The sequence below is a fragment of the Hibiscus syriacus genome, unplaced genomic scaffold (assembly GCF_006381635.1).
Source record: "Hibiscus syriacus cultivar Baekdansim isolate YM2019G1 unplaced genomic scaffold, ASM638163v2 tig00110429_pilon, whole genome shotgun sequence".
Taxonomy (NCBI): domain Eukaryota; kingdom Viridiplantae; phylum Streptophyta; class Magnoliopsida; order Malvales; family Malvaceae; genus Hibiscus; species Hibiscus syriacus.
In genome coordinates, this window is record NW_024062733.1 from 4,944,026 (window position 1) to 5,016,114 (window position 72,089).

General features: G+C 33.0%; 2 protein-coding genes, 3 long non-coding RNA genes and 2 pseudogenes across 6 annotated transcripts; 3 read left to right on the forward strand and 4 right to left on the reverse strand.

The window, feature by feature from the left end:
• The window catches only part of LOC120124816, a 12,317-nt pseudogene extending 9,578 nt beyond the window's left edge, over window positions 1-2,739 (forward strand).
• Window positions 2,740-3,691: 952 nt separating this feature from the next.
• Window positions 3,692-6,069, reverse strand: LOC120124818. Its single transcript, XR_005516304.1, has 4 exons — window positions 5,971-6,069; window positions 5,825-5,857; window positions 5,489-5,554; window positions 3,692-3,938 (listed from the first exon to the last, which is right to left on the reverse strand). It is a non-coding gene; the product is annotated as an uncharacterized LOC120124818 (long non-coding RNA).
• A 168-nt stretch (window positions 6,070-6,237) lies between these two features.
• Window positions 6,238-8,279, reverse strand: LOC120124989 (GDSL esterase/lipase At4g10955-like). The gene is made up of 2 exons (XM_039143522.1): window positions 8,185-8,279; window positions 6,238-7,561 (listed from the first exon to the last, which is right to left on the reverse strand). Exons 1-2 carry the CDS (start codon window positions 8,277-8,279, stop codon window positions 6,577-6,579), a joined length of 1,080 nt encoding a protein of 359 aa, XP_038999453.1. The 3' UTR covers window positions 6,238-6,576.
• An 8,454-nt stretch (window positions 8,280-16,733) lies between these two features.
• On the reverse strand, window positions 16,734-25,806 carry LOC120124832. Its single transcript, XR_005516305.1, has 3 exons — window positions 25,658-25,806; window positions 24,588-24,595; window positions 16,734-16,743 (listed from the first exon to the last, which is right to left on the reverse strand). It is a non-coding gene; the product is annotated as an uncharacterized LOC120124832 (long non-coding RNA).
• Window positions 25,807-28,594: 2,788 nt separating this feature from the next.
• LOC120124990 lies at window positions 28,595-29,562 on the forward strand (annotated as a pseudogene).
• A 116-nt stretch (window positions 29,563-29,678) lies between these two features.
• LOC120124945 lies at window positions 29,679-43,070 on the reverse strand. Its single transcript, XR_005516317.1, has 3 exons — window positions 43,060-43,070; window positions 39,967-39,969; window positions 29,679-29,819 (listed from the first exon to the last, which is right to left on the reverse strand). It is a non-coding gene; the product is annotated as an uncharacterized LOC120124945 (long non-coding RNA).
• Window positions 42,534-45,952, forward strand: LOC120124944. Of its 2 annotated transcripts, none has more exons than XM_039143491.1 (4): window positions 42,534-42,716; window positions 44,419-44,922; window positions 45,427-45,573; window positions 45,660-45,952. In XM_039143491.1, exons 1-4 carry the CDS (start codon window positions 42,612-42,614, stop codon window positions 45,762-45,764), a joined length of 861 nt encoding a protein of 286 aa, XP_038999422.1. In that variant the 5' UTR covers window positions 42,534-42,611; the 3' UTR covers window positions 45,765-45,952. The 2 variants fall into 2 exon arrangements, with proteins under 2 accessions (XP_038999422.1, XP_038999423.1); XM_039143492.1 differs by having other exon boundaries at window positions 44,434-44,922; window positions 45,660-45,943.
• The last annotated feature ends 26,137 nt before the right edge of the window (window positions 45,953-72,089 follow it).

Genomic DNA, 72,089 nt, shown 5'->3' on the forward strand with positions numbered 1-72,089 from the left:
AATGGTATTTATATATACGGTAGCAAAGTTAGAGTCTCTTTGGCTAAATATAAACCCCGACAATCTTTTTGGAGGAAGTCCTCGACAATTGTTCATAGTAAGTCTGCGAGGGAAGATATTTCGAGGAATAAACTCTTTGAAGTTGAGGGCATAGTCGACGAAGATAAACTACAAGTGTTGAGCAACTGTCTTGTGGGGTGGTGCAAGAACTTTATAAAACTTGGAAATCTTGCTAACCAAATACAAGCCAAAGGATTAGCTGGTTTCACGCTAATGAGAGTTGCTGGTAATGTAGTTCTCATGGTTTTTGATGACTCTGATTCGTTGAGAAGCGTGAAGGATGATAAGTTAGAGATGCTTGCAGAATGATTTTCCAGAGTGGAAACTTGGTCAGAGAGCCTAGCGATGGAGTGCCGACGCGTGTGGTTAGTTTGCGAAGGTATCCCTTTTCACGCTTGGAATTGGGATACTTTCAAAAACATTGCAACTAAGTGGGGCAAGTTAATAGCAATTGACAACAGTTGTGAGTTTCCATCGTCTTTTGATCGGGCTAAAATTCAAATACTCACAAATGCTAAAGGGAGAATTGATGAGTTGTTGGAGTTGAAGGTCGGTGATAATTTATTCAATGTCTTGGTGCATGAAGTTGATCCTTCCTTCAAACCTAATTCTTGGGTCCCTGAAGATTGTGATATTTCTTTAGATCTTGTTCCTCCTTTTGGATCGTGATTGTTAGGCGGTTGTATTCAGAGGTGTTTTCTAGTTTGGGGTGGTAATTGTTGGTTTTTATTTTGCTATGTTATCTTACATCTTGAGGTGTATTTTAGAAATAGGGTTACTGTCTTAGGGGCATTTTGTTTGAAGATGTAAGATTTCTAGGTGATATGGTTTGTATTGGTGTATATTTCCCGTAAGAGGGATCTGTGTTACCACATGTAATTGGTCTACGATTTAATAAACTATGAAGCGCTCTTTTCTTCCTTCCTATGTTCTTCTACATACTTCTAAGTATGTGGAAGAATACGAAGAGAGTTTTTAATGAGACCTCCAACTTCTATCAAACAAAAAATCTTATTGTCTAGGATTGCAATAACTTCATACCACTTTCTGCACATTACTACAATTGCAGACTTTTGATCTGCTCAAAATGCTGAAGAAGGAAGAAGAGATGCTTTCTGCTATAAAGGAGAAACAGCTAAAGGTATTAATCTGTGTAAATGACGGATGACCTATATCTCAACTGTTGTATTGAGTACTTGTGCTTTTTTCCCCCTGAAAACTTGTCTGCCTTCTGAACCTTTGATGATGAGTTGTGCTGAGAGTTTCCACTAGAATAAGATTAAAGTTTTGAGTAAACTACTTGAATATTTGACACTATACACCTCCGTTAGGGGATGTAATTCATTACTCCAGTTACATATTTTATGATGTTAAACCTAAGAAAAATATCTACACGTAATGCCAAGATTGATACTATTCAGTCCAAGTCGGGTCTTGGTTAATCTTTTTGATAAATACAAGAAACATTTGCCCCTGTTAGGTTCTCATAGCCTTAAGTTCATGCTTAAGGCTGATACATGGCCAACTGGCTATTGACAAAGGAGCAAATTGGAATTTCTTCTATAAATTTTCAGAATTCTTTTAACTAAATTATCTGAAACATGAACATGTGTAACTGATAAACATTACAAGATCTTCTGTAATATTTTCATCTCCTTTCTGCCGAACCATGACTTGTTACAACCTGTGACTAATTGGTGAAATGCCCATTGAAGGAATCATCGAAATGCTTCTTTATATTTTACTTTAATTTTGACAGTAATTTTAATTTACCAGTTTCATCTTCCTTGCATTTCAGGAAGGGGAAAAAGAATTTTCTGACTGTCCTTGATGATCGCACCAAGAAAGCAGAGGCATGGCATCGTGATGCTGCATCTCGTGCACGATATACTCAACCTGCGGCACCTATCACACGTGCTACATTTGCACAAGATGTTATAGAAGGAAGGGAAAATGTTTCACAAGCACATGACCACAAACACCAGCCAATGATCTTTGGACCGCAAAGCCTTATAGGTGGAAGCCTAACAAGTGAGAGGGAAAGGATGGCAGCACAGGTTTTCCAACCTGCTCATAGGTAAATCCCTGTCCTGAAATACTACTTTTATATACTTTGCTTCATTGCCAAGTATGGAAGGAGAAATTTGAGCATCAAATTATTTTTCGTTAAAACATCTTGCCAAGTTATGACAACATTTGCATGTGATATTGACAGCATACTGGTTCTAATCATTTATGAAGAAAAAATAGCTAGCTGTTCTTTTTTTTAATTTATTGTTTTCAACTGTTAATCAAATTATCTTGTAGGATGCCAACGATGAGTATCGAGGAAGCTGGTTTGTGGGAGATGGAGATGATGAATAAGTGGCAGGAGAGGAATGTAAAAATGTTTGAAGAAGCCAACTCAGCATGGAACAAAGACAAGCCAAAGATGGGACCAAGTGAAGATGATGAAGATGATGATGCGGCCCAAGACAAGGCAACAGCATGGGATGACTGGAAAGATGATAATCCTCGAGGTGCGGGCAATAAAAAGCTTACCCCCTGTGGGTAAAAGTCACAAGTAGCTCTCCTACTCTTATAACTTATTTGTTCAAATCTAATAAATGATGGTTTTAGGAACATTTGTAACATTCTTATCGATTTTGTTCTTAATGAATACTGTCTGTTTGAACCATAAATATATAAAATGCATACATCAGGTAGACGAACTTGAGTTCATGTAGGTGTTACCTAGTGCTTAGTAAGATTTAGGGTTTAAGCGAAATGTCTAGGTGCCAGACTTTGGGACCAAGAACAGTTAAAGATTCATGAATGAAACATTAGAGATTCCATGGTAGACTGTTGTGCATGGATAGGCAAGGCAACATCTAATACCGTGTGCAGTTTTTGGCTTATGAAAACGTGGGCGATGTCCTTACATGTTTGCAAAGTAGTAACGAAATTGAAAGGTTGAGCATCCCTTTGATTGTATTTTGTTGCCTGTTTACTTCTCCTTTTCATTGTTTTTGCACAAATAAGCTCTCGTCTTTGTCCTACTAATTAGTACTCAATGGGGGGGGGGGGTGTAAGTTTGTGCTGGATTCCAAGGGGCAAATATGTTCCTTACCGAGGGCCGAGTCTGGATAATGATGAGGTTGAACTCAACTCAATATTCTGAGCTCGGTGGAATAGTAAAATATTATTTTCGAACTTGGATTGAAATATAATTGGCCTATTTGATCTTGATTTCAATTAAGCTTGATCATCTTTTCACTGAATTATTCATGTTCAGTTAAACTTGTTTGTATTTGAGTTCGAACTTGAATTGTTTTTTTGTATATAAAATAAGGGTATAAAATTTAATAATATAAAATATTTAATATATATGGTTTAAATGTACCTTTTCCTTTTAAATTATACATTTTGTACCGAATTGTTGCTCAAGTATTTTTTTGGACATTTTATCGTTTGACGTTGAAATTGATTTCTTATTTGCCTTAAATTATTAACTTTATTAATAAAAAAAATTAGTGACCAATCAAAATATGTCATGTCATCACTTAATTTTATTTTTTTATCTAAATAAATAAAAATCAATTGAAAGGGACTTCTCCAAGGCAAAACACAAAATGTTTCAACCATCCCCATACCCAAATCCCAGACAAAGTAGCAATAACAAGCAAATCAAATATAAAAACAGCCCAAACACGTTTCCTCCTTGTTTGCTGATCCATTTGCGTATCCCCATATAAACCACCACCATTACTTCTATGCATAGAAACTGGAATCGTCAAACACATCCACCTTATTCCTCCATCCCTTTCCCACAATCTGCATGTTTGGCGTTGCCACCGTGAACCTCCAAAACCACCCCATCTTCTTTTCTTTTTCAAGATCTTCATGGGATAAAAGGAAATAGGCAAAAGGGTCATCGGTTAAGAAGGTGTATGTTCTTTGAAAATGGTATGAGAGAACATTGAATGGAAAGGAGCACTAAACTGGACCAAACTCGATTCAATTATAAATCCGGTCATAGGTGTCGCATTAGATAGTCGGAGCATAGACTTAATCAATTTTAAACTCGAATCAAACATTCTATTAACCAAACATGTATTTACAAAATCGGAGGACTTAATTTTCGTACATAAAAAATATAATTACTAAATTTTCATTTCATGACATTTAGGAGGCTTACTCATATCATTTTCTACATTTGGGTATGAAAACCCTATATGGGTACAGAACCCATGCATTGAGTTTCAAAACTCAAATGTTAGTATTGAAACCCTATAATGATACTAACCACATCTTCAACATTCAACCAACACTAACACATGCATTTCTTCCCAACAAGCAACTCATAAACACAATTTTCACATTACACCCATGATTCATACATATCATAAGTCCATAACTACCTAAGGTACAATCTAGCGTTATATCTTACTAAACATTTAAGCATTTTCATAACTTTTACATGACAAACTAGGTACCTAACGTATTATAAGCATACTTGTAATACCCCGAAAACAAGTCTATGATTTTTTTTGTCTAATGATAGAAAACAATTCATGGGGGGTTTATTTTATTGTTTAAGCCCTTTGAGTGTGTGTCTAATAGAGATAATTCAGTACTATTGAAGTATGATTTGAATCAGTTTTATATTGAGGATTAAATTGTGAAAAATGAAAGTTCGAGTATTAAAGTGTCACCATTAAAAGTTTAGGTGCTTAAGCCAAAATAAGGGAGAAATGAAAGGATTATTTGCCTGATTAGACCACTAACCTTAATTACTGCACTTTGATGATCTAACTTGCAAGGTGTCACTTTTCCACATTTTCGTCCTAATCTATTTTGATAGATTAGATACAATTGCATAGAAATTTATTAAATAATCAAGAAAACCCTATGGAGAGGGTTCATTTTTCCTTAACCCCACGTGAGAATATATGAAAATATTTCAACTTCTCCTCCACGCCAGAGAACCTCCATTGTTAGATAGCTTTAAAAGCTTTTGAGCAGAACCCCTAAAATTTCTCTAAATTAATGATCCAAACATCAAATTGAAGGTGGATTTTGAAAGCCTAATCTATTATCTTTTTGTTTTTGGTCATTCATTCATTTCATCATCTCTAAATAGTGTAAGTGAAACTTTAAATTCATTTAAGGACCCATGTTGCATAATAACTTAGATGATGAATTTTACTTTGAATATATGTTTTGATTTTGTTAGAAAAATAGGATATGATGGAAACCTCTAAAGTTGAAGGAAAATCTAAATCATCTAATGAATCTATTGATCCTTAGCATTTTGAAAAGTACAATTTAAATGAGTGAAGTTATAATTGAGTTTTTGTTATTTTGAATATGTGCAAGATTTTAGTCAGTTGAAATGCGCATATGGGTCATTTACCTATTTTTAGTAAGTTGAACCAGAAGCTCTTACCAATCAATAGCTTTGAGGTACGATGGTCCCGAAACACTGAAATTTGCACGACCAGAGTCCATTTACCTATTTTTAAGAACATGGAAAGAAGTAATCAGAATTGCATATGGGTCACGCTAGGCCGGTCCGTTGCTCAAAATCTTCATTTTCTTTGTTTAGGTTTGTTCTTAGTCTTGCTCGATCTCGACTTAATGTCCATGTCTATCCTTCCATTGTTTATCTAATAGTGATATGTTACCTACTACCTTAGGGTGAGACTCGGATACTTGTATACAAAACCCGAGTACATGTCAAAATATCGACAGTTAAAGAAAAATGAAAGTTGGGGTAACTTACAATATTGATTCTACCATGTATTGAAGCAGTTTCCTAATGTGCAGCAGCAAGTAAAAGCTTAAGAGCTCCTATTTGTATCCTCTTTTCTGATATTTCAAATAAAGAGAAATTTTATCTAACACAGATTAATGGGTAAAGAAGCATACCTTTGGGCTAATTGTTAAGAGCTTCCAAGCTTTTGTTTCTTCGAGCAAAGAGGTGAAGCTAGAGAAATTTGCAGAAGAAATTCTATAGCACGAGCACCAATCATGATGGCGTGAAATTAACGAACACATGAGAATATTTCATTATGATATTTCCAACAGCAAAAGGGAAAAACAAGATAAAGTTAGAATATGGTACACAATGCTTATCCAATAAAAAAGAACACGCATCTGCATTCCGTTTCATTAACGGTACACAATACATTACTTTTTTTATTTCAGAATCAATGAAAGAATATTTTCAACGAAAAACTAGAACGAAGGCGAAGTGAGAGACCAAAGAAAGGGGCCAACATGACCAGGCATGAGTGTCGAGGCTATCAAAGTTCCTCTGCGATTAACCCCTAACATGCTCGATGTAGATATGATGTTTCAAGAGCAGGACTCCTTCGAGCTCCAACGGATTCATTTACACTATGAAGACAATCAGTGTATGTCTTCGTGGTAAAGCGGAACAGGAAGTCAATTACAATAACCCGGAGTTCTTGCACCAAAGTCAGGGATGTAACTTTTCATTATGTAGCGTTCTTAGAAGTAACTTCTTATCCTCTATTCCTCTACATAAGGATTGTACTCATGTACTTCTGACAGACCAATAAAAGCATTATCCCACCACTGGTGAATTCCGTGAGCATGTTTGAAATTCGGTGAGTGACGCAAATTAATAGTAAGATGAGCTGAAGGAATCAGATGCAGTGGTTCTAAATCCCTTTTCTCTGAGCATGAGAGTAAACTCACGATGGAATACTGTGTTGCAATCTTCTCAATATTTCCGGCCCCAATCTCCTCCATGTGCTTCCTATGTTCAAAATAGCCAATATACCCTGAGCATATTAGATCTGCAGGATTCACAAACAGGTATGGTTTCCAAGCAGAGAGAAAACTAAATAGATCATCATTCTCATGCCTATGATTGCGACCTTTTATAGCAACAGTGATTCCAGCTTTGACTATACTGCTTGTAAAGCGAATCCCATGCTTCAGCTTTTCGCTCTTGATTCCTTCTATATGAGCAGACAAGAATGGGGGATTGAAGAGGTAAGCTTCAACCTTGTAACCCATCTTAGTCATATTTTTACCTATAAGCAATGAAATAGCTGATCCTAGTGAATGGCCAGTTAACCAAATTCTTGAATTTCCAGCTAACACAAAGATACCCTCCACAGCCTGCATTGCTTGATGAAAACGAGAGCTTTCATGAAGTCTATTACGGACGCACAGGAAATCCAACTTCAGATCACGAGACCTGGTGTTTGACTTATTTGTAGTAACCCGAAAGGCAATAACATAATGTGGATAATCTTGGGCTGAATGGTTGTGGTTGAAGTCAGAAAAATTGAATTCATAAATGGCACCAAATATGGAGTTATCAACATCATCTACAAGAATATGGACCAACTGGAAATTGAAGAACTCCCACCAAGGTGGTACGTGAGCTACAGTGTCAATGCGATTCTCTTGGCGATCACGTTCTAGAATGTACACTCCCTGAACCAAGCTTGCAGCAACAGTTCTTCGGCCATGAAAATTATTCCTACAAAAGTACCACAAATAAGCCCTAAACATTTACAGTAAAAATGCTTGAACGATCTCATCAAAGAAAGGAGGGGGGGGGGGGGCTTAAACATAAAAATTCTCTTCTCAAAAGGTACAATTATGAACTGATAAAGGAAACTACCACGTTATCCGGATTATATTAAAACTACATGTTCTCACAGATTGCAGCTTTCGCTGCTAACTTCACTGAATTTGGGCCTCAGAGTTCTCAGCACAAACAAATCTTCTGTATTTTGATCTTACTTGGAGAAATTAGAATTATCTATTGGTCATACTATTTCATTATAATTTTCTCAACAACAGTTCCGATTCATCGAGACAAAGGAGATTTAGCTCGGGATTAACTACAATTAGACATGTACTAGATTTATGGTATTTCCACTTCATTCTTAGCATCATTAGTTAGTCTGTTAACATCCGAAATCGCTCATTCGTAGAACTCTTATGAATTAATATCCAATTCTATTTGAGATAATCCTACACTTGCAAATCTATGAATTTCCTAAATGCCTCTGGCATATCTTTCAAAGTTGTTCACTCGAGAGAAAAGTTTTAAAAAATGTAAATGCAAATTAAACAAATGAAGGAAAAGGCGTTTACCGGTCAACTGAAGTGATGTGTAAAGGCCCTGAAAGGCAGAAAATTTGTCTGGAAGAGGTCGGCTTCTCTTTCCTCCTTTGTTTCTTGTCGTCCATATATCCTCAACAAAGGCAATGAAATGCTGCAAAGTAGAATAGCAAAATTCCCACGATTCGTCAAATTTGGTAGATATACATGAATTACATAGGTATCATCAAAAATGTTGTTTTCGAATTGTTTTATGTTTTTCTCCTGATCTAAAAAGAAAAAGAAAACTTCAATCTTGATTTCCTTTGATAAGTTTCTGAAAACCCAACATTTGATCCCCTTTTGACGAGTTGCTTTTCCTCTTCTTCTTTTTTCTGGGAAAATTCAAACAAAACCCAGAAAATGAAAATGAAACACACAATTGCCAACTATTGAATCACCAAGACTGACGATTATTCACCATTGAATCATGTAACTCCAAACACTTGGAATGGATATTATTCCAAAAACAAACAAAAGAATTAAAGAAATTAAAAGGAAGTTTACTGGATGCGAAAAAAATGGAGATTTACAAATTGCACGGATTTCCCCCTCTCCTCTTTTAATCCCCTAAAGGAGAAAAAGGGAGAGAGTTGAACAGAGTGGCATTAACAGACAATGTATAATACAACTTAACCATGTTCTGTTGCTTTCACTTTCATTATGATTAATTGACTTAATCCAAAATAAAATTAAGTGTTGAAATTATATATATATATATATATTTTTGGATAAAAAAAAGTTTTCTCAAAGTAGATTTTAATTTTTTTTATTATGTTTATTGTAAATCAATCCATTATTTTCCTAAAGAAATATCATCAATTATTATTTGATATGTAATGTAATTTTAACGTTTTATTTAAAAAAAATATTTTTTTAAATCCTAAATTTCTAAGTTTTCACAAAACCTTTAAAATTCTTAAATTCTTTTTATCTCTCATCATCTATCGTTGTCGAATGTTATCCCACCATTACAACAATAAACAATCCACGAGTCTCTCTCTCATCTCACTCTAACATTGTCAACGCATTATCCGTCGATAGAAGAGCGATGCATTGTCCATGGATTTTGTACGTTTCAACTATAAGGTATATTATTATAGATTCTTGTAACATCTGTATTAATATCAAAATAATTTTAATATTATAAATAATGTGTGGCATCTATTGATTTATTACTTTAATCTCTTTTCTATTATATCCTTCATTATATTTGTCCTTCCCTTCTTCCTCCGTTGGTAAACATCTTCACCAACAACTCAACCTTATTGATCAAAGGAAAATTCTTAAAATTTTCTTATTGGCCATGTTTAGAGGGGAAAAAAGGTAAAATAGTCGTCTCATGATTTATGTCTTATATTGATTATGAACATAGTTTTGAAAGATATATTTGATCAAGGAAAATGATAAAATTATCTATAGGATGTGATTTGTAGATCTATTTATTTTGATAGGTATAAAAAATGAGATATATAAGGGTAAAAAATGAAATATAAGTGATGTTTTTTGTTGACTTTTCTAATATAACATTTTAAATGAGACAACTTTGAAAATCAAAAGACACTAAAATAGTGAAAAAAATCAATTAGCTATCCTAAAATAGTGGTCAGTTTCATATGCTTCATTGAAAGATAAAAAAAGAGTGTCCTTTCATTACTTGAGTAGACTCTCATTTTTGTCCGGGTCGAAAAAATAATATTAAATATATTATTATTATTATTATTATTATTATTATTATTATTATTATTATTTGTTTTTACACATAATATGTGTTTACTTTTGTAAGCCACATACCCCAAACCACACAAATCCACCGAAAACAATCAAATTCCCAAAGTAAAAAAGAAACATAAATCTGATCCCACACCCCATTTGATATCAATCATAAATCAAGGGGATTCGGTGGAAAATGAACTAAAGCAAAAGGAAAAAAGAAAAGCAAGCAAGAAGACAAAGAAAAAAAGTAGAAAATGACATTCGGTGATGATTGAAAACAAAAAGAAAAAATTTATTTAAAGGGAGTTTCGAACATAACCAAAAAAGGGGGAGAGGACATTCGAAAACTACAACAAAATTAAAAGAAATTAAGAGTGAAAACAAAGGAGAATAAACAATCCCTTTTCCTCTCTACTCCGACGTCGGTGTACGGCGGCGGCGGCTGCCACGGTGGAGCTCCACAGGACATGAGCTTCGGTTGAAACTCTAGAGAGAATTCTGTCCCTTTCTCTATTTCTCTCTCTTATGCTAAAGTGAGAAATGAAAAATTGAGCCAAGAAAGCCCTATTTTTTGGGCTTATATACGCCAACTAAAACGGCGTCATTTTGCTCAGGGGCTTTCTCCGTGTTTTCTCATTAAGGGGAAATAACATTTCAAGTCCCTCAAATTTGTAATTTATCTATTTCAGTCATTAATGAAAGTTTGATTTTGAGCATTTTTTTATGATTGTTGCAATTTGGTCCTTATTAGTTTTCAAACACGTGTATGTATATATTTATTCTGAGGTCATTATATTTTAATGTTATTTGTACTTAACCAGTCTATTTTATTATTTATTTCATTTTAGTCATATTTGGTATTTAATAGAGTATTTACATTTCTGGTGCCTGTATTATTTAATATTTACTATCTGGATTCTAGTCTATTTGTAATTAATATTCTGATCCTTTAAATTTCATTTTTTTACTTTAGTCTCTTAAGTTTCAGTTTTTTCTATTGTTGTCCTTTAAATGTTTGTTCTTTGCTATTTAGCCTCTTAAGTCTATGTTTGTGTTATTTTGGTCTTTTAAATTTATGTTGTTTCATTTTAGCTTATTTTATTTTTTTGAAAAATGTGAAATAATATCTTTTGTGAGGGGAATCTATGAGAAAGTCTCCTAACTATAAAGGAAGTGCTTTCTTGAGGATTGTTCACACTTATTTAAATAAATTCGAATGAATAAAAGGATTTTAATTTAAATATATTTTTGAGTTTGTAATTTCCAATATTTAAACAATATATAATCATTTAGGTACCAAAATTTGGGCGTTGTGGGGGTGTTAATCCTTACCCACGCATAACCGACTCCTGAATCCATTTAATCGAATCTTTGGTGACGCAGACCAGCTTTTTGTCTTAAAAACGTTTTTTCTTAAAATTGTTTCTTAAAAGAAGTTTTAGGTATTCGACCTACCTAATCCAAAGGTCGATGGCGGCTCCTTTCAATTTAATTCCAAATAAATTCCAAATCACCAATTTTTCCAAAATTAAAATCGTAACTATTTTTTTTAAAAGAATAAATAAGTATTTTGTAAAAAAAAATGGTTATGACAGCTTGTCGACTCTGCTGTGGACTTCAAGAGTCAGGCCATGAACAATTATACGTTGTTTTGTATTTGGGAATTACAAACTTAAATTGTATTTAATTTTCGATCATTTTATTTATTGTGGGTTTCGACATATCATGCATTATCCTACTTTTAACACACAACACGTTCATTTGCATATCATAAACTCACTTACGAGCGTCGTCCCTTTTAAGTTAAGATGAAAGCTTAGCCTACGTGAGATAATTTGTTTCTCCGCATGAGTTTTAGTAAGTAATCTTTGGGGTTCATATACCTTTTCTACGTTAGATAAATTGTTTCTTCGCATGGACATAAGGGAATGTATCCTCTCAAATTGAACTCGATCCGCATGAACCTATAATGGGCCAGGATTGAGGGTTTGGTAGCCCAATGGGGCACCGACATTAAGGACAATTCGAGTACCCTTTTCCTGTTAGCGCAAAAACCCTGTATATAGTGAGCCTTAGAACATTCACTATAGATATAGTCACGCCGAACCTCTATCTGTCGGTAGGTACCCAAATTAAGAGAACACAAAGGAGAAGCGTTTATAAACCTTACCTTTTGTTTTAAGTTCGTAGAATATATTTTCTTTTCGGACAAAAGCATGCGAACTATATACCATGCGGTTATGATTAATTTCTTGAAAATAATCATTTTTGGGTAGAAAACATGTTTGGGTAGGATCGGTATGTAATAAAAGCATGCTCGGGTAGATATCATGATTGGGTAGGTGTTATATTTATCTTTAAATAGCATCTTTTAATTTTAATGATTATTTTGCCCACATTAACTTATCTTGTTTCTTTTGCTTGTGTCATTTTTCGTCCCTTGTTGCATTACATTTCATAGGATCATCAATTTTGCATTTGTATTTGCATCTTCGTATTCTGCATGATGCATTGCATTTTAGAGGATTATCACTTTTGCATCTGCATTTGCAACTTCACATTCTGCATGATCATTATAAATAAAAGAAAGGTGTTGATTAACCAAGTAATCATCATATTAGAAGAGTGACCATTAAAATGGAAAAGAGTTTTCATAACAAGGAATAACTCAATACGGCGGATCGAGCTTAGTATGAAGAAGCACAAAAGGCTAAAGGAGATAGTTTGCCTGGGGATTATGTATCACAGATGTCCACAGATGTCAACATCAGTTTCAAACAGAATGATCTACAAGAGTTTATAGAGATTTGGGAAGTAGCTACCAAAGAAATTTCACAATAAATATGGTGACATGGTCTATCTCCTCTGTGTAAAGATAGATGAACCTTTGCTTAAAGCTCTGGTCCGATATCAAAATTCCGGATACAACTTCTCACTTTCAAAAGACAAGATTTGACACAAACAATAGAAGAGTGATGCTCTATTTAACTTCAAAAGCCTCCAGGTGGATATAATTCATTCCAGACTTCCGAAAGTCCAAGCCTTCAAAAGCAAGCTTGTGATGATTACAAGTAAAGTTGAAGATTGGATAGAAGAGCACATCCAACAAAAGCGAGTGTTTTTCTGTGACATTGTCTCAAGAAGATTGTTTTTGACAAGTTGGAGAGAGGTATAAATCTTGCACCGGTTGTCTTGACAGAGACCTTCCGATCCTTAAATAATTGTCGTAGATTGGAGGAAAATTGATACAGAGGTTGCACTTAACTACGCACAGTCTTGATTCAGAGTCGTTTCTGGAATGAAGAGAAAGTTATTAGGGTCATGACTGAGATCATAGAGCTAAAGAAAAGGGCCAAATTGCATTCGTAGATTGATCTCTCTTGTAAAGATGAAAGCTCTTTCGGAGGAATGAAACTCTTTCTAAGAATTGTTACTTTTGGAAATCGATACCTTTTGCATTTGTACTCTGCATGGCATTCATGCATCATTTATAAAAACATGTAATTAATATGTGGAGGATTTGATGAAGTGGTCCTAACCACATGATACCACATGGAAGCAAGAAGCTGAAATCAGTACAGTTGGAGCTTGTTCAGCTGGTTATAGGACTGAGCCTTCCAGAATGATCTGAGAAGAAAAAAGGTCCCCATATCCCGAGAGCTACAATGTTGATCTCGTGTACAGTTACCACATAGGAAGCTCCATACATTCCTCTGAGAACTATAAGGAACTAAAGCGCAAGATCCAAAACCTGATGAATTCAGAGGCATGAACAATCAAAAGAGGATGAGGCATGGTATCTACCACATTGCATTGAGAGAACTGTGTTGTTTGAAATAATTTTTTGTTCAGTCTTTTATATTTTTTTAATCATTTCAACGATTGAACTTATGATACCTTCTAAGGTTGAATAATTGAGCGATTTTTTAAATCTTTAGTTCTTTGAATATCAAATGAATTACGGATTCTTTTAATTCTTCAAGAATTATGGATTTTTGACATATGGCAAGATTAGACCTTTCTTATCCTGTCTAAAACAAAAACAAATCTCTTGATTTTTTACCCGAAATAATTCATGGTCACTACCGAATGACCACATTTTGACATTACTTTTCTTTGAGATTTTGAAATATTGTTTTTATCCTTTTCATAACACAAAAAGTCGTACACATACCATTCTTTGAGCCAATAAAATCACACCAACATTTTTTCTACCAATAAAACCTAGAGACATTGAGTACAAGATGTTCACTTGAACATAAACCTTCATACCAGAATAAACAATGTGGGGCATATCGCATCAATCCAATCCCAATGACGTATAAGGAATTGCTCCCAACACTAGTTGAGAATAACCTGGTGACTTCAGTTCAATCCAAACCAAGAGAGGACCCATATCCTGAAGACCATGATGTTAACGCCATATGCAACTATCGTATTGGGAGCTCAGGGCACATCATTGAGAACTGTGGGGCATTGAAGTGCAATGTCCAAGATATAATCGATGCAGGGGAATTGACGTTCAATGTGTAATGGGGCATTCTGATCGAGAGTTGGTTGGGGCATCCATCAGGATTTTTTATTGCATTCTCATGCATATCATCTTGTTTGAACTTGTTTTCTTCTTATGCTTAAATGTTTGTAAATCACTTGGAGTTCAAACATTTTCAATAAAATGCTTCCTTCCTGGGAAATGAACGATGAGCAAATTTCAATCTTGAAATTCTTTAAATATCATTTTAATTAAAAGCTTTTTAATAATTAATGTTGTAAATCTTTGACAAATGACAAGATTGAACCCTGTAAAACAATGACCCCTTGATCCTACTCCAGAGAAACACCAAAATATATACCCTTCTATTGCAAGGACTGTAACATCCCAAAAAGAGGACTAGTGACCAAAATGCAAATTTTGAAAGTTAGATGGTCATAGTAGAAAAAAGGGAAAAGTTTAAAGATCTAAATGGAATTTTTCCCAAAAAGAATTTATTCCATAAATGGATTTAGTCAGTGACCAAATTATAAGATTTTGTAAAGTTTAGTGACGAAATTATAAACTTTAGAAAAGTTTACGGACCAAAATGGTAATTTTGAAAGGTTACATTTGATTTCAAAAATAAGGAAATAAATATATTATTTTCACATTTTTAAATTTGAAAATAATATTTAAGGATTTAATTCCGTGTTTAGTTTGGACTGTTGGATTAAAGTGACAGAATTGTAAGTTTTGTAAATTACAAGGGTAAAATAGTAAAGTGGGAAAATATTTTGTCTACCTTTGACTATTGGAAGATGATAAGGTTATTGTAACTTGGTATTAATATAAATATAAAGTTCATTAAGGGTAAATTAGTATAGATATTTTAATTTCAAGGGTAAAGTGGTAATTTGACATTTAATGAATTTTATATTCAATATTTAATTAAAAAATATGAAGAAATATCATATGATTTCTTCATCTTCTCCAAAAACAGGCGTGAGCTCCTCCCAATGTAAGAAAGAAATTTTGTTTTCAATTTTTGAGCCAATTCCTTTGGAATTCGAGTTATGTCGTGAGATAGTAAAGTGATTTACGCGAAAAACGCTATCATTTGGTACCAATATTTCTTTCTAATCTTGTTAGATTTCAAAGATCCCAAATCTAAGGGTTTATGTTCATGATAGAATTCATGAAATTGATGATAGGATTTATGAAATTGATGATAAATCTTGATGTTTTAGAGGTTATAGATTCATTTTCAAGCTTGATTTATGGTTAAAACATGTTCAATCCTTCTAGAAATTTATTCTTTGAAAATTTGAACATGATGAATTTGAGTGAGAAAAATAAGTATTCTACAAGCCTTAGAAAATTTGGGGATCATTCTGTAACTTTTGAAAAGTTGGGGGATCAATTCAATAATTTTGGAAAAATTGTGATGACTATATAATTGTTTAATAGTCGATGTACTATGCTGGAAATTGTTGTTTTGGAATTGAAATGAGCATTTAGATGTGAAATATGACCATTTTGGAAGTTTGGAAAGATTGGTGATTAAAGTGCAACATTCACATAGTTAGTGTACCAATACAGTAAGGAAGTGTATCGATACCCCTCTTAAAAGGAAAACTTTCGAATGTAATGTGTATATCGATACATAGGCAGTGTATCGATACACCAGTGAAGGGATGTATCGATACCCTATAGTGTGTACCGATACACTGCAAAGGGAAATGGAATAGATATTTCCTTTATTTTAAGAAATGAAAACTAGAGTATGTTATTGCGAATACTGATATGTATAAATGTATGATTGTGTAGATATTGAGCACAAGCAAGTTCTAAAATGACTGCAAAGTTAAGATCAATCAAAAGGGATAAATCATAGAAGTGGATTTGGATTTATAAAGTGTCAATGTGAGTGCAATTTAATTTGTACTTATGTTATTGAACAAACAATGGCTTGCGATGAGCCAGTGAAGGAGTTACTATGGTAATAAGTGACTCCTAAAATATTATTTGATTTGTGATTGATGGAATTCTTATGTGTGCATGAGTATATGAAAATGGGTATATGTGTCATATGTTATTATATATGGCATGATCTACATGATTACATGTATATGCAATATTTGATATTGAACTACATGAATATATGAAATTATAATACAAGCTATCTGGTATTGACATAAGTGACTATAGGATCACGAACATGTAAGATAAGCTATATGGGGAAGAGTTACAGGCTTAAATGAACATATAATATATGAGTCATATGGTAAAGGTCTATGAAGCTATAAGAAAATGTTATGGGAGCTATGTGATGATAAGTTATGAGAATATATATAGGTAACAAGCTATATGAAATTGAATTAAGTAAATATATGAAACTAGAATATAATTAATGTGATATAAGTGATTATGTAAAACTGTGAGATAAGTTATATATCATTGATATACGGATTATATGAAAGTATGTACATGAATACATGTATAAGATTATATGTTATTCTATGTTCTATGTGATGTATACATGAACATATGTGAACAAGATATGACATATGTGTTTACATGAACACATGAGAAATGATATAAGCTATATGATACAATCTATGTGATTACATACACATGTGACATATGTTATATGAAATGAGATAGATGTTTACACATACATGTGGTATGTGACAGAAGAGAAGGAACATGTGATTATAAAAGAAATGATATGAATACAAGAATGTTATACAATGATCTATGAGATCATATAAGAATGATACAAGTGATATGAATTTTTACAAATAATAATGCCCATGTTACATGATATGAGAGCTAGTGGTATAGTTGGCATGCCAAGAGTCGAGGGTTACCTATGTTCTTCGGGATATATGGGTTGTTTACCTATATTCTTCAAGACATATGGATTGTTTACCTAGGTTCTTCGGGACCTATGGACTGGTCCTTCGGGACATTTATACGAGTTATGGTGACATCATATGTGTGCACAACCTCAGTGTACTCACATACCTTGAGTTCTCAATAATGTACATGGGCCTATAAAAAATATCAAAAGTGTTTGCATTATTATGTGACATTATGTTATTATTGTTTACACTGAATCACATGTGTACATGGGCTAATAAAGAGATAATAATAAATACACTGTATGTGATGTATAGGCTTTGTTATATGAAATATGTTACAAGATTTATATGTGATAATGTGTGTATTGTTGAATGAAATGTATTACATGATAATGATATTGATATTGATAATGATAGAGATCATGATAATGATGATATATGTGCATGTATGCATTCTGTTATATGAAATGTTCTATGGTTTTATTATATGTTTTATATGCCTCACTAAGTCAACGACTTAGCATGTGATTGTTTCACACGTAGGTTCCGAGAAGAAGAAGGATAAAAGTTAAGCAAGATAAGTCAGTTTCTCCTTTCCAAAGATCATATCAGAAAAGAATTAAATAGTATGTATTTTGTAATACTAATTGTGGTTGACATGTAAATAAAGATTTGAATACGATATGCCCTGATCGAGTTTTGGAATGTTTTAAAAGTATTTATATAAATGGTAACTTTATAGTAATGAAAGTTTAAGTTTTTATAAGTTTTATATATGTTTGGCTGAAACTACTGTAGCAGGGTATCGGTACACTGTAGCAGGGTATCGATACCCCTGTAGGGTTCTGGAATTTTTTAGCATCGGTATTATTCATACAGTATCGGTATTATTCATACAGTATAGTATTATTCGTACAGTACTATTCATAAAAATATTTTTGCCTTAAATTTGTTACAATGAAACATAATTCAATAGTATATTATCGTATTTTCTTAATATAAGCCCAAATGTTCTGTTATTTTGTAAGAAAACAAAATGTTTTCTCGCTTGAGATAATATTCTTTCAAAACAAATTTTGTCTCATTTGAGATATAAAAAAAATCTTTGAGTTTGTTTCTTTGGAAACAAAATTTTCTCTCTTTATAGACAGCTTCTTTTAAAGCATCATCTCTGAGTCAGTTTATTTTGAAACCAAAATCCCTTAGATGGCCAAGACTCATGAACAGATGAGCAGTGTCATCACTTGACTAGATCTCCTCATTATATAGGAGTTGTGTCAACTCAGATAACTAGTCGTCCTCATCACGTAGGAACCGTGTTATCACCCTTAGATGGCCAAGACTCATGAACAGATGAGCAGTGCCATCACTTGACCAGATCTCCTCATTATGTATGAGTTGTGTCAACTCAGATAACCAGCCGTCCTCATCACGTAGGAACCGTGTTCTCACCCTTAGATGGCCAAGACTCATGAACAGTTGAGTAGTGTCATCACCTGACCAGATCTCCTCATTATGTAGGAGTCGTGTCAACTCAAATAATCAGTCGTCCTCATCATGTAGGAACCGTGTTATCACCCTTAGATGTCCAAGACTCATGAACAGATGAGCAGCGTCATCACCTGACCAGATCTCTTCATCGCGTAGGAGCCGTGTCAACCCAGATAACCAGTCGTCCTCATCACGTAGGAACTGTGTTATCACCTTTAGATGGTTAGAACTCTTCATCACGTATGAGTCGTGTCATCACTCAACCTGGTCTCCTTGTCATGTAGGCACAATGTCAACCTTTGATAACCAGCCGTCCTCATCGCGTAAGAACCGAGTTATCAACTTCCTAAAGATGGCCAAGAACTCTTCATCACGTATGAACAGTGTCATCCCCTGACCATATCTCTTCATCACGTAGGAGTCGTGTCAACCCTTAGATGACTCGAACTCTTCATCATGTATGAGTAGTGTCGTCCCCCAACAACAAACACCATCAAAATTTAAAACAAAAAAATCGGACAAAAACTAGTTGTCTTTTTCGTCTTTGCCCTATTCTTGTTAACACAAGAATGTGCAAAGAGGGGCAGTTGTACACTCCCATTTTTGTTCGGGTCAAAAAAATAATATTAAATATATTATTATTATTTGTTTTTACTTATAATATGTGTTTACTTTTGCAGGCCACCTACCCCAAACCACACAAATCCACTTAAAGCAATCAAATTCTCAAAGTCAAAAAGAAACATAAATCTTAGCTCACACCCCATTTGATATCAACCATAAATCAAGGGGATTTAGTGGAAAATGAAATAAAGCAAAAGGAAGAAAGAAAAACAAGCAAGAAGAAAAAGAAAAAAGTGGACAATGGCATTCGGTGATGATTGAAAACAAAAGGAAAAATTTTATTTAAGGGGAGTCTCGAACATAACCAAAAAAGGGGGAGAGGATATTCGAAAACTACAAAAAAATTAAAAGAAAATAAGAGAGAAAACAAAGGAGAAGAAATTACCTTTGAGTGATTTCCCCTAGAACGGTCGTCGAAGCCGAAGAAACCGAAAGGTTTCTTTTTAGATCTACTACGTTTGAGCCATTTTCAAGCCAAATGAGACTCGGATCCGAGACTAGGGTGAAGAAGTGCTTAGAACAATCCCCTTTTCTCTCTACTCCGACGTCGACATACGGTGGCGGCCGACAGCCAGTGACGGCTGACACGGTGGAGCTCCACCGGACATGAGCTTCGGTTGAAGCTCTAGAGAGAATTCTCTCCCTTTCTCTCTTTCTCTCTCTCATGCTAAAGTGAGAAATGAAACAATTGAGCCAAGAAAGTCTCGTTTTTGGGCTTATATACGCCAACTAAAACGGCGTCGTTTTGCCCAGGGGCTTTCTCTGTGTTTTCTCGGTAAGGGGAAATAGCATTCCAGGTCCCTCAAATTAGTAATTTATCTATTTCAGTCATTAATGAATGTTTGATTTTGAGCATTTTTTATTATTGTTGCAATTTGTTCCTTATTAGTTTTCAAACACGTGTATGTATATATTTGTTCTGATGTCATTATATTTTAATGTTATTTGTACTTAAGCAGTCTATTTTATTATTTATTTCATTTTAGTCCTATTTGTTATTTAATGGAGTATTTACATTTCTGGTGCATGTATTATTTAATATTTACTATATGGATTCTAGTTTATTTGTAATTACTATTCTGATCCTTTAAATTTCTTTTTATTTATTTTAGTCTCTTAAGTTTTAGTTTTTGATGTTGTAGTCCTTTAAATGTCTGTTCTTTGCTGTTTAGCCTCTTAAGTCTATGTTTGTGCTATTTTGGTCTTTCAAATTTCTGTGTTTCATTTTAGTTTATTTTATTTTTGTGAAAAATGTGAAATAATATCTGTTGTGAGGGGAATCTACGAGAAAGTCTCCTAACTATAAAGGAAGTGATTTCTTGAGGATTATTCACACTTATTTAAATAAATTCAAATGAATAAAATGATCTTAATTTAAATATATTTTCGAGTTTGTAATTCCCAATATTTAAACATTATATAATCATTTAGGTATCAAAATTTGGGCTATGTGGTGATGCTAATAATTCCTCATGCGTAACCGACTCCAAAATCCATTTTTTTGTAAAAAAATGATTATGACAACTTGATTAGAGGATGTAATCTAATCTAAAAATGTTATCGAGCTATCTTATTGGTTAAAAGGATAACTGTTGTTCTTAGAGATACCAACATCTACAAAGGTATTTGAGGCTTCATTGTCAAATAATTTAAAATCTTTAGAACAAATACTACCTTGCAATCACTTCTATTTAATGAACAAATCATTACTTTAAGAGAAATAATAACAATAATTGTTCATAAATTTATTATTATTTTGTTTACTTATTTCATACCACCATTTAGAAGTAATCAAACTGTTAATTATCATTATTACATGACAAAAAAAAACTACCTATTTGTGATTAATCTATGTATAGACCATGCATGCAATTCTTAATGTGGAAATGGAATTTAACAACATATACAAATCGTTCATACTCTTTCTCTTCTATTCTCTAATCCATAGAGGTCAAAATGGAAATTCTCCCGAGGGAAAAGTTCGCCGTAGCAGACGAGATCATTCAATCCCGTTGATGAAAAGAGATGCAGACGGAGAGAGAAAGCTGAGCCTGTTGGCATTGGGACCGCTTCAGCCGGGTTCCACTGCTGCCGCACAGCGTCCTAACCGCCTCCGACTCATCAGGGCACAGAAACGAGACCAAGCACTCCGCTAGGGCTCGGTTCAAGTGCCGACAGGCCACATCCCATGTCGCACCCGGTCTGAATCGTTGGTGACACTCGCTTAGCGCCCTCTGGAACTTCTCGCACCCTGTTTGATAGCCGCCGGCTACTTCCATCTTTACTGTCTAAACCTGTGCCACGATTTTGTAACCTTTCATAATCGGGGGGACACATCAAAAAAGCGTCCTATAACCCAGGGATTAATATCAGAAATTAAATTATGATACAAAGTTTCTGCAGGAAGCCGAATTCATTAGACTAGTTGCAGTTTCACATCCTACAAACCTAGTCCAAACCAAGTTTTTGAGCCGTAAAATTCATCCCACGGCCACAACAGATTATTTAAGTCGAGAACACTGGAGATATAAAACACAAAGCCTACCAGCTACTTCGAGCATTCTTAATATTAGATGAGACTATAAGCTCATTTCAGTACCAAAGAAGAAAAATCAAGTTCCTTTATAATTACCCGTGCACACAACTGAACCAAGAAAAGAAATGAAAAAGGAAATCTTTTGAATGGTTAAAGCTAAATCATTTTCTACAAAGAAAAAGGTGAAATATTTTCATTTTCTCTTTCATAATGGCAATAAGAAAAGACAACTTTTTTAATCATCTGGTAACAAGCACCCCAGTTTTCACTAGCAGAAGAATCATAGAAACCAATCATTCATATAGATATTACTCTAAATTTGACTAGTAATACTTAATTCATTCACTATTATTGATTCAAAAGTACTAAAGGCAAGGCTCCAAAGGCATTTTCATTGGAAATCTTGTTGATCTATGTAATAAAATTGAGGCTTTAACATTGCATTACAACTAAAGAAACTCTAGAAGGAGAAGTCCAATTCCCGAATGAAAAAAAAATTGAAAACCAGATGTAATCTACATGCATAAAACCCCATTAGCACAAAAATAAGCACATTGGTATAGGAGAAATTTAGCTTAGATTTTTAGACTATTTCAATATGTTGTTAAGAAGTTACTAAATCATTTCTGTTTTGTTTTGAAACCAAGGTATCCGCAGCTGATAGCAGTGACGAATCCCCTCGCCACAGATGTTCTCACTAAGAAGTAAAAGAAGCAGAAAACATGATAACTGACAACTCATATTAGCAATACAATTACTAAGATTAATAACATAATTTAAGAATCAATGCAGGCAGATGCAGGGCTCTGTTGTTGATGGATTATGAGCGGTGAGTGATGCAGCAATTTGGTAGTGAAGATGAACTAACAACTCATATTAGCAATACAATTACTAAGATTATCATCAGAATAAATGGGGAACCTGACTCAGTTTTACGTTCATGCTAGCTAGCATTAGCATTAACAAGCTACCTCATTCCTAGAATAAAACTGAAATAAATAAAAAGAAGGCCTTTATAAATATATATATATATATATATATAAAAGAGACATCAATGATAAAAGAGACTGTTGTTCTCTCTTAAAGATCTAGGTTCGAGCAGGTGTGTTTTTGCAAGATATGTGCATCAGCAATGGCTAAGAAAGATTTTGAATAGATACTACCTTCTAATCATTCTAGACTATTCAATGTGTATATATAAGCGTAAATAATTTGTGTTTGGTACTATTTCACAAGATTAGAGAGGATCAATGGCAGACCACTATAGCCTCTATTCACATGGGCCATCAAAAAAACAACAAGAGCAAAGAAAACACAGAAACACCAATCATCAACAGTAGAATTTACAGAGCATAACCTCAATATATCTATTACAAATTTAAAAAGCACCCACAAAAAACATTGAAATTGTTGAAGAACTAACCCTTAGAGGTAAGAGATGAAGGTTGTAGCAACAATAGACGGTGTACGAATCATCAAAGAACAACAGCAGTGGACTAATCGACAGGGATAACAGCAACAAGAATATAAACCATTGCAGCGGCTAGGGTCCCAAATGGTGAAAGAAAATAAGGATTTTGTCTGCAAATAAATTTGAGTAAACCGCTAAAACGGTCACCAAAGTATGAATACGTTTCTATTTTCTCTACTAATGTTTGAAAGTTAATAATTTGATCACTAATATTTTCATTCTTTAACAAATCGATCACGCGATCCTTAAAATCGTTACATCAATAACTAAACATTGACGTGACACGTTAACTCAATAATCTAATCGTTATCTACCACCTCTATTCTTATTGACAAACTCAAGTAAACCTCCTTCCCCACCCCTTATTTTACCACAATGTTTATCTCATCTTTTCTTTTATTGTTCTTTTCATCTTGTCCTTTCTTTTTAAGCACGAATGCACTCAACCTCTGAAAAAAAAAGTGTATTTCTATTAATTTAAAAAATATTAAAATTTTAATTTATCAAGGGAAGAAAATATGAAAATCTACGTACTTATTTTTTTCAATGTATTAAAATTTTAGACTTTATTTTTAAAATTTTTAGATCCGTCATTACTTTTCTCCCTTAAAATGTTTCTCTTCGTACTTCTCCCCATGTCTTTCATAATCATAGATTTCTTGTATCTTCCCATGGATTTTGTGCACATCTTTCTATCATTTCATATGGAAAAGTATAATTAATTATACTTTACCCCTCTTTTTATGATTAATTATACTTTGCCCCTTGAGTTGGTATGTGGCTCCATCCTTGAGTGTGTTGATATAAAATGATAAAGATGTGAAAAGAGGGGTAAAGAATAATTAACCATAGAAAATGAGGGGTAAAATAAAAACAATGATTCCTTAAATATATGATATATTATACTAAACTCCGCTGATAATGAAAATTTGTCAAGTTTCACACGTTCGAGGATGATCGAAGTGATGATGAAGAATTTAGTCATGCATGATTATGGAAAAATGCAAAACAAGATGTGGATATGATGGAAAAAGACCATGAGGTCAAATGGTACGATGAATGGTAAAAAATTACACTACAACAAAACAGGTTTTTAGCGGTATTTTTTTAGTCATATAGTAGGATTTATAAGCTTCACCGGAAATCCTTCTAGAGCAAAAACAAACGTCGCAAAAAGCACCGCTAAAACAAACGCTGCAAACTTTTGCGGCGTTTGTGAACATCAAAAGCTGCTAAAAGTTATACTTTTTAGCGACGTTTAAGTAAACACTGCTATTTATCTTTTCTCTAGTGACATTTATTCCCAAATACGACGCTAAATATTTTGACACATAGTGTCGTTTGTGAATGTAAAACGCCACTATTGACTACATATATAGTAACATTTTCTATATAAGCGCCGCAAAAGATATTGAACTTTAGTGGCGTTTTGTTTTACAGACGCCGGTATTGATTATGTATTAAGTGGTGTTTTATTATACAAACGCCGCTAATTAAAATTGATTTTTCAAATGTTGTTTCTTCTCTTTTATTACCCGAATTTGAAATTTTAACATGTAGCATTATCCAATAAACTTGAAATCCATAACAACAAACTTGAATTCCATAATAATAAATCAAAGTTTACATCAAAGTGAAATATAATTACGACACAAATTATATAGAAAAATACGTACTTAGCAAGAAAATAAATTAAAGTTTACATTAAAATTACATATAATTTACTTTAACATTGTTCACTAGAATTTAGCCTAGGTTCTTTCTCTTTCAATTAAAAAACATTGTTCACTAAAATAAATAGAAAGAAAAACATTCTTCTAACTTGCATGCACAAGTTTGAGTGATTTAACCTCCTCTTCTGACTTGCATGCAGTGATTCTAACCTTGTAGTTGTTGATACATCCATTATCGAACAGGCCAGTGGTGATCAACTGATTCTACCCTACTTCGTCCCTGTAAATACACTTATTAGTGTCGCGATGAGATAGTAGATAATGAGAAAAAATTATCAGATTTTTTATTCCATAATACTCATATGTGTAAAGATCTACCAGAAGAACATGAAACAAAACAAAGACGTGTCTCTCATTCTTACACAATTTCAGAACAGCTCAAACCAACAATGAATCCAAAGATTGCTTAAGAAAGAATGAGAAAAATTGGAATGAATAAACATGGATCACATCAGGCCACTTTAGTATCAAATTGAGAGTTTGACTATAGTTAGGGTTCCCAATCAGCAATTACTTAAACAAATTATACATTCACCAAAAAGATGCTGGAAAATATACCTTGGAGCATGTAAACCCTTGATCAAGAAAATCATCACATGGAAGCATGTCCTCTCTACTCATCTAATGCTTGCTGGTTTTAGCATCATTCTTTCCCACAAGATCTCTTGTTCTAAATGTGTGATTGAGCTGTATGATATAATATTTAAACAACCAAAGGAGCAACGCAAACTGAATTCATCGAAGCAGAGAAGGAGCTATACAATTTAAATGCCTATATACTACAATGACATGTGCCAAGAATTGCAGAAAACTCAAACTACAAAGCACAACTAATATTTAAACACCAAACAATTCATTACTTTATTTGCACCAAACAATTCATTACTTATATTTAAACACCAAAAAATTCATTACTTTATTTTTCTGCCATTGTTAACGCTATAATTTTTGAGTCGTATGATATAATATTTAAACACCCAAAGATTCTAAAGTAAGTAGGCTCAAAATCAAAGCAAGTGTTTCTCAACAACCGCTCTCATACCTGATCTTCTTGGTGCAGGCCACAGTTTTACTAATTGCTCATATTCTTGTTAAGATTTGCCCAAATACCTGGACTCAAAAGCATCAGTCCAATACCTTTCCACCCAGTTTCGTATTATCTAGCTTTTTTACATCTTTCAATCTTTGTTTATTGTATTGAATTTTACATAACCCCAAATATTAACTAAATAGTTTCATCCACAGCTAAACAAATTTCCAGATCGATTTAAAATTAGAAGGGACATCATCTATCCACCAAATCAAATCATAAGCTCTTTTTTTTCAAAATTTAATCCAAAACCCAAGAAAAACAATACGATTAACCGAATATACATCAGTTTTTTTATGCTGCTCTAAATTAACGATTATACTGTTGGGCTTTGTAAGCTTAGCATTCGGATGTTTTTCGTTAGCAGGTTCGTAGCTTGGGCAGTTCGTGGAGCAATATCGTAGAAGGACTTCCAACATCTTCGACAAAGTAATGTACTGTAGCTTCAGCGGGCATATATATTCATAGGACCTTACTCATGTATAGGTGGTTTCCGTTATTTCTTCCTCGTTTACAATAAAATTTAGCCTTAAAATCATTCAAGTTTTAAGTGACTCTCCTACTATCTAAAAGGTTGACTTTGATGAGAGTGAAACTGAGTTTGACGTGAATGATCTGTTGTTGCTCCATTTTGAACTACAGAATTTACTTTGATAATCTGAAGAATAAAATTTACTCAATGATAAAATTTACAAGCTCTGGATCATTTTCCATTTGCTCATCTCTAAACTAGTTAAAACTCAGAAGATATAGTACATATGTGATCAATGACAAATTTAAAAATATTTTTAAAAGGAAACATATATATATATATATATATATATATATATATTACTAATATATTTTTTTATATATGGGTTAGACACATATAATTTTAGGAAAAGTACAAATATAATTTCAAAATTAATAGAATCAATAAAATAAATAATTAGAAAATTAAATTTAAGATAAATACATAATTACCCTGAATACCATGTACCATGTGCATGCAATACTCGTTCAACCGATCTAAATAATTCTGACGTTTCCATAAAAAATTAGTTCTCAATAATTTAAGGGTAAAAAGTTTCAATTACTTATTTGGGAAAAAATTAAAGGTAAAAGAATATTTAATAACCTAACTGGTCATTCAATATACCGAGAATTTGTTATCCATTTCTTCTTTACTTTTAGTCTACAATTCTTAAGATGCCCGATCTTCAGTTGTAAAGTTTACTTTCCTTGTGGATATGGTTTTTATTTTTTTTAGGTTTATCAGATAGCTATGGATAGGGCTATAAATGAGACGAGACAGATCGCGAGCTACTCGAGATCGACTCGATCAAGGCTCGATAAATACTCGAATCGAATGGACTCGACTCGAGCTCGACTCGAGTTCTTAACGACCCTAAACGAGCTACTCGATATTCAACTCAAAAAGCTCGTGAGCAGCTCGAAAAAATGTTATATTATAATTTTAGATTTTTTAAAATTACATTATTAAAAATATATTAAAAATGCACTATTGATAATTATAAAAATTTAAAAATATATTAAAAAATATATAATACAACTACCCTCAAATTTTAATTAATGTTCTTGTAATGAACCCTAAACCCTAAATCCTAAATCATAAACCATAAACCCTAAATTATATTTACCTCATAAATCAATACAAAATCGATTAATTAATGTCTTTGTAATAGACCCTAAACCCTAAACCATAAACTATAAACCCTAAAACCTAAATCCGATTATGTGATAGAGGTTAAGTTATGCATATGAAGGTAACATACAAATTATGCAAAATGATGTTATGTGACTCCTAAATCATAAACCATAAACCATAAACCCTAAATTGTACTTACCTCATAAATTAGTACCAAGTCGGTTAATTAATGTCTTTATAATAAACCCTAAATCCTACACCATAAGCCCTAAACCCTAAACCCTAAATCCGATTATGTGATAGAGGTTAAGTTATGCACATGAATGTAATATACAAATTATGCAAAATGATGTTATGTGACTCCTAAATAAATCAATCGCATACTTATACATAAACATATCAACATGCAAAAATAAATATACACAACTAATTAAAGAAAACAATCCTAAACAGGGACTAAATCAAGAGAAATCTAAATGTAAGGACTAATTTAAGCTAAATATACTAACTTTAGAATGATGATTAAATTCACGTAAATGTAAAATTAAACTTACAAAATTAGAATTAAACCAATGACGTAAATACAAAATGCGCATAAATTATAGGGTCTTATATGCAATTGATCATATTCGGTTTAAGCTAAAATAATATGGGAAATAACATAAATTACACCTGAACATTTAAAACAAATAAGAAAATTTAAACAAATGTGATTGAAATACAAACTTAATTCTCTTTTCTTCATTTTCATGAAGGGATGTCAGCTTCATATCTTTTAGAAAGCCCTGGAACCAATAACTATACCACTAACTTGCCAACTTCTGACATGAACGAGTGAGAATTTTCCTCTCTTGTTTGAAACTATGGTTTCGTTGCTAGGATTTCAAATCTTAAGCAACTTGATGTGAATGAGTTTTACGTGCAGGGGTTATGAGGTGAGGGAGGCATTAAGGGCACAGATGTAAGTACCGAGTAAATTACATTTTCAAGTTGAGGTAATCTTTTTCTTCCTTTTGTAGTTATTTCCTTGATATGAATGTAGCTATGAAGTAACTAAAAGTGTTGCAACGCATATTGAATGTTTCTGGAGTCTTGTGCAATTCCATAGTTTCTCTGATCTGGAGAAACTTGTTATGAGGCCCATATAATTGATTGATTGTATGAAAACCCTACTCAATATGTTTGATAGAACCCTCCAGATCATAGTGTGAAGACCATCATCAAGCTGGCTAATGTTATTATGTGTCCTATTTAGGCTGAAAAACACTTGCAGATTTGCTAGGATGCTGAACAAATATATATGGCCATGCTTGAGAAAGCTTGTAAGATGCTTGCTGATCATTTTATCGGAAGTGTTGAAGTTATCAAAACAGATAACCTGGACGTTGGTAATAAGATGCTGAGAAATTATTCAGTGGATCCACTAGGATTTTAATGCCCAATTTGCTGAGGTCGTGAACGCATGTGGCCAAGAAGAAGAAATGCCAACCGGTCTGCTTTCTCAGAGGGCTGATGGTTCTACCGAAAGCTGCCTTACTTCACAGGAGAGTCCAGGAGGATTGACAATGGAAGGATTCTCCTGTTGGAGGGAAGAAAAAGATGCTTAACTTGGAGGGAACAACAGGATCTGTGATTTGGAGTGATGCGGTTGAAAAAAGAACACATGGGGAATTGTATGGAGAAGACATTCAGATTAAGGCTGCAGGTGGAAGAAAGAATAAATAGAAGAGATTCGTGAAGCTGCTGAGAAGGAAAACGGAGGAAAAGGCATCATGACGGTGAAGATGGTGCTTACAAAAGAGGAGCTCGAGTTGTTGTTAGTGAAGCTAAAGAATAAGAACGGCAATAATGGCGGGTATCGATTAGGGGGACTTTTGGTTGAAATGGAGAAAGTTAGATCTGTTAAAGTGGAGTGTTGTTGGAGGCCTTCATTGGAGAGTATCATGGAAGATGAAGAAGACGATGTTATCAGTTCATGAAAGCTTCAATCCATCTTTTTGTAAACTATTATTATACCGTTTTACTTAGCTAACTTTTTTTGTTCTGGATCTTCGGGTTAGTGAGTGATGAATCGAGTTAGGCCTTAGGAGTTTTTGGTTTTGAAAATAGATTACTATCTCTTTCTCCTTTTTACTACAACCTTGATCTGGAGATGGAGATGGGGATCAGAGTTGAAGGTGGGGTGTGAATTTGGACAACCCCATTGTTGTTGTTGTTGCTGAGTTGTTTGAAAGTAGTTCATATCCCACATCGGTGGTTCTTGGGGAATAAGGAGTAAAGAGAGTTTATAAAAGGGGATGGGTTTCAACAATTGAAAACTAACCCGTCTTTGAGCTTCAAACGAGCTTAAAGTCAAGCTTGAATCGAGCTCAAAATCAAGCTTCAATTGAGCTCGAGTCTCGAGTTTCGGTTGAGCTCTTGAATTATTTTTGAGTTCGAGCCTTTTCGAGTCGAGTTTCAATATTATCTTTCGAGTTTGAGTTGAGTTTGAAAATTTGAGGCTCGCGAGTTTTTGAGTTGAGTTGAGTCGAGCTTACATTTAAAGTTTTCGAGTTTGAGTCGAGCTTGGCGATACTTAAGCTTGACTCGGCTCGTTTACACCCCTAGCTATGGATATGGTTATTCCTATGACAGGTTCATCTTTCGCTACATATTCACACTTATGGTCGTTAGACATTATTTTTTTAAAATTTTCTATACAAAATATTTTTCAAAAATAGTTTTAAATTATTTAATTTAAAATTTACATACTTGATATTATTATTAAAATTGATTTTAAATAAATAAATAAATAAATATTTGTTTTAGATGTTACTCTTAAACAAATAAAAGAACCAGCGACATAAACAATAATATATGAGTAATTTTATTCAGAAGTATTTTGGACAAAAGAAAATTAAAATTTTCTCACTACTTTTCATTTATAAATTATTTTGACTCAAAAACACTTTTAAAAAGCAACGGAAAGAAAAGATAGATGGGGTTATTTGAAATTTGAGTCCTGATTTTGATATCAACTTTAAACTTGCCATCATTAAATGAAGTCATTTTCCATCCAACCAATGAGCTTTTGGAGCGTTTATGATTAATTTAAGATGATTATAAATAGTAGTATGAGTTTTTGGTGTATTAAAATAGATATGAATGTTGAAGTTTTTGTTCGTTTAGTTTTTGTTTATAAATTAAGTACTCGTTCACAATTATTAATTTTATTTTAGAATTTTAATTTAATTTTTATTGGATTGAAATATATTTTTTATTTTAACATATATCACTTTAATCACAAGTCCAAATGTTTGCCAGAAATGGGTTGTCCTTATCTTTTATTGATTTAATAATCTTTTTATTCCCAATCAACATAATGCGTTCTCTTTCAACAATGGTACAGTATTAAAGTACAAAAGACACTTGAGATGTGAAAAAGAAATATCTTCCTATAAATATTCAATTATTGCATTCAAATACGTGCAAATACTAAAGGTGTTCATGTAGTTAGAGGTTGAGAGTTATTATTGAACAAATAATATAATGTATTTACTCTAAATTATTTGAAAAAGAAAAAAAATATTGTATTGATTTCTTTTTGTGTAAATTACCTTTTTATTTACTCTTTTTATTTTTGTCATCGATCTTTTAATTTTGTCAATCAAATCATTTAATTATTTAATTTTATTCAATCAAGCCACTTGCCGTTAATATTTAACGAAAATACTGATGTGACATCTAATAAAATCAATATAATTATACATATAGTCCTCAATATTTATACATTTTATCAAGTTAATCCTAAATTAAATTTAATTCAATAAATTTAATTAACCAATTAGATGGTAACACATGTCACCATTAGATTAAATGTTTTTTATAATTCATGTGTCCATTAGATTAAATGTTTTTTATAATTCAAAATTATTTAATTTATATATTTTAATCTTCCAAGTAAATTGTGACACTTGTCATCATTTGATTAAAGGAAAATCAAGTAACAAATGTAGGAATAAGAACAAATTATTCAAGGATTATATATAACCAACTTAAATTATGCATTTTTAACTAAACAATCTTATAAAATATTAATTAAAATATAGATGATTCACAGTATATTTTTAATAAAAAATAAATTCATTAGTCAAATTAAAAAGATTCAATTTGAAATTATATATAATCCTTGAATTAAAAATGTGAAATAATATTAAATTTATTTTAAAAATATTTAAATTTTAAATTTATTTTTTGTTTTAATATTGTACAACCAGTATTTAATATGTATAAAAATCCACCTATTTAGTCTTAAATGTAAGACTTGTTCTAGTGGTTTAGTTCTAAGTTTTTTTTGGGAAATAATTAAAATATATACAATATTGTGTGAATAAAACACAAGCATAGGGCTTAGCTTGTTGGTATTAGTCGTGCCTAGTAATCTTAATTAACAAGTTCGAGTCCCTCTGGCACCTTTGTTCCCTTTGTATTTGTTATTTGATTTCCTTGTTCGAGTCCCCGTGGCACCTTTGCTCCATCTGTATTTGTTATTTGATTTTCCTTTAACTAGATGAAACCATTTGGGAATGGCAGCATAAGCCAAGGCAACCAGTTTGTATATGAGGACCACAATAAATTGAGGCGTCGAGAAAGTGTATCAAGGTGAACTAGCCCAGGATGTCAGAGTGAAGCGACGAGTGCGTCGCTAGGTTTTTGGGAGAAAATGTCACGGGCCACGGAGTTGAGCTCGGGATATTGGTACAAGTGTTCGACAAAGAGGATGTTCAAGATAGGAGTTTCGGGCTTGCCAAGACCACCAGACTTGCCCATCACTTGGAGAATGTTGTGCAGCCCGTTCACACTAACCATGCAAAAAAATTCATTTTTTTACATCCATTATTAGAATTCTTTCCTTAGATATGTGTTCACATTGGATATGGAAAGATTCTTCCATAATCCTCCTTGATATAACATTGTCCCCTTCCATATTTGTCAAGCTCATGTGAACATCTTTAAATATGATGTCACTTTCCTTTTTTGCACAGCCAGTGTGAACGGGCTCCATAACATTCTACAAGTGATGAGCCAAGTCTGGTGGTCTTGGCAAGCCCGATACTCTATCTTGAACCTCTTTTTCGGACACTTGTACCAATGTCCCGAGCCCAACTTCGCAACCCATGACATTCTCCCCCACCAAACCTCCATTAGTAGAATTTGTTCCTTGTATAAGTGTTCACACTGGATATGGAAAGATTCTTCTATAATCCTTCTTGATATAACATCGTCTCATGCCATATTTGCCAAGCTCATGTGAACATCTTCGAATATGATGTCACGTTCCTTTTTTGCACTGCCAATGTGAACGGGCTCCACAACATTCTCCAAGTGATGGGCCAAGTCTAATGGTCTTGGCAAGCCTGATACTCCATCTTGAACCTCTTTGTCGGACACTAGTACTAATGTCCCGAGCCCAACTCTGTGACCCTTGACATACCTAGCGACGCCCTTGTCGCTATACTCTAACGATCCTGGGCTAGCTCATCTTGGATACTTCTCGAAGCCTCAGCTTGTTATGGTCTTCCCATACGAACTGTTTTCCTTGGCTTCTACCGCCATGTAACTCCACGATCCTTCGCGCCATTCCCCCTATCGCCTTGGTTGTTCGATGCCTCGGTTTCCTCACGTCCCCCTATAAGGACTTGGCCTTCCCATACATGTTGTGCTTTCTTTGGCTCTTACATCCAAGTGATGTCTCATTTGGGTACATCTCTCCCGTAGGAGACTTTTCCTATCAACATTGATTTACCTCTACTTGGACTCACTTATTCTTTTGAAGAAGGCTTGGAATTATCCCTTAAACATTTGGCCACTCTACACGGATTGTTAGGTTTCTTCACACCTATTCTCATCAAAGATTACAAATCAAACTCAGAAACACTACAATTATGTTCGAGATGTACCTCCATTTCTGTTGCATTTACTCTAAAGTGTGTCATCTCTTCTTTCTCCATGAAGTCTGACACTCTATGCATCGATCCTTTATTTATGAAGTTCGGTGCTCTCTTGTTACCCTAGGTCTTATTCCTTGAAGTATGTTTCCTCCTATTGCGTTGGAACTTCTTAATCGAAGTTCTTCGTTCTTTTTCCTTCTTGCCCATTGGTGGTTTCACGGTTGCCTTGTCCTTCTTTGGCTTAGTTTCCTTTGACCCTTCTCCATTGATGGTCTTTTAAGCCATGTTCTTCTTTGGTTGAACATGCTCGATGAGCTCTCCAACCTCCTTGGACATGGTTATCCCTTTCTGCACTAGGCTACCACTCGCCTTGGCAGAAATAAACCTTATCGCACCAAGTCTTGCAGGCTCATTATCCCCGACCTGGTCCTTCCCTCTGGACTGCTTGGTTCTATTTAGGCACATCCGCACCTTGTGAGGCCCTTTGCACTGGTAGCACTTTAACTACTTCCTCTTTACCCTCGGTTTGACGGCTTCAATTGTTATCTCACTGGTTTTCCTGTCATGCTTGACTACTTTGACAACTAAAGTCTCATCACGTTTCGATCTTGGGTTGACTACTTTAACATTCGCACCACATCTTGATGCTCATTCTCCAAACTCATTTATCCCTTTGACAATGACAGCTAGTCAATTCTTTTTGAGCCATCCCCTTATCACATGGGGGACCATCACAAAAGTAACATTTGATCTCATTTTTTCTCGCCTTCTTCTCCACCACGGACTCAGCCTTGTCATTCCCCTTTGATGGCTTCCCTTGGCTATGAACAGTAGATGGCTCGCCTTGGTTATTCGAAGAACTTTCTCCCCCATGTTTCTGCTGCACCTTTCTCTAGTCTCCCTAACCATTGTCGTATTTCCTCGACGTGGGCCTGGATGAATCTATGTTGGTTGGCTCATACCCCCCGCAAGCTCTATAGCTATGGCCTCCGAAAGTCTCTAGGCATCACCTTGCTCCACTGCGAGTTTTTCCCCTGGGCTAAGTCATTCCAAGAAGGTCTTGAGCGTACCCCATTAACTCATTGCACATTTGCATATTAGTAGCTTACCCTTGAGCTCATCCACCTCATTTCTCAAAGTCATCACATCGGCTTCATGGGTGGAACTCCCTCGAACCATCTCTAACTCGTTGAGAACTCAGTGTGTCTCGTCCTTGAACCTATCCTCCATGGACTCTAGTTTATCAAGGCGGGATTCCACAACACCCTGGGTCTCCTTGGTTCTCTCCACATATCTCTCAAGTCTATCGACCATTTTCTCCAACCAAGTTAAGATTTCTAACATGTTAAGCACATCCAATACATGCTCGGAAGTTTTTCCACTAAACTCGTCGAGTAGCTCATGCACCTCTTTCTGGGCCTGGCTATCTAACTCCTCCAACCTAGTAACCCTTTCCTCTACCGAAGCTATCGATTTCCTTAAAGTTCCAACTCTTGGCTTTGTCATATTAAACTATTTTTCCACGAACTAGCTCAATCACCCCTAACTAGCTCAAGTGCAAATCCTTGCCAACTTAACTACCAAAATAAATTGTCAATATAGTAAGTAAATCAAACTTACCTGGTTTACCACTTCAACCAAACACGTACGAAATGATCATTGTCTCCCCACAATGACTCGCTTTGATACCACTTATCACACCTTTAAAACCTTCAAGCCCAAACCGCCGCAATATCAGAGTTAAGTTATGACAAGACGTGCGACCTTAGACATTTCTTAACACTTATGGGTATTTTCTGCGACTAAGTAAGCCTTACTCAAGCCTAGTGAGCATGCAAACTCACCAAGGTCGGAACCAAGTTCTTAAGGCTTCTAGGATGTGAAAGCTTTAACACCAACGTGGCTACTCCAAGCCACCAAGGTTAGACTATGGTGTGGAAGTGCAACCACAAGCGTGGCTACTCCTAGCCACCATGAGAGTAACAACACAAAGAGACTTAGGTACAAAGCACACAAGGGATAGAGTAAATACCTCAGAGCTTTATTACTCTCCCAAGAGAATTAATGGAATAAGTTGTTACAAATGAGGATGAGAGACTCTCTATTTATAATTGTGCTCCCTCTAAATCAATGACCTAGATTTATTTACATCAACGGCTAAGATGAGCTCAATTCATATATTTATCTAGTTGGAAGATAAATATATAAATTAAAAAATTAAGTTATAAAAAAATTTAATCTAATAGTGATGTGTCACCATCTAATTGGTTGATTAAATTTATTGAATTAAATTTTATTTAGGACCAAATTGATAAAATGTATAAGTATTGAGGATTAAAAATAGAATTATACTAATTTTATTAACTGTCACGCCAGCATTTCCTTTAGATATTAACGACAGAATTTCCGTTAGATAATAACGGCAAGTGGCTTGAATGGACACAATTATTTTACCCTAACATTTTAAATCTATCTATATATATTTTTAAATTATTTCACCTTAGGATTTAAATTATTTACTTTAATTTTAAATTATTTTAAATTTAGTTGTAAATTTTGAATTTTATTTTATTTTTATGTTTCTAAATTTTATTTTTAAATTATATATTTTGAATTTATAAATTTTATGTTTATGTTATGCATTATAAACTTTTAAGTTTTAAATTTTATATTTTTTTTCCATGTGGATTGTTCTAAAAAAGTTAATATAAATAAAAAAGAAAGAAAGGGTAAACTATACCAGAGATCACCGAACTATAGCCCTTTTTCATTTCGACCACCTTTTTTGAATTCTTATAAATAAGACCACCCAACTATTTAAATGCATTCAATCAAGTCAGTAGTCGTTAACAGTTAACGAAAGTGCTAGCATGGTAGTTAATAAAATTGATATAATTTACATTTAGTCCTTATTACTTATACAATCTGTCAAACTAATCATAATTTTAAATTAATTCAATTTATTTAATCCTCCATTTATATGATGACACATGTCATGATATCATTGGAGAGCTTTTATTAATTTAATTTAAATATTTTTTCCTCTAAGTGACACCATTTGATAAAAAGAAAGCAAATTGAAACAAAATTGTGTTGAATTAGGGGTGAGGAATCAAACCTTTGTCCCTTTAGATGATAAATAACCCCTTAACCACTTGCCCAAGACTATTTTGGGTATAATGCTTACTTTAATTAATATTTATCTTATAATATAATGAATGCTTGAACAATAAAAATAGAAGTAACACTAAAACGACTCAAGTCGGGGCAAACAATATATTTTGAAATATATTATTTTCTTGGTGTTCGAATATAATAAATATATTACTTTGACTATTTAAAATATAATAAAAATAGAAGCAAAAAAAAATTACTTGATTCGAATAAATTACTATTTTAAAATATATTGTTTATATTCAACCTACCCCACCTAGAAAATATATTGTTTATATTCGACCTGCATCGAATTGATTTGAATAAATTAATATTTTAAAATAGTTGAAATGATATTAGACCCAGATCGAGTAAATGACGAATGAACCATTTGTTCGTGTGTGTTTATTTAATGAAATGAACATAAAATCTTGTTCATGCTCGTTTGTTTGATAAATAAAAGAACTTATCGATGAACGGTTCACGAACCATTCGTTGAATGTTCAACTCGGCCTAGTTTGTTCTTTAAAGTATAGTATTATCTTTATTTTGGTCATTTAATTTTTAGGGTAAGGTACATAAATGGTCGCCTAACTATAAGGCGTTGTTTTGTTGGTCCCTCGACTATTAAAAGTTACAAAATGGTCACCTGACTATTCATATGTTTCAAACTTGTTTTTTTTCTGTTAAAAATAACAACAATTTGAGCGGGATGTTAACATGTTGAATGAGATATGATAAAACTTAATCTTAGAATCTCAAATGACTATCATATCTCAGTCATCACACTAACACTCAGTTTAGATGACCATCAATTTTTAACGGAAAAATGACAAGTCTGAAACATTTGAATAGTCGGTTGACTAATTTGTAATTGTTTATAGTTGAGGGACTCAACAAAGCAATGTCCTATAGTTAGAGGACTATTTTGTAACTTTTAATAATCGAGGTACTCAACAAAACAATACCCTATAGTTAGAGGACTATTTGTGTACTTTACTCTTTTTTTTCTCTAGATCAAAATTTTAAGAAGAAATCATTAAAGAATTATCTTTTTATATTTAAACATCAATTGGTGAAAATGGTCCCTTAACTATAGGTTATTTCTTTATTGAGTCCATTAACTATCAAAACTTATAAAAAGGTCATTTGACTATTCATATGTCTCAAACTCTTCGTTTTCCATTAAAAAATTGACGATCGTCTAAGCTTAACGTGAACATACATATGAATATTCTAATGATTATTTTGTAACATTTAATAGTTGAGGGACTCTACAAAACAATAACTTATAATGGGTAGCCGAAGTACTCAACAAAGAAACAACCTATAGTCGGTGGACTATTTATATACTTTATCCTTAATATAATTAATATATTAAATTTATATTTTTAAACAATTTTTGTAAGTATTATATTTATTTATATAAGTTTTAATATAATATGAAAAGACAATTATACGATCTCAAATGCACAAACATCATAAAGCATTAAAGTTTTGCTTTCTTATGGTTAAATAAAAGAAGCAAAACTTAATTAAATACCAAACTATACAATCCGAATTATTCAATTTATAAATCAATTTAAAAATAAATAATTAAATTATAATATTATGTAGATTAGAATAATTACATTTTATTTTATAAACAAATATAATTCCATAACTAGCAATATAACATTGTTTTAAATTATTTTAATACCAGTCTAATCAAATAAACTACTAATATTTTTGTTTATTTCAATTCAAAAGAAACACAAAATGTAAAAACTCAATGGTAAAGCAAAAGTACTGGCCATGGATGAACCCAAAATGACAATCACTTCCCCCCTAAAACCCCGAGACCCTTAATTAGAATCAGAAATTATTAACAAGTTAGTAAATGTGTATATCTCCTTCTAGAAACAACCTTGTTCATCAGCAGTAAAAAAAAAGAATAGTATACTATTATTTTTAATATATTTATTAATATTTTTTTATTAAATTAAAGTAATTACAAAGTAATATATTCTAAATAATCTTAATTATTTAACAATGAATATTCAATCACCCTGTTAGCAGATGCTATAACCTATAACCTTTAGAAATAAAAATAATTCATTTAATTACCTTAAAGAAGAATAATAAATTTACGTATCCACCGTTGTGGGTTTTGTTTGATTATATAATTATTTCATAAATCATAGTACATCGTTGATTATATAATATATATAGTTGACTTTGTCAAAAACAAGTATATTTTGTTGATAATATAATATAATATAATATAATATAATATAATATAATATAATATAATATAATATAATATAATATAATATAATATAATATAATATAATATAATATAATATAATATAATATAATATAATATAATATAATATTGTTTTAAATCTAACGAAAATAATTTACCTCATATAAAAAAGAATTATTTAAGATTAAACTTAATATATTATGTTTATAAAGTTATTATTTTTTAAAAAATATTAGTTAACAATAGCTGTGATTTTAATTTAAAAAATTACTATAACTTTTTATTTTTTTATACTTAATGTGACCCTTAAATTAAAAGATAATAATTATCTCTTTAACCAACAAAATCAAAAGTTGACACTTATTATATTAATACAATGATTCACAATGTTGACACGTTGATCTATAACTGATGATGACATGACAATGAGATTAAATTATGTTTTTAGTCGAGTTTAAGAATTAAATTAATTTTTTTTAAATGAGGGTTTATTTATTTTAAAAAATAAGAAAATTATTTTAAATTTAAAATATAAAAATATTTTAAAAAATATTATCAATGAACATTAAATTATCATTCGTTTTAAAAATACTAAAAATACTATTAGAAAACATTACAAACTATAAAATTATAGATTATTAAAAAATAAAAAATATATATTCAATATAATATATATTATACATAATATATACATATAATATATAAACGCACATATAAGTTAATCATATTCATATAATCAAATTGATAATGTGAACATGCTTTTTACTTTATATACATATCAACCGTCACTGAAAATGTTACATACTTTACAATCGTATTATTAACATTTATATATATTAATATTACTAGATAAATCAAGATTTAAAAATTTTGTATTTATATATAATTATAAAACACCATAAATTATTCATATCAATATACATATCTAATTATATTTCAAATAATTCTAATTATAATTCATAAACTCTTATTTAAGGGTGAACAAAACTTGATTCAATTCGAAAAATTATTTTTTATTTGATTCTACTTGAGAAAACTTGACTCGACTCATAATTTTATAAACTCGATTCGACTGGGGAGAATTCCAAATTCAAGTTGAGTTATAAAATAGTACTCAAATAAATCAAAAATTTTAATAATTAGTGAATTGATTTTTAAGTTTGAGTTGAGTGTCACAACTCTATATGATGTATCTATATAACATATGAAAAAATATAAAATATATACATGTATTCTATATTATTATAGAAAACTATTTAAATTAAAATCAGTTACTATTATAATATTATAAATATTTATAATTAAATTTAAAATAAATTCAAATAACTACACTTGAAAAAAATTAAATTAAAAGATAAAATTATATAATTTAATATTTTAAACATTTTTAATTCAACTCAATCCAATCAACGTCTACTCTTGTTAACTCCAATAATTAATATATAAAGCCGATATTTTTAAGTATCGATTTATATAAATAATTGAGTAATAAAGAATGACAATTGGGCTTTTGTTTTTTAAGATAAAAGAAAGTTCACTCTCCGCTGCTTGAAATGAACGGTACCTGGAATGTGGACCGCAACAGCAGAAGAAGAAATTGATGCAGCTGACAATACCATTCACACATGCATGGGAAATGTTGAACACGCGCTAGAACCCGTGTGAGCAAGTTATACATCTGACATGAGATAAAAAGGTCAGAATGAGTGCTGAGCACTGACAAGCCCACATTCTATGCAAATTGCTGTTATAATAATACAAAATTGTTTTCAATACTTCTTCTTCCACCCTAAAAAAAATAAATAAATTACACCTTTCTTCAATGTATTATTATATCTCTTATTTTTTTCATTCAACTTTTAGTTATGGTCATTAAACTTTACCGATTAAATCATTTTATTCATTACCCCATTTTCTCTATAACGATTGATAAAATAATAAAAAGATAAAATAAATAAAAAATAAAAAAAATAAAAGGTGTCGACCGCCGTAGATGGAGGTCATTTGGTCTTTAAAATGGGATGAGTCGCTTCGTCTCGACTTCATGAGTTCGAATCTGACCTTTATTTTGTCGGAAGTTGTTCTGAAGTCCACGAATTTGAGATTAAAAATGAGGAAACCGGAATGTTTTAGTCCAAATTAATGGGGTTTGAGACGTTTTCTAGTGAAACAACCGCCAGATTCGAACTCAAGGAGTCGGGACAAAACAAACAACCACCATCTACGGTAGTCGATATTGATCGGAAAATGACATAGTGGTCGACAGAGGGAAAATGGAGAAGAGAAGGAAAAAGAGTAAAGTACACTATGAGTCATTAAACTTTATTATCTCTCATATTTTACTCACCAAAACGACGTTTTTAGAGTATATTTGAGTTTTTCAAAACGGCGCCATTTTTTATTCATGTGCCACGTCATAACGCTGTTAAAAAGTTAACAACAGAATGAACAAAATGATTCAATATGTAAAGTTCAGTGAGCAAAATAGAAAAATTGAAAGTTGGGTGAGGAAAATAAGAGAGAAAGTATAATACAATGATGAACGGTGTAATTTACCCAAAACAATAATCATAAATATATTTATATAATACAACATTTCAAATAAAAGAAAGAGGCATGATATGCAGGGGTTTAAATGAACAAAGTATTCGATGAATTATTTGTAAATTTTTTGTATAACGTTCGTTTATGTTCGTTAAATAAACGAGTATGAACAAAATCTTTTATATTCATTTAATAAACGAACAAATGTGTGTTTAATTCGTTTATGTTCATGAATGAGTTATTTTATGAGCTTGTTTTTCAACTCATTTATTTATATTCATGAACAAAAACATTTACCTAGTTTTCCTTTTTTTATATATATTTTAAATATTGGTGATGATAGTGAATAAATTAAATATATAATAAAAAATGAAATTTAAACTGTGAATTTTAAAGAGTTTAAACACTAATGTTATAATTTTATCAATTTTTCTTTAGCAGGATAAAAACAAAAAGTTGAATATTTAAAGGAATGGTAAACAAACATTAAATAAATATTAAAATAAATATATTCGTGAATGCTAAATAAATAAGTTCATAATAGAAATAGACATATTCGTGAACATATAAATAATTACGTTCATAAACATTACACAAAAATCTTTATGAACAATAAATAAAAGAATACATATACCTTAAAAATAAATAAACGAACATAAATATGATCCTAAAAATTTAAACGAATAAGACCCAAACATTTACACCACTTGAGACAATTGGGGACAGAGAGGGGCCACTGTATATCATGTCATCTTACACTTTGTCCTTATTATAGCATTTTTGGCTTCTGTCTAGTTAGTATTTTGCTCTACTTATGGGGACTCTGATTTCTAGGGAAAATCAAAGTTTGTGCTTTTCTTTTCTCAAGAATCAAAGGAAGTTTGTGTTTTCGTGAGTTAGAAATGTATGCAGGAACGGGGGTATTTTTCCCTTACATGCAGAAAATTTCTCAAGATTTTCAGCACTTTGAAGAGTTGTGCGAAACCCAGAAACCCAATGCTTCAATGGTAATGAGTATCTGAATCTTTGTCTCGGATTTGTTGCTTTCTATTTTGTTTTTGGTAATGTTCACTTATTTGGGTTTGTCTTGGGCGATCGGCATTTGGTTGATTAGATATGGTTTTGAGGTGGGTTTTAGTTTTGATTACATGCAACTGAACCTTTGTTTCAGGCTTTCAGTATTCACTTTGTTCTTCGCACCGTGATGATTCTTTGTTTCGTTGTTAAAGTGGAGAGATTTTTGTGTTTCTGTCAAGTTTTACAGTTTTTGATTGATTTCAAAGGGGAACTTCATTTGCCCATATTAAAGTTTTCTAATTTTTAGGGAAAATGTATTTTGGAAACTTTCACCCTTCAAGTTCTTTGTTTTTTGGGTTCTCCAGAAATGGGGGCCTTCAATTAGTCATTCTAAGAACGGTTTATCGGCTACCAAACAAGGCTGAAATGGGAAAAAGAATGAAAGCGTTTACATAATGAATCAGGAAAAAGGAAATAAAACAAAACAAAAAAAAGTTAGAATATAATTGGAAAATGATTTCCATGTCACCACTTCCGTGTTCTTGAAGCTTTCTTCCATTTTCTTCAACTTTTTGGTGTGAATTGGACATTGGATTTTTCACTTTTCAGTTCCCCTTGTACTTGAGAGATTAGAAGGGGGAAAGGGTCACTTTTCTTTTTTTCTTTTAGTTTTTTGGGTATAAAGGGCGCATTATGTAGTTGGTTTCAAAAGTGAAACTGACACTGGTGTAGACTGCAAGAGAAATGTAATTTACCCTTTAAATGGATGTTATATTCTTACTTTCTTAAGTGCTAACACGGAATTTTTGTTGTTTGTTGAGATGGGTTTTGAATTCGATTACTAATATGCTATGCTATCTTGACTCGGGTGAGTATTGGATTAATGTATGTGTCTCATCGATATTCACAGTTTTATAAAGTTTTCTCTATGTTTTGAGGATTATACCTCCATAACCTTATACGAATCTATCGAACATGGATGCTTTTAGGAAAACAAAAATTCCGGTTGGGAGAGCTGATTGCTATTAGTAATCTGTTTCTCTTAAGAACTTTAGCGTGTGCATATGATGAACGAAGAAAGCCACAACGGAAATTTAGCTTTGATCATTCTAGTTGCAATCTTCTATCAAATGTTTAAGTTTTAGTTTATGAGGCCAGAGTTCGGTGTTGTACAGGACAAATATGTTTAAGCTTCAATAAGTTATTACTAAAACGAAATTTAGGTTTTTTCCTTGAACTATCAAATCTTTTGGATTTGGTTGTTTAATCCTGATCTCAGTTTTGTGGACGGCAAAGGAAGAAGAGGCAGTGGAGCTCATTTAAATAAGCATGATAACAACAGTCTTCTAGTTTGGGTTTAATATGTTTGATACTGGGCAATTCATCTGTAAAATCCTTGATACTCTTTATCGAGAAAAAGAAAAGGAAAAGATGTAATGAAACCAGCCCTATTCCGGGTTTTGGTTAGAATTCAACTGTTTTGTCGAAGGCGCCAGGCTAAAGCTTTTATATAGCTGACTAGAATGCATCTCGTGCTCAATTTGAATTACACAAAGCAGAGTGTTCTTTTGCCTGTATTAATTGTTTTTGGACTTGCCTACTTTGTTTCATTCAGAAAAAAATATATCTTATTTTGTAAATGAATAACTTTTTATTCTAAAGCTTCTTTATATTCACTCATGTCTAATGTAGGACAACCTGGTTCAGACATCTGCAATATCTGAATATTACCTGGGAGAAGAAGGTGATCTATTCAAAGCTCCTGAGCCAATCATTGAAGAACCAATTGTGGGCCTTGATCCCATGACTTCAGTCATCTCGTTAGGCTTGTGCGGTGAAGATGTTATTACTTCACAAGGACTTAAGGCTGCTGATATTGAATCAATTCAAAACGAGCAGCTTTTAGAAGTTCTCTATGAGTGCGAGAAAAATCTAATAGCACGGGAAGAAATAGAAACACCACTGTCTGAGTTCCTGGATGCAAAGATTCCTGTTTTGAAGACCGATGAAAACCGAAATCGTGAAAATGAAATGCTCTGTGATGTGCCATTCCAGAAAAGTGTCAGCTCAGATTGTTTAAGCTCGATGGAGTGGATGCAAGCGGCTGCAATCAAGCCTAATTTTCTTGATTTACCTGGAATGGATTTTGGTTCTGCAAATGGGATGAGGAGGGCATTTAGTGAAGGAGATATAAAGGTCAGCCTTTATTATTTTGCTTTGATTTTGACCCTTTTTCTTTAGCCTGTTAGCTTTTCTGTTGGCTTTTGTGTGGATACCTTCCGGATTTAGACATGATTTCTTTAGCTGATGTGCAAGATTTTAGAATGTTAAGAGACTTTCCCTCTAGCGACCTGGATCTTTTCTGGCTAGAGGCGTTATTTTTCCATCCGTACCTCTCCTTTGTCATCACTGAACACAACTTTGTTTATCCGTTATAGATATCTCACCAGGAATCGAAGGTTCATGCTTTGCAGTTAAATTCTTCCTATATCTAAAATTCAAATAAGACCTGTCTTTTGTTCCAACAAGCTTCTCTGTCATTACACTCCTAAAGTTCCCACCAGAATGATCTGTCAAACCATGTAGAGCACTGAGCATGTATCGTCTCTGTAATAACGTATAGCAACTGAGAAACTTTTAGATGTTTCTGGTAATTTCCACAGGATGGGGTGGGTCATTGATACTGAGTTTTTATGACAGACTCTTGACAATGGTAACGTGGGCGTCATCCATTCTCCTGTTGAGCGACCAATAATCTTCAGCAGCTGTTCTACCGAAGATCGAAGGGAAAAACTCTCTAGATACAGGAATAAGAAGAACAAGAGGAACTTTGGAAGGAAAATCAAGGTTAAAAAATATGAGTACATGTTCAGATTCCATGGTTTTCATATTTCTGTACTGAAACTAGTATGTTTTCTGTTTTTTTTTCCCAGTATGCATGCAGGAAGGCTCTTGCTGACAGTCAACCAAGGATTCGTGGAAGGTTTGCGAAAACTGAAGAATCCAACAACTCGAAAAGGCAACAGCCGTTTGACTGAAGTAATTACTCAGTAAATTAGTAATAAATTAGCTAGATCCAGTGAGTTAATGCCAAAAAGAAAGATAAAAACTATTTGTGCTGCCAACTTGACATATGTCAAAGCCTGCCTTTGCGGAAATCCTACGACATTAAAATGCTAAATAAACCATAACCTAGTTCTTGTTATAGTTCCATGTTATTTGCTGTAATCACCTTTATAATAGAAGTCGCCAAGTATGATTGTACACGGTGTTTGGTCAATGCAATAGCAAAGTTGGAATTTGTACTTGTTAATAAATGTTCTTTTTTATGGAGTTTTTTGTTCATCTTGGTCCATATACATCTGAAGTACCTGAATCTTCTTGTCAACTGAAAGTTGGCCTTTTCTTGAATGGATTGATGATGAAAGAACACGTAAAGTTGAAGTTGCTGAAAGGTTTCTATTCCACCATGTATCGGCATGTCTAATCAGTTTCTAGTCGACTCCAATGGTTGCCAATCACTTTCCCAAGGTCAATCTTATATCCTCCTTTAAGGGATTTGGATTTCATATTGATGGTATCAAAGTATATGCCTCTACACACTGGGCATAGGATCTAACAATTTTTGTAATGGAAAGGGTAAAGTACTGATTAAGTGTTGTTTTGTTGAGATTATTAAAAGTTATAAAATGATTATTGATGATTAAGTGTTGTTTTGTAGAGATTATTAAAAATTACAAAATGATTTATGATTATAATGTATTATTTTATTGAGTCTTTCGATTAGTAAAGATTAAAATATGGTTACTTAACTATTTATATGTTTTAAACTCGTCATTTTTTTATTAAAAATTGATGGTAGTTTAAATTAAATGTTAACATGATGATTGAGATATGATAAAGTAATATTTTGATAATGATGTTTACTAATACAATTTTTGATTTCAAGCACTGACTTGAACGACATGTTCAAACATTTGTTCGAAAACATAATGTAAATGAAGAGTAGATCCACAAAATACACCTCAAAACAATTTTGAGATTGAATTTTATATCTCCGTCAAATGATTAATGTTCAGCTCATACAACTGCTAATTTTTTAAATAAAAAAGAAAGTTTTAGAACATGTAAATAGTTGAGTGATCATTTATAATAAGACTCAACAAAACGTCTTATAATGAGAATATTATTTTGTAACTTTTAACAGTCAAGAGACTCAATAAAACAGTGCCTATAATTGAGATATCATTTATATATTTTACCCTAATATAAAATTTTGAATAGAATATAAAAATTTGATAAGATATGAAATATAATTTTTATAAATGTAAATAGACATAATTATAATTTAAAATCATAGCGTCTTTACACGAGTTAAGTGACCTCAATGATTAAAGAATTATAGTTAAGTCTTTTGAAGTATCAAATTTGAACACCAAAGATATAAATATTTTCACGAATTAACTTAACTCATTGATTAAAAAAATTATTGTTGTTCCTAGAAGTCATAAGTCCGAATACCAATGACTACATTAAAATGATTAAACATTTATTGTCAAATAATTAAAAATATTCAAAGTAAATATTACTCTATAATTATCTTAATTTAAGAAAAAAATATAAACATTTGTTATTAAATATTTAAGAATTTTTAAATAAATACTATTAGTACCTTGTATTTATCTTCAAATTATAAAAAAATCATTGCATTTTTTTGGAAGGTTAAATCATTGCGTTAATTATTGATTGGTCATTAGATTTGAATGATGGGACTTGAGAATGAGACCTCAGTCGAATCGGGAGTCTAATTTCCACCGTTCGTTGCTACCATAATTCACAGATGTGGACAAACCCAATGAAATTCCAATTGTTGTAATAAATGTCAAATCTGAGGTATCAGCTTTAGTGGGGTAAGGTGGAGCAGACCCCGGTTCAAGAAATAGGATATTTTTAGGCTTAAATGGTATTGTGCGGAATATCACTGTTTGGTCCGATTATTTTATATGAATAAGAGATGTTTTATTTGATATTCGAAATGAAAATAAAATGGATTCTTTTATGGCATACTCAAACGTCCAAGGATAGTCATTAACCAACTTATCTCAATATAAAAATAAATCGTTATTATTTTTAGAATTTACGAATTTGAATAACAACAACTGCAATATTGTAATTATATGTTTATTGTTAAATGATGATAGTATTCAAAATATATATTATTTTGTAATCAGACATGTTTATCGAAATATCACCCTCATACCTATTAACTACCTGTCAGATATTATCTCTCCTAATATTATCGATTTAGCACCCATTCTAACAAAGCACATGTCACCATCCGCATCTTTGCGGGGTTTTGTTCGAGCTGTCACCACTTAAACGAAGATGCAAATCGGCATCCGCACATTCGTTGAACCTCTGACATATACGAAAAACGCAGATCATGAAGCACACCTTCCATGAGAAATGTTGATATGGCGCTACATGAGAAGACACATTTCAAGGGGCACGTCTTCCAAAGTCCACATCATCCCTCAAAGTATTTAAAACAATATGATTTAAAAAATTAAAAATAAAAAAATTTTATAAGGACTGATATCACATTTTAATACATATTAGTTCTATGAGTTGAAAAGTTTAATGGGGTTAGCTTATATAGGAATATTTGAGTGTTTATATTATGTTTCTTGACAATATGAGATAAAAGTTAAAAGGTGTATTTTTTTAACTTTTTTATATTAACTTTTTTATATTTATATCTAATTAATATACTTATACACTATTGTTAAATTACGTTAGGTTAATATTTATTATTAAGATTTATATTAATTAAGATTAAATATTTTCCATATGTTAATATATTTAAATAATTACATTATGTTAATATTTATTATTAAGATTTATACTAAATTAAAATTTGAAGTTGATATATATAAAGGGGAAACGATATACTCATGTAAGATCAAATATAAGATTAATTATATTTAGGTGTCTCAAACGCCTTAAAATACTGTATGTTATTTTATTTTAAATCTAGATTATGAAATAATGGGTAATTTTCATGTAATTTATTTAATTATATATTTTTATTGTAGTAATTTGAGATGGAATAAGCTACAAGATGTTATTCCTTTTGAAATTGGCGAGCTTAAAAGTTTAACACGTCTGTAAAAAACACTTGGAAGTATTTTTTTTTCACGTTATGATAATCAATATTATTGCTTTCTACTAACAAAAAAATTGATTAGGAATCTGAGCTCTAACAATTTTAAAGGGGAGATCTCGAAGGAGTTAAAAAAGTGTTTAAGTAGATTAATTAGATATAGAGATAAAAAAATTAAGGAATACACCTTTTAACTTTTATCCCACATTGTCAATAAACATAATCTAAACACTCTAATATACCTATATAAGCTAATCTATTAAGCTCTTCAACTCATGGAACTAATATGTATTAAATTATGATATTAGTATGTATTTTTTTATTTTATTTTTATTTTTTAAAGCATATTTTTTTAAAATGCTTTGAGGGATGATGTGGACCTTAGAAGGCATGCTTCTTGAAACGCGTCTTCTCACTTGGCGCCATGTCAATATTTCCCATGGAAGGTATGCTTCATGATCCCCACCTTCTGTATATGTTAGAGGTTCAACGAAGGCACAGATGACGATTCGCGCCTTCTCTTACGTGGCGCTAGCTCAGACAGAACCTGCGAAGGTGCGGATGGTGATTCGCGTTTGGTCAGAATAGGTGCTAGATGGTAATATTAGGAGAGAGGGTGCCTAATAGGTAATTAATGGGTCTGAGGGTGCTATATCGATAAAAATACATTGTAATCACTTTAACTTAATAAAAAAAAAAGTACAAAGAGAGAATTTAAAGTGAGTTCACCAATTAATCAAAGGGGCTAATGTGTCATCTAGAGATCTAATTGTAAATATTTAAAATTTTAAGGAATAATTTATAATGTATTTAAAAGGATATCTCGACAATATATAAAAATATATTTGAGAATTATGGAGTTAAAATTTTAACTTTTAAATGTTCATAGTGGGCCTTAAGAAGGTACTTATGCCTTTTAAACCTTTAATGTTTTGAAAATTTTGGGTAATAACTTTGATATTGACACCTACGGTATTATATTAGAATTTGAGTATCAAAATCAAAATAAATGTTAATATTTTAAAATTTAATTAATAGACACTGATGTTCTTTATGAGGTATCGATACATTAGGCTCATGAATGCACAAACAATTATCGTAGAGATTAGAGATGGAATTCTAAACCTTCTAATTTTAGTTCTACTTCATACCTAATCATATCAAACTTTAAAGACATGATTTCTAGTGTGTGAATTATGACAACAACGTTATTATTTTTTGAATTAGTGATCTATTTAATTGATTGTGTTCACTTTAAAATTTTCTGTCCATTCCATATAAAAAAATTTGTAAGATTAATTTATGTATACAACCTAAAAAATATTTCTAGATCGTCACTAGAATCACTCATCAGTCATTTTTTTTGCCTATTGAGTTCATTCTATGTAATTTCAACATGTTCTTCATGCCAAAGCCATTCAAGTCTATCTATTTCTACATGCAATTCATACGAGCATATTCTACTGAACATGGCATGACAAATGCATCATATCTCTTGCTTGAACTTCTGTTAACACAAAATCAAACAAGGATAAACATGTTCAAGTTCACTTAATCACTATTTATATGGTTCATTTATCATCATGACAATGCTTAATCACATCATTTCACTCATGTTTACGGCACATTAACCATAACCACCTTACATGCATCATAAACATTATCAATACAAGCCATATCACAGACAAACATAACACGACTCGTAAAATATATATTACTTCCAAAATTGAATTAAAGAATGAACATGTCAATATCAACTATATGCTAAAAAAGTATCATCGTCTTTCATTTTTGGGTCGTCTTGACTCTTTCAGTGATACAATCTTTTTAATCTTACTTCGAACATTTTAATTAATATATATGAATGAGAAATAATCACACGTTGAATTTCAAACTCAATGATTCATGAATGATAAATTTAACAACAATAACAACAGATAGTATACCAGAATTATAAAAACTTAATTATTTTCATGCCACCATACGAAGTTCATCAATGTCCTTAATTCTCATACTTATATATATATATATATATATCATGTTTCATCAATCTTAAGATACCCAACATGCAAGAATCATGTTATTTTCAATGCATTAGATACTAGATATGATAGTTAATAATTATTCCATTATTTGAGAATAAAAATATTTAAATTGATTTTCTAGATATTTTTAGAAAAAAATAGTTCACTTGATTTACGAAGATTATTATTTTATTATAAATAAATGGTAAGATCACGCTCCAACTATTTTAAAGATTATCTCGTTCATTATTTTAATAAACTAATATTAACTTAAGTTTTCAAAAAAATATTTTTTTCTTCAAAAACACATGCATAATTATATACATTTTTAATAAGCTATTAATTAAATTTAATTATTAATAAGCTATTAAATTTAATTATTTTAAAAATATGTGAATTGTTTTAATATTTAAAAATTAATTAAATACCATTTATTAAGAAGAGTTAAAATTCCTTTTTTCTATTATTATTTTATTTTTAAATGAATTAAAATTCAATTACATTTTTTATTTCTAAAGTCAATATACATAAAAATTCTTTGTATTTTTCTTCGTATTTTTTGAGTTTGTTTATCTTTTTTAAGTTGAGACTTCAATCAAGTTATAATGTATTTCATTTAATTTTAATATTTTTTTAATTTAATTTATATTTATAATTTTATTTTGAATATCCATTTTTATTACGCAGGTTATGAATTTTCATCTCTAAAGATAAAATTTATATGCAATATATATATATATATATATATATATATATATATATATATATATATATATATATATATATATATATATATATATATATGATTAAACTTGTATATTATGTAATTTTTTATAAAATTACATCGATATATTTTTATGGCTATATGTAAGTTGTGTGAAATCATGAGCAAACAAAAAAGACTAAATGAATTTTGTTTCTTTAACTTTTTTTATGTGGACATATAAATTTTAAGAATTTATAATTTTTTTATTAGTATGATATTTTGATATATAATTTACATTGATAAAAACATTAAAAATTTTAGGTTAATAATTATAATTTTTTAAATGTCTCCCTCATAAAATAATGAGTTCTGCCACTCATCACTTGGTATGAACCTTACTATCTGTCCCAAACTCATTATTTGATATCTTCCTTTAGGTCGATATTAAAATCAAGGCAAAAAGGAATATGAAGATTTCAAACTCTTGAAAAAATTTAATGGAGTCCTTGAATTATTTTTCATTAATGTGACCTTTCAATTTAGGAAATAAATTTATTTTGATTTTTTAATCAACATTTTTTGTTGTTGATCGTTGTGGTGCTGATATGACAATTTAAGATGCTTACATGGCAGTCCATTATAGCTGTTGATGTGAAGGATTACATGAGAGATATACTAAATTAGCTTTTTGATATTGTTCAAAGGTGAACTTGATTTTTTTAAAAGTTCGTTGGCTTATTTATTTAAAAAAAATAAAAATTATTTTAAATTTTAAATAAAAAATATAAAATTTTTATATATTCAATAAATTAAATAAAATTAAAAATTAAATTACTAAAAAAATAAATCAACTGGATTAGTCGAGTTACGGATTTTCTATCTAAATATAGCTAGGAGACATAGTAAGTTACTTGCATCAATGCACAAATCTAATTATATTTCATACAATTTTTAAGTGTCACTTTGTATAGTAAACTATTATACGATGTACAAGGGTTTACGAATAGTTGTTAGAATTGTTCAAAGTATGATTAGATGTGTATTGATACAAAATACTTATTATATTTCTTAATTATAATTAGATATAAAATTTGCAAGTCTCGACTAATCCAGTAAAAAATATTTTGTGTAAGTGTTGATAATATGACTGTACGTAAATTATCATTTTATAACTTAGGGTTTTATATTTAATTTTTAATTTTTTATAGTATTTTAGTATTTTTAATATACATTTAATTTTTAATTTAAATATTTTATATTTACTTTTTATTATTTTATTTTTATATGAAAATTGTAATTTTAAAATATTTTTAAAAAAAATTAAATAAACCCATGAACTTAAAAAAAAAATCAATTTTACCTTCAAACAAACAAGATAAAAAAAATTTATTCAATTTATCTATCATCCCATCCGTCACATTAACAACCATCATTTATTGACACATCAACACCGTGAACAACTATATCAACACCATAATGATCAACGATGAAGAATAGTGGTTAAAGAGTCACGTTGAATTTTATTTTATGAGTTGGATGATCATATTGATTTGTAAACAATCCAAGGACCACCACATTAATTATTTTAAAAAGTGCAATGTCTTTTTGGCTTAAATGAAAAACTTATATGTACGATTGCATCAAATCATTATGGATCAATGTATACTTTGACTCTTGAACTTAGTTTTGAATACCTATTTGATAAGGGTAAACTACAAAGATCATCACTTAACTTTCTTCTCTCTTCTATTTTAGTCCTCAATGTCAAAAGTTTTTTAATTTAATAAATGAACTTTATACTTTGATTTTTTTAGTCACTCCTCCATTAATTTATAGCAGATTGTTGACGTGGAATCTTAAACTTTAATTTTATTTATTTGACTTTTCAATTTCTCTTTTTTTTTTCATTCCGTCGTCATCAATGTTATCAAAGCAGGAAACGGCATGAAGGACAAGTTTGAAGAACCAAATAATTCCCATGAATTGTTTACCTCCAAGAAAAACACCCTTTTTATTTTCACCAATCAATCAACCCTTTGTATACATATACAAGAACAATCAGGAAATAGCCAACTGAAAGTTCCTCTTGGGTAGTTAAAGAGAGAAAGAAAGAGAGGGGGAGAGATAATAAAATGAGAAAGTCCATTCTTAACACACCATAAGTTGCTTCATAAGGTTATTAGTTTGCTCCTTAACTGAGTCATCCATAAGCTGTTGTAGGAAATCAATATGGGTTGTAATATTTAGCGCCGAAACTAACGTCTCAAACATATTTGTCCCTCTATAAGCCATGTTCATCCCATTCTTCACTCGGCCACTCAGTTGTTTCTGCCATCTGTAAGGTACCAGTGTCTTCATTCCCATATAACTCGTTGCTTGTCCTTCGCATCAACTACTTAATAAGTAATTAACATAATTTACATTTTTTGTCCATAACTTTGCATGTTGTTGATGAGGAGAAAAGGAAAGCTATTCTTTGTCAATGTAATCAGTGGAGACAAAACCATCGGAGAAACGGCCAGAAGGTTTCCCCAGAAATGTAATTCCATAAGGAAATTTTAAGGATCTTGTCACTGCTATCTCAGAGTTCCCTGTATCAGCATAGGAATCTCCGAATGCAAACAGCATCTTTGGTCCGAAAGCAAAAGATGGGGTAAGTACAAAAGAGTATATGTTCAAAGATAGTTAACCATTTAACATTGAATGCTCACACCCTTGACATTTCTGGTGCTCAAACCCGAAACCTCAAAGAATAACAACAATTTTTTTTCTCGGCAAAATAAATATTTTTTATTAATGAAACATGAGTTAAGAGCCACGTTTAAAACCTTCTTAAACCTAGGTGGAGGAAAAAGAATACTCTAACTAGGTGCAAAGAACATCTTCGAAAGACACAACGAACCAAATACAAAACAAATCAAAAACCCCTACAACACAAACCCAAAAATCAAAAACAGAACATACTCTACCAAACCAAGACTAAATGGAACCCCAACATCAAAGATAACTCCAAAACTAGTTAAAACATGCATAAACCTTAAGCTAACAAGCTAAAACTCAACACAAACAATAACTAAAAATCCAACTCAGTAATGACCAAACACTCTAGAATAAAAACTGTTGAATAATCGGGTAAAGAAAACAGAAAGAACACAAGAATTTTAACGAGGTTCAACAATGTGCTTAAGTCCTCGGTGCCTTAGGTGGCGCTAGTTTTTCATTCAATATCTCATAGGTTTTGGTTACATCTCCTTTTATAATAAATAAACTCTGGTACATATATACAAAAATAACCCTCTTTACTGGTATATTTATGAGCCATACCTAACAAATCTCCACCTTGGCGAATATCCTACCCTTTAGGAAACATTCAATGTAGGTTGGGTTACCTTACTTCTTTAACACCTCGAAACATTCAACAAGTCCAAGCAATGCATGAACTTGTCAATCATAACTGGCTTGGTGAACATATCAGCGGCATTATCATCAGTATGTACCTTCTGAAACCTTACATCAATATGTTTAGTTCTAGCACGATATACCTGATTCTTAGCCAAGTGAATAGTACTTTGATTGTCACAAAGCAACTGAACTCCACCTTGCTGAACACCCAACTCCTTCACTAAACCAATAAGCCATAAAGCTTCTTTTGCAGCTTCAGCCGCTGCCCTGTATTCAGCTTCAGTTGTAGATAATGCCACAATAGATTGAACAGTAGACTTCCAACAAATAGGTCCTCCACCAAGAGTAAAGACATACCCTGTCGTAGATATTCTATTATCCAAGTCACCTGCATAGTCTGAATCCACATATCCTAGAACCAAAGGATTATCCCGCTGACTACCAAAAACAATTCCATGTCCCACAATACCCTTTAAGTACCTAAAGATCTACTTGACTGCTTCCCAGTGTTGCTTACCAGGTTTAGACATGTACTTACAAACTTGACTAACAACATGAGCTAAATCAGGACGAGTACATACCATTGCATACATCAATCAGCCAACAACATTAGAATACAGAACCTTTTCCATATCTTCAGCTTCCTTATCTGTCTTAGGACACTGTTCTGATGAAAGTTTAAAGTGATTCACCAATGGAGTGCTCACTGATTTTGCGCTGCTCATCGCAAACCTTTCTAGTATTTTTTCAACATAACCCCATTGAGATAGCCACTGTTTCCTTGAGTCACTGTCCCTACAAATTTTCATTCCTAGAATTTTCTTTGCAGCACCTAAATCTTTCATATCAAATTCCTGACTCAATAAAGTTTTCAAACCGATAACATCATCGATGTTCTTCGCGGCAATTAACATATCATCAACATACAGTAATAGAAAAATAAAAGAACCATAAACAAGGCTCTTAACATAGACACAACAATCATACTCACATCGCTTGTAGCCAATCTTGATCATATAGGAGTCAAATCATTTGTACCATTGTCTCGGAGACTGTTTCAACCCGTACAAAGATTTCTTCAATATGCAAACTAAATGCTCATTTCCAGGTTGAGTGAAACCTTCAGGCTGCTGCATGTAGATCTGCTCCTCTAAATCACCATACAAAAAAGCAGTTTTCACATCCATATGTTCTAAATACAAATTCCAACTAGCCACCAATGCTCGGATTGAAGTGTGCCAGACCACAGGAGAAAAAATTTCATCATAATCAACTCATTTCTGTTGTGAAAAACCCTTTAGTACCAATTCTCCCCCTCTTTTTCTGTTACTGCTGGTTTCTTCTTATACACCCATTTGCAACCAATAGGCTTCTTACCCTCAGGAAGGCGAACTAACTCCCATGTGCGATTGTGTTTCAAAGACTCCATCTCCTCAACCATGGCAGTCATCCACCTTTTGTTTTCCTGACTAGTAACAGCATCATGAAAAGTAACCGGATCATCACTGCTAACAGTAAGTGCAAAAGATACCAAGTCTTCAAAACCCAATCTGTTCGGAGGCTTTATATTCGTCCGTCTCACTCTGTCTATGGTGAGACTATAATCCTGTAAATCAACTATAGCGGAACCACCAGAAGTCGGTTGAAAAGTTTCTGTTTTCTCAACTGGAAACTGCTCGAAATCCACCAATGTCGTGTATTTCTTCCGCTTTAACATGGATTGTTCATCAAAAACAACATCTCTACTGATAACAATTTTCTTCGCAACTGGATCTCAGAACTTGAATCCTTTGACACCTTTCTTGTGACCCAAAAAAATGCACTCCTTCGATTTTGCATCAAGTTTGGATCTCTCATTAGCAGATACATGCACATAAGCAGGACAACAAAAAATCCTTAAGTGATCAAAAGTAACATCATGACCAGTCTATACCTCTTCTGTAACTTTCCCAGCCAATGATGCCCTTAGCGATCTATTGATAAGATAACACGTCATGTTAATAGCCTCAGCCCAGAAGTGTTTGGGAAGCCCCGCATTCAACCCCAAACATCTGGCTCTTTCATTCAACGACAAGTTCATCCGTTCCGCAACACCATTCTGTTGTGGTGTCTTGCGCACTGTAAAATGCCTCTTAATCCCATGCTCCTTACAAAAGTTTAGAAACTGTGAATCTGTGTACTCCGTACCATTGTCAGACCGCAAACACTTGATTTTTCGTCATGTTTGGTTTTCTACCTCAGCTTTCCACGGCATGAACTTCTAAAAAACGCCAGACTTCTGTTTCAAAAATTACACCCAAACTTTCCGTGAAAAATCGTTAATAAAAGTAATATAATACCTAGATCCACCTAAAGACGATGTCGTGGAAGGCCCCCATACATCAAAATGCACATAATCAAGAATCCCTTTAGTTGTGTGCTTCCTAGTCTTGAAACGAACTTTAGTCTGTTTACCAAGAACACAATACTTGCAAAAATTGAGCTTACAACTTTTAACACCATGCAACAGATTTCTTTTATGTAATTCAACCATACCACGTTCACTAAGACGAGCAAGACGCATATGCCACAGTTTGGTAGTATCATCGTAGGACTCAACAAAATGAACTCTACCTACAACGATACTCCCTAACAATCTGTAAATATTCCCTGCAGTTATCTTTTCTTTCATCACAGTCAAAGCTCCTTTAACAATCCGAATGGTTTCCTTATCCTCATCAGCCTTAGGGATAAAACCATTCTTGTGCAAAGTGCCCAAAGAAATAAAATTCTTCTTCAAATCTAGGATGTGTCAAACACCACACAACGTCCGAACAGAACCATTATACATCTTAATTCTGACATCACCAATACCAACAATATTGCAACATCGATCATCACCCAAATAGACAAAACTAGAATTAACCGACATGTATGTCGAAAACCATTCCCTATTTGGCGTGATATGATAAGAACATCCAGAATCAAGAATCCAAGCATCCATCAATTGAGTCGTTGAAATAGAGAGCATATCACCCTCACTACAATCAGAATTGTCATCCTCGACCACATTCATAGACTTGGATGAGTCATCACGCCTCTCATCAGTATGTTTTTTCAACTTCGGACAGTCTCGCTTCATATGTCCTGCCTCCTTGCACTTGTAACATTGAATTGTCTTTTTATCCCTAGATTTGGATCTGAAATTCCACTTCCCAGACCTTGCCTTCTCTGGCTTCCGTCCATGGTCTCGATTACCCTTGACATATAAGCTATCAGCTTAAGAGCTTTCCTCTGCATTCTGCTTCCGCTGGTTGTGAGCCAACAAGACTACAATAATCTCCTCAACTTTGATAATCTCTTTCCCATATGTAAGAGTAATCACCATGTGTTCGTATGAGGGAGGCAACGAACACAACAGAATCATCGCTTTGTCTTCATCCTCAATTTTCACATCAAGCCGAGCCAAATCAGAAACGATTTGATTGAAGACATTCATGTGTTGCACCAAATCATGATCATCCTGCATCTTCAGTCCATACAGCCGCTGCTTTAGATACAATTTAGTCGTTAAGGATTTGGACATAAACCGACTTTCCAACTTCTTCCAAATTTCATCTGGAGACGACAATAAAACAGAAAGAACACAAGAATTTTAACAAGGTTCATCAATGTGCTTACGTCCTCGGTGCCTTAGGCGGTGCTAGTTTTTCATTCACTATCTCATAGGTTTTGATTACATCTCATTTTATAATAAATAAACTCTGGTACATATTTACAAAAATAACCCTCTTTACCGGTATATTTATGAGCCATACCTAACAAAAACAATACCAAGTTGACCAAAGACAAATTTCACCTGCATTATGCGACATCCCAGCATCAAACCAACCCCTCGCGCCTTATCTCAGACTTCTCTCCTACCTCCATGGCAACTAACCATTGATTCATACGTCTCAACCAGAAAACAAAAAAACAAAATCAATAATTTTTCTCGGACCAAACGCAAAGGTCAGGTGAGCCAGGATCCCCCTTGGACTATCAATCTCCACAACAAAACTCCCACCCACGCCAAGGTCTGATTCCAAAAATTTCCAAGGCAGTTTTAATAGCTGTTAATTCAGCCAATTCCGAGATGCCCGCTTCGCTCGGTCCTGAATAGATCACCTTTAAGATACCCTTTTCATCCCTCAAAACACCCCAACAACCATCAAGAGAATTTTTAAATGCTCCATCCATGGTAAATTTAAAGTGACCAGCAGGGGAAACAACCAATCAACATGAGAAAAATAAGACCAATACAGTTTCAAGGATCATTCCACCAGACAACCACATCCTCCAAACAGCTACTGCAGTAGAGATTTACCACGCTGATCTTGAAGGAATTGAACATGACACCGAGAAGTATACAGATTCACTAAACACGCAGATTCTGATTGTGACCAATAAAAAGGCACACAATAGGGATCTCCCACCAGCCATCGAGATTCACTAAGCACTCATCCTTCGAAGCTTTGATCCAAATTATTGCCCGTAGTTTAGTATTAAACAGAATAACCTCAACATAAACAATTGCACAACACGGACCTTCCCAAAGCCTTTCCCCTTTCAAGGCGAATAAACTAGAATTTACAATTGAGCTTTCCTTCTTGAAGTTTGATTTGTCCCAAATCGTAATCAGTCCACCAGATCGACCTTCAGCCGTTGAGAAGAAAAAGCCGCTTTCATCGTCGAATCATAACTTTCTGAATCCTCAGCCGAGAAACTAGCCTGTTTTGAACCTTGAAGAAGTAAATATCGACTCTCTGATCTCTTATAGTCTCCTAACTACAGCCACTTTCACATCTCCTCCATTTCCGCCTATATTCCATGATAGAATCATCATCCCTGTTAACACCCGACTGCCCCTCCACGTTTGGTTTAGTATTTCTCCAATGACTATAGTTCTGTTAACTCTTCTTTCTCATCCCCCAGAATTTGCATGCCAAGCATCTTCCCGATCTGCAACGTTTTCCTTGCCTCGTTTGAAAATGCATACCTCTTTGCCTTAATGTTGGTATCGGAAAGGGATCTTCCGGATAACTCCGATGAATTCAAATCCTTAATCTGGATTTTATTCCTTCTCAATGCGTTGTCCCACTTTTTTCTTTCTGTCGCAGATAAAACTTTCTCCAAAATTGACAGAAGAGATCCGTATTTCCTTCTGCGTGTTCTCCCTTCCTTCAGACATTTCTTGAAAAAAATGCCTCGGCCCATCCTCTTCACTTTGAGCAATCGAAGGCCAAGAGTGGGTATTTCCATGTAGATTCCTTGGAGATATCACTCCCTTTGGGTGAGAAGATGAGCCCATATTAGTAATATCCTCCCAGGCCCTAGACGACTTCCTATTTTCTAACTCTTTCAAGGTGACCTCCCCTTTATCTGCACCGAGTGACAAACATTTCTTCTGCCCAGCTTTTATCCAACCCATCCGTACTTACATTGGCTTTTTCATTTTCCCTATACTCAATCTCATGATTACCCTCGGCACGTACATAGTCTTGAGCCGCCATAATGCTTCCACCACCGCTCAATTCAGATTCATTCAATTGGCACGTTTTATCGGCCAAATCAAAGTCATCATTTTTTTAAAATCATTTCCAAAACGGCACGTGATTAATGTATCCTCCTCCACCTCTTCGGATCTCACATCCGATGACGAAATCGAACCAGATACGTCCTCCTCCGATGAGTTCAATTGAATACCGAGTTCGCTCGGTTCGTGCGGAATGAGGTTCACTTGTTTTCAATTACCAGAGAGGAAAGAAAATAGCAAGAAACCAAAAGGTTAGCTTTTAGTTTAACAAAAATAAAAGCTTATGAACTTCTTCCTTTGAAGTTCTTAATCGGGTTTTAAATAGCGGTCGAATAGCGGTATCGCAACCATTATATAGCGGTCGTGGCGGTGTTCGAAACCGTTATCACGAAAAATAACGGTATGAAACGACATCACAGTAATAATGGCGGATTGCAACCAATCGCGATAATAATGGACCACTATTCCGTTATTATTCTATTATTTTTAAAAAAATTAAAATGTTTTTTATTAAAAAAAATAAGCTCATTCGAAAAAATTTATGATCACGATATCCGCAATAACTCATTCGTTATATCTACAACCGTGATAAACGCGAAGCGACAAAAAACGTGACCACGAACGCTATTTAAAACTATGTTATTAACAATAATTAACTTTCATTACAAATGTGAAAGCCCTGACCAATATTGGTGTCTACTGCTTTGGATACACATTTCCATTGATCGAAAACAAGGTGGAGGACCCAACTCTATTCATCATCATAGAAGAAGAAGAAGAATCATAGTAAGCTGACGTCATTGCTTTCCTCCATCTCTGATCAGAAGCCGGAGAGAGACTCAAAAACAGTAAACTTTTTTTTCTCTCATCTTATTATCTCTCTAGCTACCATGAGGAACCTATATTGCATTGATACGGATATAGGGACGGATACGGGAATGAGAAACAATTTTTTTAAAATTACAAGGTATGAGGACGATAAGGGTTACAATATATAAATTTTTTTTAAAAAATTATAAATAAATATAAAAAATCATAAATAAAGTCAATATTTTATAGAAAATTAGAAAATAAATCGGTAAGTAAATCACAATATTAAAGTATTAAATCTTAAGACTCAAATAATAAATTAAGTTTAAAAAATATTAAACAACACAAATCAAACATTGTTTACATCTTCCGAGATCAACTCGCTCTCCATAAATAAACCATAAACAAATCTTAAGACTCAAACCATAATATTAAGTCCAGAATAATAAAATTCATAAACAAACCACAATATTAAAATTTCAAATCTCAAGACTCAAACCAGAATATTAAGTCTAGAACAATAAAATTCATAAACAAACCACAATATTAAAATGTCAAATCTCAATATTCAAACCACAATATTAACTCTAGAACAATAAAATTTATAAACAAATTATAATATTAAAGTATCAAATCTCAAGATTCAAACCACAATATTAACACCACAACTGAACAAGTCCATAGTGACATTTTTTAACCCTATAGTGGCGTTTAAAAGTGCCACTAAAAAGTCTCACGGCACAATAAAAACATCGCTAAAATAAACGTCATAACTGTTAGCGACGTTTGTGGAACTAAAATGCAAAAAAAAAAAGTTAAGTCATTGCGGCGTTTAGGGGACAAACGTCACTAAAAGTCATTATATATAGCGGTGTTTGTGAAACCAAAACGTAGCAAAATGTTAGGTCATTTAGCGACGCTTATGGAAAAAAATGTTGTTAATGATTATTATATATAGCGGTGTTTTGTGGAAAAACACTGCTAAAGTTTAGATAAAGTAGTGACGTTTTTATCCTAAAACGCCGCTAATCAACATTGATTTACACATATTATTTTCTACTCTTTATTATCCAAATTTAATATATCCTATTACAATATCCAATAATAACCTTAAAATTTAATTACGACTTGAATTAAGTAAAAATAATTAACAATAGAAATAAATTAAAGTTTACAAATATTCAAATGAAATATAACGTAGTTCAACATTCAAGTGAAAGTAATGTAATAAACAATTAAAATATACAATGCGTGAACCTAATAAATACAAATCCTTTAAAGATCTTAAAGAATCCAAAAAATCTAAAATCCTAAAGATCCTTTAAAGTTACAATTAAACCCTTAAAATATAATAAAAATCATATATAACTTAATTATCAACTAGCATATTTGCATCCTCCACTAACCTCCTTTTAGTTAAATCATTATCATTGCAAACCAATAACATCAATGAAATAACATTCAGAAGAAAACCAAAAACTATAAAAGTACAAACCGTTCATAAGCATCCATTTTAGCTCTTAGGTCAGCTATTTCAACTTCAACATCAAAAAGCCTTTATTGGCATGCAACCTCAACCTTATTAGCAGCTTTTACTCTTAGTTCTAGACTATGTTCATCCAAAAGCAGTTTTGCAAGATTTCAGCTTGCGAATGAGCTTTATTTCTTGATTCTCTTATTTCAGTCACATCTTTAAAATTTATGTCAACAACCCAAATTAGAAAGAAAAGAAGCAATGAAACTAAAAAATAATTAGGTGAATGATGTTAAACTATGTTTTGATATAACAATTTATGACAAAATGTTTTTGGAGTTGAATTGAATTTATTCAAAGTTTTCAAAAATAATTCAAAGTTTATTTAACTTGGAATTGAGCACAAAATGCTTTTCTAGACAAAAAGTATCAATATTGTTCTTACAGTATCGATACCTCATGAACAATATCGATACTATTCATATGGTACCGATACCAAAGGTAAGGGTAGTATTGTCCGCGAATTATGACTACTTATGGTCGCGAAATATGTGCAAGTATACACAATCAAACAAGTAATACAATGATGAGTGAGTATTGTATCCACAAGGATTGGAGGAAATTTATAAGTTTAATCACAACAATTTACTATTTTACCTAAGTATAGTTAGTGATGTTATTTACAAATGAGAATGCTGTGGCAAGATAAAATGGATGTTGCGGAAATAGAATGATAGTAATATGGTAGCAAATGGAGATGTTATGGCAAAGTGGATGGAGATGTCGTGGCAAATTATATTGTGTTCAGTGCAATCAAATGAGAATGTAAAGGCAAAAAAATGTAAATATTGGGTTTGATTATCAAGACTTTAGACTCCTCACACAACAAACTACTAAGGGAATGAATGATAGGAGTCACTTAGGAAACTTAAGTCTACTTCTCAGGATGGTCTTACTTCTATGTCTTATTTGCCCGACAGAGTTTACTAATGGTGCCCAATGTTATCTCTAGTCAAGGGACTCAACAGGTTCAAGATGCCATGGCAAACCTATTGGCGTTAGCAAGTGCAGGGATTATATAGGTTCAGATAACAGGATATATCACGACAATACCTTTTAGTGGCAACACTAACATCTAACCTCTCGATAGAGCACTACTCCTTTTAATTGATTAAAATCATAGCCTTATGTCTAAGGTTGAATTAGGCCTAGTTACTATCTAGAACCCCTTGCTTATGTGGATACTCCCTAGTTTCTCTCAAACATTAAAGACATGCTACTTAGTCATTCTCTCGAACACTAAGCAATCTCCTAAGGAATGACTACTCTCTTAGCTCCTACAACCTTAAGGCATTAAACATCATAAACAAAACAAACAATAGCATACAAAAACAACCATCCATTAAAGTAAAACTCAAATATCTATAAGGAACTCCCACCAAATAATACTAGTTCATGGTGGGGTTCGAATGTTCCAAGCATCAAGGCAAGAAATTAATATGTTTCATACAACCCAAATAAAATAAAAGAGAGCAAACAACAAAGGGAATGAGGAAAAGCCTTCGACGTGCACTGCCAGAGCTCCTCTCGACCACCACGAACTGCCCCAGCTCGTTAGCTCTTCTCGGACACCTAGCTTGCTACTCCCTCTAGCTTGTTAATGGAGGAATGCCAAGACAAACACGATTGACGAAAAAAGGTGATACTTTTTTCTCTATGAAATTAAGCTCAAGACGGTGTGCGTCAAGTCTCTTTCTCATGGTGGCTTCATCTCCTATTTATAGGGGAGAATAAAACTAGGGATTTGTGTTAAAATTCCTAGGAATTTGTGTAAAAATAGGCTCTTTTTACGTGAGGGGGTGAGTAGCTGTGGCAGTGGTCCCCTCTAGTGCAACTGGGAGTGGACCAAACAGGATCAGCTTGTAGCTGGACGTGGTCCAGATAGGATCAACTTGCAGTTGGGCATGGTCCTGACAGAATCAGACAACCCAGGTGGCAGATGTCTCCTCTTGGGTGACTGGTGGTTGAGGGCACGTGAAGACAAAGACACCTGGCTCTTAAAATTATCTTCTTTCATTTTGTTCGCTTTCGAAATACCGTCTGATTTGGCATTTGCATTCTGCTCAGCAGTCTCATCATGTCTCAACAATTCCCTTTTGCTTATCCTTGCTCCCAAATCCTGCATATCATCAAACAAAACACATTCCCCATAACGCAACATCGTTAACAAAATAAAATGACGCAACAAAATATATTTCCACCACATGCAACTATATGCTCCTAAATGCATCTATATAATCCTATATGAGCTCTTAGACAATCAATAACTTAAGTGAAAGGCCCTAAATATGATCTTTTTACGGGGTTATCACACCCCTAAACTTAAGTTATATCTTGTCCTCAAGCAATGGTTAATATTAAGCAAAATAAAAATACCATGACAAGTTCAGGTTCAATATAGTCATATAAGATAGAATTTCAGCGCTCAGAATAGTTGGCTTCAACACGCTAGACTAGTTTGAGAAATCAAGCACTGTTCCCTAGGGTAAGATCCTTTGTGTGATTGTGTGCATATTTGTATCAAGTCCATGCTTAACAAACCTAGAAAATTTCTAAGCAAGCTCTCTTGTTTTGCCACAACATTTACACACTTACTCCTACATTGTTTTCTTTTTCTTCTTTAACACTACTACGAGGGGAGTCAACCCATCACACCTACCATCCCACACTCAGGTGAAAGAGAACATATTTTCCACCATCGAGCTAGTCAGGTAGAGTCATCCCATGACTACTTTCATTCACTCATATGCTGTGGCTGCCATTTATTTAAATGTAGTTTCCAGGCAATGCCTTGGCATAGTGGAGTATCCCTCTACAGATATGCCGAAATATTTATTCATAATTTTATTTTTTATACGGGGTTTTCATCATTCATTATCAAAGTTTTATGCGAAGACATGAAAGAGTTCTTTTATAAAAAAAATTAAGTTCTTTAAGCATGGAAAACATACAATCGTGTATCCAAAGGTTTCAAAGAAGCAAGTCCTGGAGTTGGTTCTATCATCCTCAATAGTAATGTACATTCAATTCTAGCCATAAAGAGTTCATCATCATCAGGCATCCTTAATTTATTCCAAAAAACTAATTCGAACACTTACTAATGTCATGTCATATTCATTATACTAATACTATCATGCAATAATTTGAGATACCCTACCTCCCCCAAACTTGAGAGAAACATTGTCCTCAATACTAAATAAAAACTAAGTAAAACTATACTACATGATATGCAATGCTATGCAAGGTACCTTGATTACTTATGCTGGTGGTGGTGTGGCGGTCGTACGACGTGGGTGCTACGTAATTGTGTGGGGTTGGAATATTAAGAATCTGATGTTGGTATAGCAGGGGGTCATAAGGACTTCTAGGACCGGGGATAGTTGAGGCTCCTCATGTCTAGACACATTCTTCAATCGGCGTCTACTCCTTCGCAGAGGAATTTGCTACGGCATTTCTGATTGTTCAACCTCAAGTGGCTCTATGGGTTGCAAGGGTGCTGGTACGGTTGAGAGTTGGAGCTCTGCTTCTTGACATTTAGATGGTGACACAGAGTGAAATGGATCAGGATCAGCTGGTTCCTCCTCATCAGCGGGCTGGTGAGCATCTTCTGACGCCTCGACATTCTCATATGGTTGCAAGAGCGTATCAGGTAACCCATTCGCTTGACCTAAAGAATTAGGGTTCTCACTTTAACATTCACGTCGGCGTTTAGGAATAATCAAATCAAGGGAAATGAATTACTTAAATCTGGCTCTATGATCCAATGACCCATATTACACCAGAAGTCCATAAAGAAAGCCAAGAGCCACTAATTACCCATGAACAGAACGTTAATCCATGTGCCAATAAAAAACCCTAAACATGCCACCATGTACTGATCATATCACTACTTTGGGAAAGAAATTTTGATTTCCTAAGCAATATTGAGATCGAAACACAAAAATGGCAGCAAATGAAAAATCAGTTACAAACACTCAACCCCAAATCAAAGATAGAAAGAATCAAATCCACATTCTTTTGCATACAAAGCAAAATCGAACCAACACAGGCAAGGAAACAAATCCTTGCTAACATGCAAAAGAGATCAAAGCAACAAGGTAACAAACCCAAAGTGAGAAATAAGTCCCTCCTCAAAACCCAATAATTTCGGACCGATTGGGGCTATAAGGATCTCGTATTAGAGGAAATAAACCCACTCGAGGGGTTATAAAATACCTGCAAAAAATGATAAGGGATCAGAGAGGAAACATTTGAAACTCAAAACCTATAAAAAAGCGAAAGGGAAGAAAGCACTTAGCTTTGTGCTTTGTGGCCGCTGTGGAAAGTCGATTGTCTGTTGAAGAAGATGAGTGGTCGTCGTTGGAGTTGGAAGGTCACCAAAAAAGGTAAAGGCTGAGAACTTTGGGCGTAGACCTACGCTAATAGGGGCATTGCATGTAAGTTTGGGGGCTAAATTTGAGTTTATGGTGTGTAGGCCTTTCAAACGGGGTGGTTTAGGGGTCTCCGACCACCGTGAGTAGTGGTCGAATCATCATTGGGATGGTGGTCGAAGCATCGTCGGAGGCCGGGTTCTGGGTTCAGTCGAGAAGCTTTGAGGGAGAAGGAAAGCTAAGGAGAGAATTTTTGGGTTTTGTTTTTGGGAGAGTTTGAAAATGAAACAAAAATGGGATTTTTAGGAACTTAAATAGGAGGACTTGGATGTAATTAGCAAATTCTTAAATTATTTTCCCAATCCCATTAGTTTTATGTGTAATTTATTTTGTTCACTATTTTCACAATTAAGTCCCTATAATTTCAATTTACATTCAATTTGGCCCTTTTCCTTTATGAATTATTATTTTTATTTATTTAATTAATATATTTTTCTTATTTGTTGTAAATTCATGGATGCCTATTAGATTAATTTTTTATGACGTATGTTTGATTGTATGTTGAAGTATGATTATTTAATTCATTAACTTGTTTTATTTTTAAGCATGATTAATTGATTTGACTTATAATTCAAGCATGATTAACCCATGATTAATTTATTGATTGTGTGCATGACATTTTACTTTTGTAAGTAAAATGACCTTATCCACGTCACTCCACCATTTACATAATAAATTAAAAGGTCATGTGCATTCAATTTAAATTATTAAAAATGGTTATCCTAATCTATATGGTAGTTTGATTCGATAATTTAAAGTGAATAAATACCCTCTAGTAAAACAAATAAAAAAAGACTACTTTTAAAACTGACCAGGAGGGTAAAAAAGAAAATGTTCTCATATTTAAATTTATAAAAATTGAGCCCCTCGACCTTATTCGAAGGTTTATGTTCGATACTTATAAATATTCGAAAATCCTCTATCTATCTTAAAGGCTAATAATTTTCATTAATAAAATTATTGTCTGCCGCACGATTTTAAGTAAATAAATATCATGAATTAGATATTCCTTGTTTTCTTCTAGTGCCAATTTAGTGGTGATTTCCTTTTGGTTCGAAACATTGGAATGCCAATTAAAGTTTTTGATGAAGGGATTAGTTATTGAACGATTTAATTGGGAACGAAACACCATTCTTCCTCATATAAGGTGGTTAACTTTCCCCAATTAAATGCTTGAATCGATAATTTTTCCTCTTGGATTTTAAATATCATGGTATTTATTTAACTAAATAGGGGGTCATTAATTAAATTAAGTCTGAATCCATAAATTCCATTGCAAAGACAATAATTAATCGACTAGGTATCGATTTTCGGGCATTGTGGGTTGCTAACTCTTCCTTACACGTAATCGACTCTCAAACCTATTTTTCTATAAAGCGGACCAAAACTTTGTTTTAATAATTTTTAAAATTATATTTTTATTAAAATAACAAATTTTGGGTGATCTAATCACACCCTCGGTTTTTCAAGACGTTGCGACAATAGCAAAATGAGGAAATAAGGTGTATGTCTTCTTCTTCTTTGCCGATGGAATTGGATTAAGCATAGGCATTCTTTTTTCTGACCTGGAATTTAACTGTTAAAAAGATCAGCTAGCTTTGCCACAACGGTACTCCTACTTCCAGAAAGATTTTAAACAGCAGTGAACTAGTGGCATGGTGAAAACCGCTGTTATTGATGTTGGATTGTGTAACTGTAACAAGTATCGCAGCCAATGAATGTCCTCAGGGTAAGGTTGGTGTAACAGGAGGAAGTGGGTAGGGGTTGACAGATTTCCAAGAAAGAGAAAAGAAGTTGCTTCTCAAGGGTAGTAATGTTGAGACTAAGCAAACAGAGTTAACCTAATATACTTTTGGTTGCCAGAACTTTGTTTCGCACCCCATTTGGTAATTTGACAAAGTTCCCAATTAGGGACTTTCATAGACATTAACTCCCATCACTCTTGCCCATTATTTTATGCTTTAATTTTCTTTGCTTCAAAAAATTACTTTAACAATTAGAATGGCGGCAGTTGTCAGCCGTTAGTTATAACGGCGATTGATGTGATGATCGGGATCTGGGTTCATTCAGATTGAAAGGCAGAAAATAGACAGAAATAAGAAAGAAAAAGAAGGAAAATGGAGAAAATAAAGAAAAAGAAACATATATTCAGACTAAAACAGCGTCGTTTATTCTAAATTTGATTTTTCTAGATATCCAAAACTATGTGGTTGGTCACGATTCGGCAGTTGAGGCTTGATTCTTGAAGCATCTTGGACCCCCTGCATTCACTGCTACTGCTGACATGATAGAGGAAGAGACTCCGGTCACCATGGTGACCAGAGCGGCAACAATTTCTGGAGATACGGATGTTACTAACAAGAGGTTAAGACAACCAGAAAAGGAAGATCATCATGAAGTAACACTAAGAGCAAAATCATGGAGAGACACCGTGGTTGACACCCCAATCTTTACCGGAATCTTTCGAAATTCTGCAAGAATTGAAGAGGAAGAGGTCAATTCAGAGGATGAAGATGAGAGTTTCAATGATGATATTCCAACAAAAAGGATACCTGCAGAAGTGAAAGAAAGAATTAGAAGACCTTGGCGTAAAGCCCTAATCATCAAAGTTTTGTGGAAATCAGTAGCATACAAGATTTTAAACACTAGAATCACAGCGATGTGGAATCTTGAAGGTGAATTTGATTGCATTGATTTGGGTAATGGCTTTTATGCCATAAAATTCCAAAATATGAACGATAGGCTGAAAGTCCTTACTGAAGGACCTTGGAAAATTATGGATCACTATGTTATTGTCCGAAAGTGGAGACCATATTTTTGTGCTGAAAGTGCATGAATATCTTTGTCAGTACTTTGGGTTCATATCCTTGAACTTCCCATGAAATATTTCGATGAAGAAATTCTTGTAAACATTGGGAAGAGGATTAGAGACCCCATCAAGATCGATTACAGAACAGTTTGGACCACGAGGGGTAGATTTGCCCGTATCTGTGTCAAGGTCGATCTCAGTAAGCCCCTTCTTTCTAAAATTCTTGTGGGTAATCTGATATTCAATATTGAGTATGAAGGTATACATTTAATTTCTTTTCATTGTGGAATAGTTGGTCACAAAACTGAACAACGTAGTTTGAAAAATCACCTACAAAATCAAACAGAGGCAGAGGAAATTCAAGTTCCCGAGAAAGAACAGGAAGAAAATGCAGAAGTGGAAAACTCAGAAAACAATAAAGTTGAAACAGGGGGAAAAGAGGGTGAGAGGTTTGGTCCATGGATGCCAATGAAAAGGAAACAAAGAGGATTCAGAAGTTTTCAAAAGAATTCCACTGAAAATCAGGAGGGAAAGCAAGAAGATAATAGATTTCAAAGCCTACACAGTGTTAATCAAGATGAAGAAAACTTAATCGAGGAGAGAGATTTCAATAATGCCATTCAGGAGGTCAATAATATAAATAATGAATTCCAGGGGAATCAAAAATTGGAGGAGGAGGTAGAGGCAAAAGCTACTCTGAAAGGAAAAACAAAAGAAAGTTCACAACCAATGTTAGCTAATCCTGAATCTCTAAAGATAAAATCTGTTCAAGGAAATCAGGAAGGCAAACAAGTGGAAAAGACGGGAACAAGAATAAGAAAGAAGAGAGCTTAAGGGAAAAATAGATTAAATTCGAAGTGTCAAGTAAAAGGCACCTCTAAGGATGTGGATTATGAGAGAACCATGGAAATTGAAATTGAAAAAAAAACATAATGCAAATGGATAATGAACAAATCCAAGGACTCAAAAACAATTAGAAGCAGAAGGTTGCAACGATGATTGACAAAGGAGTGATGGAAATAATCCTGATTTGCAGGATCAAAATAAACAAATATCCTCCCAATGAAGATTATTTCTTGGAATTGCAGAGGTGTGAGTAACCCCAGCTTTATGAGAAATTGCATTGATTTAATCAGAGAAGCGACCTCAGGTATTATGCCTATTAGAAACAAAAGCAAAGAATAAGATGGGTAATACTCTCCAAAGAAAGTTGAACTTCAAAAATCATTTGGAAGTTCCTACAAATGGTTGTAGAGGAGGTTTAATTTTGCTTTGGAATACTAACAAATTTAATATTAGGATTTTGTATCACACAGACCAGACAATTCACTGTGATATAAGTGAGGAAGACAGAAATTGGTTAATCAGTTCTGTTTACGTTCAGCCTTACATTGATAAAGAAAAAAAGAGGAGTTCTGGAGTGATATGAGTTCCTATTCTGATCACGTGGTTAAACCCTGGATGGTGATGGGGGATTTCAATGATATAGCTACTATGGAAAAGAGATAATGAGGCAAACTTTTCGAGAGAGATGGGATAGATGCAAACTTCTGGATGCTAACTTTTGGTTCTATTGAATTGGTCGTATGTTAGCTTTTCGAGAGAGCTGAGATAGATGCAAACTTTTGGATGTTGGGATAGTAACAAGTTCACTTGGGTTAGGATGACTTGTGGTAAAATTGAGATTCAAGAAAGGAGGGATAGAACCCTTCATAATATTGAAGCTATTGACATGTTTCCCTACCTCTGTACCCGTACGCTTAGAAGACGTGTTTCGGATCATAACCCAATTCTGTTTAATACTAGTGTTGAGTGGAAGACTTACAAAAGCAAAAGACTTGTGAGGTTCGAAGCGATGTGGCTCACTCATTCTGATTTTAAATAAGTTTTCAGCATGGACTGGACGATTGAGAACAAAACCATTCACGAAA

Excerpts from the sequence above, each read along its gene's own strand:
- LOC120124944 (XM_039143491.1), top strand. The coding sequence starts at position 42,612 with ATGTATGCAGGAACGGGGGTATTTTTCCCTTACATGCAGAAAATTTCT. Across the intron at positions 44,923-45,426 it reads TTAGTGAAGGAGATATAAAG|ACTCTTGACAATGGTAACGT; the intron begins GTCAGCCTTTAT and ends TTTTTATGACAG. Across the intron at positions 45,574-45,659 it reads ACTTTGGAAGGAAAATCAAG|TATGCATGCAGGAAGGCTCT; the intron begins GTTAAAAAATAT and ends TTTTTTTCCCAG.
- LOC120124989 (XM_039143522.1), bottom strand. The coding sequence starts at position 8,279 with ATGGACGACAAGAAACAAAGGAGGAAAGAGAAGCCGACCTCTTCCAGA. Across the intron at positions 7,562-8,184 it reads CACATCACTTCAGTTGACCG|GAATAATTTTCATGGCCGAA; the intron begins GTAAACGCCTTT and ends GTACTTTTGTAG.